Source organism: Muntiacus reevesi, chromosome 1, assembly GCF_963930625.1.
Source record: "Muntiacus reevesi chromosome 1, mMunRee1.1, whole genome shotgun sequence".
In the NCBI taxonomy this organism is placed as follows: Eukaryota; Metazoa; Chordata; class Mammalia; order Artiodactyla; family Cervidae; genus Muntiacus; species Muntiacus reevesi.
This window is the reverse complement of record NC_089249.1, coordinates 118,045,560-118,117,648: the sequence shown is the minus strand read 5'-3', so window position 1 is coordinate 118,117,648 and position 72,089 is coordinate 118,045,560. Positions and strand designations below refer to the sequence as shown.

At 37.4% G+C, this 72,089-nt stretch overlaps 2 protein-coding genes and 1 non-coding gene across 3 annotated transcripts; 2 read left to right on the top strand and 1 right to left on the bottom strand.

The window, feature by feature from the left end:
• Positions 1–15,344: 15,344 nt before the first annotated feature.
• Positions 15,345–15,454, bottom strand: LOC136156711 (U6 spliceosomal RNA). Its single transcript, XR_010661198.1, has one exon. It is a non-coding gene; the product is annotated as a U6 spliceosomal RNA (small nuclear RNA).
• Positions 15,455–32,852: 17,398 nt separating this feature from the next.
• On the top strand, positions 32,853–71,293 carry SH3GLB1 (SH3 domain containing GRB2 like, endophilin B1). Its single transcript, XM_065909764.1, has 9 exons — positions 32,853–33,108; positions 42,069–42,210; positions 45,198–45,326; positions 47,721–47,854; positions 49,312–49,404; positions 59,317–59,406; positions 59,774–59,874; positions 70,190–70,418; positions 70,837–71,293. Exons 1-9 carry the CDS (start codon positions 33,037–33,039, stop codon positions 70,942–70,944), a joined length of 1,098 nt encoding a protein of 365 aa, XP_065765836.1. The 5' UTR covers positions 32,853–33,036; the 3' UTR covers positions 70,945–71,293.
• Positions 60,739–70,183, top strand: LOC136150178 (large ribosomal subunit protein eL42-like). Its single transcript, XM_065910932.1, has 2 exons — positions 60,739–60,834; positions 61,982–70,183. Exons 1-2 carry the CDS (start codon positions 60,739–60,741, stop codon positions 62,351–62,353), a joined length of 468 nt encoding a protein of 155 aa, XP_065767004.1. The 3' UTR covers positions 62,354–70,183.
• Positions 71,294–72,089: the final 796 nt, after the last annotated feature.

The window sequence follows — 72,089 nt, the reverse complement described above, 5'->3', positions numbered from 1 at the left end:
TATTTGCCATGAAGTGATGGGACCAGATGCCATGATCTTAGTTTTTGGATGTTGAGTTTCAAGCCAGATTTTTTACTGTCCTCTTTTACCCTCATCAAGAGGCTCTTTAGTTCTCCTCTTCACTTTCTGATATTAGAGGGGTATCATTGGCATATCTGAGGTTGTTATTTCTCCTGGAAATCTTGTTCCAGCTTGTGTTTCATCCAGCCCAGTGTTTCTCATGATGTACTCTGCATGTAAGTTAAATAAGCAGGGTGACAACATACAGCCTTGTCATACTCATTTTCCAAATTGGAACCAGTCATTTGTTCTGTGTTCGGTTCTAACTGTTGCTTCTTGACCCACATATAGGTTTCATAGGACACAAGTAAGGTGGTCTGGTATTCCCATCTCTTTAAGAATTTTCCACAGCTCATTGTGACCCACACACTCAAAGGCTTTGGGGTAATCAATGAAGAAGAAGTAGATGTTTTCCTGGAATTTCCTTGCTTTCTCTATGATCCAACAAATGCTGGCAATTCAACTTCGGGTCCTCTACCTCTTAGAAACTCAACTTGCACATCTGGACTTTCTCAGTTCACATACTGCTGAGGCCAAGCTTGCAGGATTTTGAGCATAACCTTGTAAGCATCTGAAATGAGCCTAACTGTATGGTTGTTTGAACATTCCTTGGCATTGCCCTTCTTTGGGATTGGAATGAAAACTGATCTTCTCTGGTCCTGTAGACAGTGCTGGGTTTTTGAAATTTGCTGACGTGTGTGGGGATATTAATAATTGGCAGCCAGAGGGTGGACTGAGGTGCACAGTCTCCAGTATGGCCTTCCTGAGGTAGTCCCCTCCCACACTGAGGAGAGCTGTCTTGTGCAATCAATAGGATATTGTAGGAATGTTGGGATGTGACTTCTGAGACTAGGACATAAATAACATTGCAACTTCTACCTTGCTATCTCCTGCATTACTTGCTCTAGCATACATCAGCCTCCATGTTGTAACCATACTCAAGAAGCTCTATCACAAGACTGATGTGACAAGAAGCTGATGCTGCCAACTTGTAAGTATCAACTTGACAGCTATGTGAGTGAACCTACTTGGAGAGGAATCCCCCAGCCCCAAACCTTTAGATGACTGTGGCCCCTGTTGACATCTTGGTTGCAATCTTATGACAGACCTCAAGCCAGAATCATTCAAGTAAGCTGCTTTTGCATTCCTGATCCAGAGAGCTAAGAGATTTATTTATTTAAAACTATTTATTGTTGTTTTATCCACAAAGTTATGGAGTAATTCATTTTATGGCAATACATAACTAAATCAACTTCAATAAAAATTCTAGATTTAACAAGCACATCATCCGAATGAGATGAAATAAAAGTTCATGAAAAACTAATCTAATTTTGAAAAAGTAAAATGGAAAAATTTCTGTCCTAGATATTAAAACAATTCACAAAATTCATATCCCTTGGACAGCAAGGAGATTAAGGAAATTAACCCTGAATATTCATTGGAAGGACTGACACTAAAGCTGAAGCTCTAATACTTTGGCCACCTGATGCAAAGAGCCAACTCTTTTGAAAAGACACTGATGCTGGGAAAGATTGAAGGCAGGAGGAGAAGGGGATGAAAGAGGATGTGATGGTTGGATGACATCACCGATTCAATGGCCTTGAGTTTGAGCATACTCCCGGAGATGGTGAAGGCTAGGGAAGCCTGGCATGCTGCACTCCATGTAGTAACAAAGAGTCAGATGTGACATTAGAAACTTAACAACAAATTAGTAATAATAATTAAAAAGCTGAATAAATGAATACATCACAACCAAATACTAAAATACTCAATGCTAAGATTTCAGTTATTTGAATTTTAATTACAAAAAAATTAAGAGAGTGAAAACAACAATTTAAAGACACTGAAGGTTTATGACAAAGAGGCAGGCAGGTATTTTCAGATTCAATTAAAACGAAGGGGGATAAAAAGAAAGAAAAAATCAACACTTCAACAACTGCACCAGAATGGACAAAGGATATGAATTGTCAATATATGGAGAAGAAAAATTAAAAGGCCAGTCACCTTAGGAAAAGAACCTCCATCTCAAAGTCAACCAAAGAAATGCAGATTTTAAAAATAAAAAGACACTATTTCCACCCAATAACATCCATCAAGTTTTCATGAAAAGAAATGCAGACATTTATAGATAGATCTCTTAAAGAAGATCTATCTTATCTTAAAGAAGATAGATCTCTAAAAGATCTCTTATACTTATGTTCTAGAATATAAAAAGACATACACGACAGCATAATTTTTTAACAGCATAATTTTTAAGAGTGAAAAGTGGAAGCAATCTAACTGTTCCCCTGTAGCAGACTAGACAAACAAAATGTGATTTTTTGTGAGACAGGCCAATCTCATGACAGCGAAAAGAAAGTTCTTGGTTCACATACTGTTGAAACCTAGCTTGGAGGATTTTGAGCATTACCTTGCTGGCATTTGAAATGAGCACAATTGTATGGTAGTTTGAACATTCATTTATTTAGTTGTCATAGAAACAAAATCCTGAATTCCAAGTGGCAACAAATGTTAAATGAAAGTGAAGTCACTCGGTCGTGTCTGACTTTGCAACTCCATGGACTGTAGCCTACCAGGCTCCTCCATCCATGGAATTTTCCAGGCAAGAGTACTGGAGTGGGTTGCCATTTCCTTCTCCAGGGGATCTTCCGGACCCAGGGATTGAACCCGGGTCTCCCACATTGCAGGCAGACGCTTTACCATCTGAGCCACCAGGGAAGCTTAAGTCCCCCATTGTTAAAATGTCTTTGTTTTTTATAAATATTCATTTTTACAAATAATTATGATATGTTATTCTATGTCTTTTGGAGTTCTTAAGAATAGTTACTCAACTTCTTTAAACTCCATTTTTTGAATGGGGTTAGTAATACTATTTATTTTGTAAGATTTCATAATAAATTAAGATACCTTTAGTTACTGTATTAATTTATTAGTCGAGATTAGTGAGATAAAACATTTAAGCATTTAGCTAAGTGTCTGGCATGTGGAAAATTCTAAAACAAATGGGAATACCAGACCGCCTGACCTGCCTCTTGAGAAATCTGTATGCAGGTCAGGAAGCAACAGTTACAACTGAACATGGAACAATGGACCAGTTCCAAATAGGAAAAGGAGTACATCAAGGCTATATATTGTCACCCTGCTTGTTTAACTTACATGCAGAGTACATCATGAGAAATGCTGGGCTGGAGGAAGCATAAGCTGTATCAAGATTGCTGGGAGAAATGTCAATAACCTCAGATATGCAGATGACACCACTCTTCTGGCAGAAAGTGAAAAAGAACTAAAGAGCCTCTTGATGAAAGTAAAAGAGGAGAGTGAGAAAGCTGGATTAAAGTTCAACATTCAGAAAACTAAGATCATGGCATCTGGTCCCATCACTTCATGGCAAATAGATGGGGAAACAGTGGAAATAGTGGCTGACTTTATTTTGGGGGGCTCCCAAATGACTGCAGATGGTGATTGCAGCCATGAAATTAAAAGATACTTACTCCTTGGAAGGATAGTTATGACCAACCTAGACAGCATATTAAAAAGCAGAGACATTACACTGCCAACAAAGGTCCGTCTAGTCAAGGCCATGGTTTTTCCAGTAGTCATGAATGGATGTGAGAGTTGGACTATAATGAAAGCTAGCACCAAATAATTGATGCTTTTGGACTGTGGTATTGGAGAAGACTCTTGAGAGTCCCTTGGACTGCAAGGAGATCCAATCAGTCCATCCTAAAGGAGATCAGTCCTGGGTGTTCATTGGAAGGACTGATGTTGAAGTTAAAACTCCAATACTTTGGCCACCTGATGAGAAGAGCTGACTCATTTGAAAAGACCCTGATGCTGGGAAAGATTGAGGGCATGAGGAGAAGGGGATGACAGAGGATGAGATGGCTGGATGGCATAACCGACTCAATGGACATGAGTTTGGGTAAAATCCGGGAGTTGGTGATGGACAGGGAGGCCTGGCATGCTGCAGTTCAGGAGGTAACAAAGAGTTGGACATGATTGAGCGACTGAACTGAACTGGCATGTAGTTGGTGCTAAAAAATATCAGGAGTTGTTATTACCTTATTATTATATTTCATAAGTATTTTATTACTGGTAGAGTTCTTTGATAAAGAATCCAAAATTTCTCTAACCCTCTACAACACAAGACAATTATATCCTCAGTACTCAATGTACAAGCATGGAGCATCAACAGTCTCAAATTCAAAAGTATCCACAAAATATTATCCTTTATTAAATTTAAAATATGGGAATCTAACAACTCAGTTGAACACTGGAATCATGCTCAATACTTGATGCTCTTAGGAATTAATATTCTGGGTTAGGCTGACATCTAGTGGACATCTGTGCATTCATGCATGCTAAGTCACTTAAATCCTATCTGACTCTGCACCCTATGGACTGCAGCCTGCCAGGCTCCTCTATCCATGGGATTCTCCAGGCAAGAATATTGGAATGAGCTGTCATACACTCCTCCAAGGGATCTTCCCAACCGAAGAATTGAACTTGTGTCTCCTATCTCCTGCACCACAGGTGAATTCTCGACCACTGAGCCACCGGGAAAGCCCTGTGGACATCTGTAGCCATCTAAAAGATTTAAAACACATAGTTTTTTAAAAACCTAACAGCATTCCATTAAGTAAAATACCAATATCTAACATGAATGATGGTCACTCCGTTGCGTCAACTCTTTGCAACCCCATGGATTATAGCCTGCCAGGCTGTTCTGTTCATGGAATTCTCCAGGCAAGAATACTGGAGTGGTTTGCCATTTCCTTTCCAGGGGATCTTCCTGACAATGTAGATGTTTAAAATGAAAAAGGAAAATCAACTTAAGTACTGCCTGTCATGCACTGATCTAAATGCTTCCCCAAACATCTCACTCATTCATTTGTTCAAAATAAGTACTTATTATCTGCAATTAATATGTGCTAGACCCTTATTAAAAAGAATTTTTTACACCAAAAGCTTATTTTATTTTACTTTTTAAAAATGTTTTATTTTGTATTGGCAGATAGCCAATTAACAATGTTGTGACAACAGTACCACATGAGGTTAGAGGCGTGTGGGGGGGCCAGATAAAGCAGGGCCTTGTGAAACAATAGGACATGTTAAGAATTTAGGATTTACCATTTTATCATAGGTATAATAGAACCCATCTGAAGTACTTAAACAGGGAACGATATGTGATAAGACACATGGTTTTAAAAGAACATTCTCACTCCCTGGAGAAATGAAATGGAAGGAGATAAATGTATGGAAAGCAAATAGGACCAATTAGGACAATGTTTCAAAAGTCCAAACAATACATGGTTTTGGCTCAGACTATAGTGGTTGCTATCAAGATGTATTGTGAAAGCACATTCAAATCTTGGTGAAGAACTGGATATTGGAAGGAGCCAGGCAAGAGGGACAAGAAAGCATTGAAAATATTCCCAGATATCCATCTTGAATAACTGAACTGGTGGAAGTATTAAGGTGAGAAAGAGTGGAGGAAGAACAGATTTTTTTTTATTTTATTTTTTTTTATTTTTCAGTGGGTTTTGTCATACATTGATATGAATCAGCCATAGAGTTACCCGTATTCCCCATCCCGATCCCCCCTCCCACCTCCCTCTCCACCCGATTCCTCTGGGTCCTCCCAGTGCACCAGGCCCGCCCGACCACTTGCATCCCACCTGGGCTGGTGATCTGTTTCACCATAGATAATATACATGCTGTTCTTTCGAAACATCCCACCCTCACCTTCTCCCACAGAGTTCAAAAGTCTGTTCTGTACTTCTGTGTCTCTTTTTCTGTTTTGCATATAGGGCCATCGTTACCATCTTTCTAAATTCCATATACATGTGTTAGTATACTGTAATGTTCTTTATCTTTCTGGCTTACTTCACTCTGTATAATGGGCTCCAGTTTCACCCGTCTTATTAGAACTGATTCAAATGAATTCTTTTTAATGGCTGAGTAATATTCCATGGTGTATATGTACCACAGCTTCCTTATCCATTCATCTGCTGATGGGCATCTAGGTTGCTTCCATGTCCTGGCAATTATAAACAGTGCTGTTGTGATCTCACCCTTTTCATTTCTTATTTTGTTAATTTGGTTCTTCTCTCTTTGTTTCTTAATGAGTCTTGCTAATAGTTTGTCAATTTTGTTTATTTTTTCAAAAAACCAGCTTTTAGCTTTGTTGATTTTTGCTATGGTCTCTTTAATTTCTTTTGCATTTATTTCTGCCCTAATTTTTAAGATTTCTTTCCTTCTGCTGACCCTGGGGTTCTTCATTTCTTCCTTCTCTAATTGCTTTAGGTGTAGAGTTAGATTATTTATTTGGCTTTTTTCTTGTTTCCTGATGTAAGCCTGTAATGCTATGAACCTTCCCCTTAGCACTGCTTTTACAGTGTCCCATAGGTTTTGGGTTGTTGTGTTTTCATTTTCATTCATTTCTATACAAATTTTGATTTCTTTTTTTATTTCTTCTATGATTTGTTCGTTATTCAGAAGCGTGTTATTTAGCCTCCATATGTTTGAATTTTTAACAATATTTTTCCTGTAATTGAGATCTAATCTTACTGCACTGTGATCAGAAAAGATGACTGGAATGATTTTCAATTTTCCAAGACCAGATTTATGGCCCAGGATGTGATCTATTCTGGAGAAGGTTCCATGTGCACTTGAGAAAAAGGTGAAGTTGATTGCTTTGGGGTGAAATGTCCTATAGATATCAATTAGGTCTAGCTGGTCCATTGTGTCATTTAAGGTTTGTGTTTCCTTGTTAATTTTCTGTTTAGTTGATCTATCCATGGTTGTGCGTGGGGTATTAAAGTCTCCCACTATTAATGTGTTACTATTAATATCCTCTTTCATACTCGTTAGCGTTTGCCGTACATATTGCGGTGCTCCTATGTTGGGTGCACCCAACAATTATATATATTTATAATTGTTATATCTTCTTCTTGGATTGATCCTTTGATTATTATGTAGTGTCCTTTGTCTCTTTTCACAGCCTTTATTTGAAAGTCTATTTTATCTGATATGAGTATTGCGACTCCTGCTTTCTTTTGGTCTCCGTTTGCGTGAAATGTTTTTTTCCAGCCCTTCACATTCAGTCTGTATGTGTCTCTTGTTTTGAGGTGGGTCTCTTGTAGACAGCATATATAGAGGTCTTGTTTTTGTATCCATTCAGCCAATCTTTGTCTTTTGGTTGGGGCATTCAACCCATTTACATTTAAGGTAATTATTGATAGGTGTGGTCCCGTTGCCATTTACTTTGTTGTTTTGCGTTCACGTTTATACAACCTTTCTGTGTTTCCTGTCTAGAGAAGATCCTTTAGCATTTGTTGAAGAGCTGGTTTGGTGGTGCTGAATTCTCTCAACTTTTGCTTGTCTGTAAAGCTTTTGAATTCTCCTTCATATCTGAATGAGATCCTTGCTGGGTACAGTAATCTAGGTTTTAGGTTATTCTCTTTCATTACTTTCAGTATGTCCTGCCATTCCCTTCTGGTCTGGAGGGTTTCTATTGATAGATCAGCTGTTATCCTTATAGGAATCCCTTTGTGTGTTATTTGTTGTTTCTCCCTTGCTGCTTTTAGTATTTGTTCTTTGTGTTTGATCTTTGTTAATTTGATTAATATGTGTCTTGGGGTGTTTCGCCTTGGGTTTATCCTGTTTGGGACTCTCTGGGTTTCTTGAACTTGGGTGGGTATTTCCTTCCCCATTTTAGGGAAGTTTTCAGCTATTATCTCCTCGAGTATTTTCTCATGGCCTTTCTTTTTGTCTTCTTCTTCTGGGACTCCTATGATTCGAATGTTGGGGCGTTTCACATTGTCCCAGAGGTCCCTGGGGTTGTCCTCATTTCTTTTGATCCTTTTTTCTTTTTTCCTCTCTGCTTCATTTATTTCCACCATTTTATCTTCTACCTCACTTATCCTATCTTCTGTCTCCGTTATTCTACTCTTGGTTCCCTCCAGAGTGTTTTTGATCTCATTCATTGCATTATTCATTTTTAATTGACTCTTTTTTATTTCTTCTAGGTCTTTATTAAACATTTCTTGCATCTTTTCAATCTTTGTCTCCAGGCTATTTATCTGTAACTCCATTTTGTTTTCAAGATTTTGGATCATTTTTATTATCATTATTCTAAATTCTTTTTCAGGTAGATTCCCTGTCTCCTCCTCTTTTGTTTGACTTGATGGGCTTTTTTCATGTTCCTTTACCTGTTGGGTATTTCTCTGCCTTTTCGTCTTGTTTAGATTGCTGTGTCTGGAGTGGGCTTTCTGTATTCTGGAGGTCTGTGGTTCCTTTTTATTGTGGAGGTTTTACCCAGTGGGTGGGGTTAGACGATTGGCTTGTCAAGGTTTCCTGGTTAGCGAAGCTTGCGTCGGTGTTCTGGTGCGTGGATCTTGATTTCTTCTCTTTGGAGAGCAATGGAGTGCCCAGTAATGAGTTTTGAGATGGGTCTATGTGTTAGGTGTGACCTTGGGCAGCCTGTATGTTGGCGTTCCGGGCTATGTTCCTGCGTTGCTGGAGAATTTGCGAGGTATGTCGTGCTCTAAAACTTGTTGGCTCTTGGGTGGTGGTTGGTTTCAGTGTAGGTATGGAGGCTTTTGGACGGTCACTTATTACTTAAAGATCCATGTAGTCAGGAGTTTTCTGGTGTTCTCAGGTTTTGGGCTTAAGTCTCCTGCCTCTGGATTTCAGTTTTATTCTTCCTGTAGTCTCAGGACTTCTCCAACTATACAGCATTGATAATAAAACTTCTAGGTTAATGGTGAAAAGTTTCTGCCCCGTTAGGGACACCCAGAGAGGTTCAAAGAGTTACATGGAGAAGAGGAGAGGGAGGAGGGAGATAGAGATGAGCAGGAGGAGAAAAAGGGGGACTCAAGAGGAGAGAGACAGATCTACGAAGTTGTCTGATCCCAGAGTGTTCTCCGTAGCCCAGACACCCACAAAGATTCACAGAATTGGATTGGGAAGAGAAGGAGAAAGGAGGAAATAGAGGTGTTCTGAGGTAGAAAACAGAGAGTCAAGATTGGGAGAGAATAATCAACACACTCCTGAATAAAAATGGGAGCTGAATATTGGATTCTTAAATGTTCATAATTTATATCATATACTGAAAAACAAAAATTAAAAATCTATAGTAGAGGTTAGACTCTTAAAAATACTATATTAAAAACAAAAACCAAAACACACAAAAAAAATTTTAGAAATATATATGAAGTTCGGTTTAAAAATAGGGCTTCTCTCTTTTTTTTTTTTCTGTAAGGTTATAATGTATTGAAAATGAAAATTAAGGAGTAGTAACAGGAGTACTAGAGGACTTTAAAAGAAATGAGAAAAAGAAAAATAGAAAATAGAGGAGAAGAAGAAAAAAGAAAAGAAAAAAAAGAAGAAAAAGAAAAAAAAAAAGAAAGAAAAAAAATTGTTTTACCTAATTAAAAAAATCGTAAAAATCTATGAAAATGAAAGTTAAGGAGTAATGGGGGAGTAATAGGGAATTTTAAAGGAAAATAAAAGAGAAAAAATTTTTTTTTCTTACTTAAAAAAAAAGAAAAAAAGAAAAAATATATCTAGGAATTTCTCTGTAGCTGTTGCGGTCAGTGTGGGTTCGGCTCAGTTTCAGATAGCTCCTCGTTCCAGCTTACACTTCTTGGTATCTACAGGCCCTTCCAGTGTAGTCGGTGTTTTCTTCAGGGATTTTAATCTGTTGCACCGGTCCCTTCTGAAGCGGTTCCCTTAGTTTATTTGGCTTCTGTTGCCGGTCTCTTCCGCGCCTAATTTCCGCCCTGACACAGGCGGGCGGAGGTGGACTCTTATTCAGGTAGCTAGTTCCGTCGCACTGCAGGGAGGGGCTGGCGCTGCGGGGAGGGGCCGGCGCTATTTTCTCCGTCTGCGCTGCTCAGGCTCCCGGCTGCTCTGTATGGAGCGCGCCCCACGCTGTGCGCGGTTTCAGCCCGCAGGTGATTCACAAACGCCCGGAACACAAAGCTGCGCCTGCGTTTTGTCCCTACGCCGCCTGCCCGAGTGGCTCAGGCAGCCAGGCGCTCGTCGGGCGCTCTCTCCCTGGGTGTGGCGCGTCTTCTGTCCTGCGCGATCCCAGCCTCAGTTTCCGCCCACGCCAGTCGGGTGCATGCGCCTTCTGCCCTCCGCGTCCCCAGCCCCAATCCCGCCCGCACCGGTCGGGTGCGTGTGCCCTGTGTCTAGCCGAGACCCTCCCTGCAGATGCCGACCATCCAGAATCTCGGGAGGTCTTTTATTAGAAGGTGGAGGCCCGTTTGCAGTGTGGTAGGGGATGCGGTCCTTGGGGCAGAGCCTGCCCCCTTCCCCTCCCCCCTGCCTCCTGCCTCTGGCGGGGCTGGGCCAGTCCGCAGCCTGCGAGCTCTTCTCAGGTCTTTCTCGGTCCCTTTGTTCTGCGAACGGCCGGCAGTGTGTTCGGGCCAGTTAATTTTCTCTCTCTCTTTTACTGTCCTACAGTTCAAGTTGGCAACTCACAAAAGCTCCTTCCGATTGTCCTCAAGGCACTCAGGCCTGGACTCTGCCCCAAGCAATGCCGCCCGCTCCTCTCCGTTCCGCCCCCACTTGCTGGTGGCGGATGTGGGCGTTTGGGGTACTTTTCTGCTGGGAGTTGCTTTTAGGCTCGTAATCTGTGGGTTTTATTTATTGTTTTCCTCCCAGTCAGATTCAAACTCCGAGATTCAAACACTTCCCCCAGGCCCGCCAGTGCGAGGGTTTCCCAGTGTCTGGAAACGTTCTCTATTAAGACCCTTCCCGGGACGGATCTCCGTCCTTAGCTGTTTTGTGTCACTTTTTATCTTTTATATTTTGTCCTACCTCCTTTCGAAGATAATGGGCTGCTTTTCTGGGCGCCTGATGACCTCAGCTAGCGATCAGAAGTTGTTTTGTTAAGTTTGCTCTGCTGTTCAGTTATTCTTTTGATGAATTTCTAGGAGAGAAAGTGGTTTCCCCGTCCTACTCCTCGGCCATCTTGGCTCCTCCCTCCGAAGATCAGAAGAACAGATTTGAGAGCATGACTAAGCTTTTATTATCAAAGAACAACTCAGAGACACTTAGTTATTTACCTACAAACAAAATTTTTCATGTATAGGGAAACAGTCATTAGACTGCTCTCAAGGAACAAAGGCAAAAACTGCACTTATGAGAAAAAACTGTAGACAGCCTCAGAAGACTAAGTAATGTCTGCACATCTTTAGAGGTAAACTAATTAGCTGATAGTAAAGAGGTCTGTCTAGGCAGTCTGTCCTTGTAAAGGTTGTCCAGGGATAACAAAATAATTTAAACTGTATTGGATTTTCTCCAAACCCGGAGAGTTTGCTGTGTAATGTACATGGCAGACTTGCCCAGGATAATGTTTGTTGAGGTCTTTCCATTAGAGTCTTTACCTTAGCTGAGCAGATCTGCATCATTTCCCTCATCATTATTTCTGAACTTCCATGTTTTGGTCAAAACAAGCTCCAAAAGACTAAAATTTCACTATGAGTGTCCAATTTCTTTTTTCTTTTTGACTTATTATTATCAATTAGATGTCAACTCAAGATAATAGATGTGAAGCAACATTTTAGGCTTCTAGCTTCAATTCTATGGCTTTTCCAGTAGTCATGTATGAATGTGAATTGGACTATAAAGAAAAGCTGAGCACCAAACAATTGATGCTTTTGAACTGCGGTGTTGGAGAAGACTCTTGAGAGTCCCTTGGACTGCAAGGAGATCAAACCAGTCAATCATAAAGGAAAGAAGTCCTGAACATTCATTGGAAGGACTGATGATGAAGCTGAAGCTCCAATACTTTGGCCACCTGATGCGAAGAACTGACTCATTAGAAAAGACTCTGAAGCTGAAAGATTGAAGGCAGGAGGGGAAGGGAATGACAGAGGATGAGATAGTTGGATGGCAACACCGTCTGAATTTGAGCACGCTCCGGGAGTTGGTGATGGACAGGGAAGCCTGGCGTACTGCAGTTCATGGGGTCCCAAAGAGTTGGACACAACTGAGCCACTGAACTAAACTGAGCTTCAATTCTATTGATCTGACTGACTAGATAAACCAGGAAAAATCATGCAGTATCTGCAGGATGGGTTACAGATTTTGTTCTTTATTCTAAGAATACTGAGAAACCACTAAAGGCTTGCAATCAAGTGAGTAACTTTTAAAAAATTATTATTTTCTTTCTGGTTGTCCTGGGCCTTTGCTGCTGCACATTGTGGTTTTCTCCAGTTTCAGCAAGCAGGCGGCTACACTTTGTGGTGCACGGGCTTCTCACTGCAGTGGCTTCTCTTGTTGCACAGTGCAAACTCTAGGCACATGAGCCTCAGTCGCTGCAGTATGCAGGCTCAGTAGTTGCGGAATGTGGGCTCTAGGGCACGCAGTCTTCAGTAGTTGTGGCACAGGGGCCCAGTTGCTCTGCAGCATGTGGAATCTTCCCAAACTAGGGGTTGAACCTGTGTCCCCTGCACTGGCAGGTGAATTCTTAACCACTGTACCACTGAGGAGGTCCAAGTGAGTAACATGATTAGAACCTGAATTTTATGATATTTATGAGACAACTAGGAAGTTGCCAACTGAGCAGGCATTTGCCAATATTAAGAAATTATTATTAATTTTATTTTAGATATGATAATGGTATTGTGGTTACATTTAACCAAAAAAAAAAAAAAAAAAAGAGTTCTTATCTTTTTGAAGAACTACATGCTTAAATACTACTGGGAGACGAAAATAAAGTTGAAAGTCATCTGTGTATATATAGATGTATATCAGTGGAAGCAAGAACTATGGCATAAAGTGAGAAGAATAGAAGAATAAAGATGATGCCTTGAGGAACTTCATCTCTATTAAAGATAAAGAGATGAGGATAAGTAAGGAAACCAGAGTATCTACTTGAGAAGGAAAATCAGAGGAGTGTTGTGTCATGGAAACCAAAGGAAGAGAAGTTTCAAGAAGGCAACAATGCACATAAAGTACTTTGTGTTCAACTCTTTGTGACCCTATGCACCATAACCCACCAGGCTCCTCTGCTCATAGGATTCTCGAGGCAAGAATACTGGAGTGGGTTGCCATTTCTTTCTCCAGGGGATCAAACCCACATCTCTTAAGTCTCCTACATTGGCAAGCGGCTTCTTTACCACTAGCGCCACCTGGGGAACCCTAAAACAATGCCTGGCATATGTAAATGTTCAAGAAATACTACATTTATTATAATGATGAATAAAAAGGAAGTAGTGTGAAATAATAAATAATTGTAAAAGGTCAAGACAGAAATCACTGGTGACCTTGAGAAAATTTTTTGTGGAATGGGAAGAAAGGAGCTACATTAGAGTGGTTTCAGAGGTAAATAGGAGGTACAGACTTTGAGACACTACTTGGAGATAATTCTTTGAAGATATTTGACAGAAGATAATTCAGTTCAGTTCAGTCACTCAATCGTGTCCGACTCTTTGGGACCCCCTGGACTGCAGCATGCCAGGCTTCCCTGTCCATCACCAACTCCCGGAGTGTGCTCAAATTCAGTTAGTGATGCCATCCGAATCTCATCCACTGTTGTCCACTTCCCCTCCTGCCTGGAATCTTTCCAGCATCAGGGTCTTTTCTAATGAGTCAGTTCTTTGTATCAGGTGGCCAACATATTGGAGCTTTAGCTTCATCATCAGTCATTCGAATGAATATTTAGGACTGATTTTTTTTTACAATTGACTAGATTGATTTCCTTGCTATCCAAGGGACTCTCAAGAGTCTTCTTCAACACCACAGTTCCAAAGCATCAAGAGAAATAGGATTGTGAGAGTGAAAAGAGGCAGTATTTGGTTTTGAAGCAATTAGGTGGAATAGGAGTTTAAAACAGGAAAGATTTAAGCATGTTTTAATACTGGAAAGGAACTTGCAGAAAAGGAGAAAATGAAAATACAGGAGAGACAGGGGTAAATATATGAGCTCCAAAAAGGTGGGAGAGGTAAGATCCAGACTATATAGGGAAAAGACTGAACTTCGATGGGCAGAGAAACATCTCTCACTGTAACAGGAGGGAAGAAATGACAGGAATAGATGTAAGCAGGCTGGAAAGGATGTTTTCATTCTCCTTTCTCTTAAACAATTCTCTGAAGTATATTCAAGGGGCTTTAAGTATTCAGATCTGTGGAATTTCCTGTTCTCATTTTCTCATGTAATGTTTTATATTGTAGATCATTCGTTTCTTAAAACTCCATCCTACCTTTTAAAACTTATTTCAAGTAAGCCAAAAAATGTCTAAAAAATATAATGAATGCCCATATACACTAGCTTAACAAATACAAATGAAACTCCAATTCCATTCTCTTCTCACAGAAAAACACTAGTTTGAATTAGGTGTTTTCATTCCCATGCTTGTTTTTATAATTATACCCCTTACATGTACTGCATATGATACGTGTATAATATATGTGAATACGTTTTTAAACAATGTACAGAGTTAATGTGGATATTTTAGTCTCTCAGTGACAAATCATGAAAAGCCAATTTTCTCAATCTTTGTCTGAAAAGTTACATTATTTGGAACTATTGATAGTTTAGTTACATATTAAATTCTAAGTTTATTGGTTTTTCCTCAGCTCCTTGAAGATACTATTTAATTAACTTCTGGCTTCCACACTGTTCCTGAGAAATCTGTTGTTGTTCTACTGCTGATCCAATAGTTATTTGCAAGTAGTCTATCTTTTATATCCGATTCCTTTCTAGATTTTATCTTTGTTTTTGCAGTATTCCAACTTATCACAGTGTACCTAGAGTATACTTCTTTTTATTTTGCTTAAGATTCGTGATTATTAGCTTTGAGACATTATTTCATCAATTCTTTGGAAGTTTTGAAATTATCAACCATTATCTCATCAAATTTGTCTCTCACTTTCTTATCTCGCTTGTTGGGAATCTTATTGAATAACATATTGAACTCTCATCCTAACCTCATTTTCCTTTTATTATTTTATTTATTTAGTTATTTTTGACTGCACTGGGTCTTCATTGCTGCATCAGGCTTTCTCTAGTTGCGACGAGTGGGGGCTGCTCTCTAGCTGTGATGTGCTGGCTTTTCATTGCAGCGGCTTCTCCTGTGAAAGAGGACGGACTCTAGGGCACACTGGTTTCAGTAGCTGCAATGCGCAGACTCAGTTATGCTAAACAAGCTTAGTTGCTCCCCAGCACATGGGATCCTCCCAGACCAGGGACTGGATCGCGTCTCCGGCATTGCAAGGCCGACTCTCAACCACTGGACCACAAAGGAAGTCCCTCTCACTTTTCTTTTTTCTAATATGGAACGCTTCACAAATTTGCGTGTCATCCTTGCACAGGGGCCATGCTAATCTTCTCTGTATTGTTCCAATTTTTTTAGTATATGTGCTGCCGAAGCGAGCACCCTCTCATTTTTCTTAATTCATACTTTCCATTCCCCATTTTTTCATACTTCCCTTCTGTATAATTTTCTCAGAGATATCTTCACTTACTAGATCTTCCCAGGTGGCTCAGGGGTAAAAAAAAAAAAAAACCTGCCTGCAATGCAGGAGGCACATCTGATCCGTGGGTTGGGAAGATGCTCTGGAGAAGAAAATGGCAACCCACCTCCAGTATTCTTACCTGAAAATCCCATGGAACCTGATGAACCTGATGGGCTACAGTCCATGGTGTCACAAAAGAGTCAGACATCACTTAGTGCCTAAAAAACAACTGTCATTTACTAATATCTCTTCATAAGCTATTAATCAGTCCATAAGATTTTTATTTTAATGACTGCATTTTAAATTTCCAAATATTCGATTATTTTAAAAAATCTGTCTGTTCTTATTTTCATAGTGTCTTACTCTTTTCAAGTTTTAACCATCCTTTCCTGCTCACTATATATCCCTTAGTGGAAATCTCTATCACATCTATGCAAATACTCCAACAAATGTACCTTTAACCTAGTGTGCTTACCCAAGCTTCAGTTACATATTTCCAGCTGCCCTAAACATTATTAGATCTCTCCTGTCTCAAGCTGTGAAGTTTACCTGACTACTCCACATGTAGTAGAGTAATAATGTGTCCTTTCTGTGACTTTCTATAACACTTACCTGTTCCATTCAATTAATAGTTGGCATCACACAGCCTCAGTGTAGATTTCCTTTGCATGTGAACAAAACTAGACTATATGTCCTCGGAGAACAAGGATCACATTCCCTGCCTCTGAGCAAGACTTCTGGATATCCTTAACTCTAGCATAATCACTTAAATGCATTCAAAACTAGACTTTCTTAGATTTGACTTTCCATAGGGAGGCCTGGCGTGCTGCAGTCCATGGAGTCCCAAAGAGTCAGACGTGACTTAGTGACTGAACAACAATATCTTATGTGTGCCTGTCCTTTGATAGAAGGTGAAAGTGAAAGTGAAGTCACTCAGTTGTGTCTGACTCCATGGACTGTAGTCTGCCAGGCTCCTTCCTTCCACTGGATTTTCCAGGCAAGAATACTGGAGTGGGTTGCTGTTTCCTTCTCCAGGGGATCTTCCTGACCCAGGGATCAAACCTGGGTCTCCTGAGCTTTAGGCAGACTCTACAGTCTGAGCCACCAGGGAAGCCCTGTCCTTTGATAGAAGGCACAGTCTTGTATTGGCTGGTGTCTTCTACTGAATTTACCAAGGCACTGCTTGTAATAGGTGTTCGTTAATTGATCTGATTGGTAAGCAACAGGTTAGTTGCAGTTTAGTCACTAAGTCATGTCTGACTCCTGCGACCCCATCGACTATAGCCTGCCAGGTTCCTCTGTCCATGGAATTCTCCAGGCGAGAATACTGGAGTGGGTCGCCATTTCTTTCTCCAGGGGATCTTCCCAATCCAGGAATTGAACCCGGGTCTCCTGCATTGCAGACAGATTCTTTGTTGGCTGAGCTATGAGGGAAATGTAGGAAAGGAAGCAACAGATAAGTAGATCAGTTTGAAATTTTCCTTGAGTATTTAAGAGTTAAAACTCACACCTTTGTACTTGATGATATTGTCTCCTTATTCCCATCTCTCAAAGCATCAGTGAATAATTGATACATATCTTTCAGTATACGAAGCTTACTGCAAGAATGAGTCATATTAACCTAAATTACAACAACGTGGGCCAACCTGTTATTTTACTCTTTCTTTTACTCTTTATCCCAAGTCATGAAGTATTATCATTAACTAAAGCATAAAATAAAACTATAATCAAGTTTTTATTTTATAGTGGAATGCATAGTTTTTCCAGTGAAAACATAGGCATAAAGACCAATATATTTCTAGAAACTCTTTGAAAGAGAGTAACATTGCTATTAGCCTAGGACTTTGACTCAGGAAGAACAATTGTGGTGAATTAAATTATTCCAAGATCCTAAGCATGACAAGAAAGAAATGTTATTTTGAACTGAACGAGTTTTGACTTTTTGGCTAACATCTATGGCAAGTTACGTGGATTGTGTCAGAAGCTGGTCTGTTTGTTTTTTCACTTGAAATATAATGCAGATTTACTCATCATATTAATCCTTAAATATGAAATACTAGACAAAATTAATTAGGTAGCTTACTCTCACATATTAAATATTTGAGAAGAAATGAGTCATTTTTTTCTTCCTCTCTCTTTTATACAATGTATACATTTATGTTGTAAAACACTAAAGCATTTTAAGTAAATACAGTAATAGTTTAATGTTAAACTTCCTCTTTATCATCCCAGTCCCTTCCTCTGTCTCTGTCTCTGTGTACCAGTCTGTACCAATACAGGTGTATAAATTTTTATGTATATGCATATTATCTTATAATAAATAAATGGAATCATACGGTAAGTATAATATATGACTTGCTTTTTTCTCTTAATATAATTGAGACTTTTTTCCATTTTAGTACATATTTATCATCATTCTTTTAATAAGTACATAATATTCCAAATTATGAATGTATTATAAGTCATAAAACTATTTTTCCTTCAGTTCAGTTCAGTTCAGTCAGTCTCACTCAGTCGTGTCCGACTCTGCGATCCCATGAACCGCAGCATGCCAGGCCTCCCTGTCCATCACCAGCTCCCAGAGTTCACCCAAACTCATGTCCATTGAGTTGGTGATGCCATCCAACCATCTGATCTTCTGTCGTCCCCTTCTCCTCCTGCCTTCAATCTTTCCCACCATCAGGGTCTTATCAAATGAGTCGTCACCTCTTCGCAGAGGTGGTCAAAGTATTGGAGTTTCAGCTTCAACATCAGTCCTTCCAATGAACACCCAGGACTGGTCTCCTTTAGGATGGACTGGTTGGACTCCTTGCAATCCAAGGGACTCTCAAGAGTCTTCTCCAACATCACAGTTCAAAAGCATCAATTCTTCAGCACTTAGCTTTCTTTACAGTCCAACTGTCACATCCATACATGACTACTGGAAAAACAATAGCCTTGACTAGACGGACCTTTGTTGACAAAGTAATGTCTCTGCTTTTTAATATGCTGTCTTGGTTGGTCATAACTTTCCTTCCAAGGAGTAAGCGTCTTTTAATTTCATGGCTGCAGTCACCATCTGCAGTGATCTGCACCATCTGACCCAAAAAATAAAGTCAGCCACTGTTTCCACTGTTTCCCCATCTATTTGCCATGAAGTGATGGGACCGGATGTCATGATCTTAGTTTTCTGAATGCTGAGCTTTAAGCCAAACTTCTCACTCTCCTCTTTCACTTTCATCAAGAGGCTCTTTAGTTCTTCTTCACTTTCTGCCATAAGGGTGGTGTCATCTGCGTATTTTTCCTTACTGATTAATATTTAAATTGTTTCCAACTTTTTAGTATTAAAAACAGTATTACAAAAAAAATCTTTGTATACCTATCTCTGCACAAACATGTCTTTGGATAGATCCCTACAGGTAGAATTGCTGAGTCAAAGAGTTTACATATTTTAAATTTTGATAAATATGCAAATTATCATTCCAATGTCTTCATCAATGTATACTTCCTTCAACAGTATGTAAGAGGGCTTGTTTTTCTACATACTACAGTGACACTGAACTGTCCATTAGTGCTGACTTGCCATTTAACCCTCTACTGAAAAGTAGAAATAATAAAAGCAGTATAAATTTGAGGAAGACAAAGGAAAAGTAAAAAAAAAATGAGTTCTCATTGTCTCATCATTTACATAATTAAGGTTTTAGACAATGTCTAAGATTGAAACAGGTAGTCAAAGGAGGGGAAAAAAAACTCATACAAAATGACCCCAGTGACTCCAAGAGGGATCTTTTAGGATTTAATACCTGTTGTGGAAAAGAAATAATGAAGTTTAGCTATTTATTTTTCATTACAGTTTTTTGTTTCCATTAAATTCAAGTAAATTTAATTTATTACCTTTTATTACTCTTTCTCTTTTTTTATCTTTCCTTCAGGGTCTCTCTCAACTCATTCTTCATCTATATTTATATAGAAAGAGATTTTCTCCAAATGTTGACATTGGCTATTTCTGGGTGGTTATTTTGGGTTGGTGGTTACTTTCTTCTGTCCATCTGAATATTTTAACGAGTATGCATCACATTTATTAAATCAATAAAATTGCTACTCTAAAATCAAAAAATTAAAATATAAACAAAAGGTTATACATGTGTCTGCATAGACACATACACACATGCTGAAAATCCAAGCAGTAAAGAAAGACACAAAATGAAAAGTGAAAACCCTCAACCCTTCCCGCTCCTTACTATACTGTACCTGTTCCCCAAAGATAACCACTGGGAAAAGTTTCTTAAAATTCTTACTATTTAAAAACTGTGCATATACAATGTACTTATATATACAAAACAAACACATTCTTTATATATATATATATATGTATATATATATATATATATATATATATATATATATATATATACAAAGACTCACACACTGCTCCACACCTTGTTTTTTTTATTATTATATCTTAGAAATCTTTCCGTATCAGCACTTTCAGATATATGCGTTCACTGCTGGTCCGTGCAGCCACATTCACATAGTGTTGACAACACCATGAATAAAGAATTCTGGCAGACCAATGGAAGCTTCCAACCACTGACACTGAAAATGATGAGAGAAGGAAAGGGCAACCTACAGTTCCTCTCCCTTTCAGTCCTTCCTTATTCATCATTAAGCCATTGGTAGAATGTGCATAAATCAAGAAATGAATTTTTAAAATTGAGTTAGATTTGTGCAAGTAAGAATTTGTGCAAGTAAGTAGATTTCAGTAAGAATTACATAGAAATGGACACACTTAGAATTACAAATTGTGTAATTTCAATGATTATATACACATTAAACATCCTTATATTTGCATTTTAAAACTGCCATTGTACAATATGAAGATACAAGGTAAAATTCATGCTAACAATCTAAAATCTTATTTATTTGTTGCTTAGAATGACATTAAGTAGCAAATTAAAAACACTATGAAAGTTGAGAAATCACAGAAGGAAAAACTTAACTTTACTTTAGTACCTTGGGCACTTTTCTCCTATTTCTTCAACAAGGGTTATGTTGCTGGCTCTGTTTAATAACAGTCTAAAAACAGAGAAAGTTGCAGTGTAGCAGAAAGAAAATGGGAGACTTTTAGTTTTTGCCCCACAGAAGCATGGCAGATATTGACAGCTGCTTGTCCTATAAATATTCTCCTCTTTTTTCTTGGTAACAGTACCCCCATCTTGTTCAGCATTACTATGTGCCTTGTATTTTTAAAAATGGTATTTTTCAACAGCGCAGACTGCATTTACCAAATTCTATTGCTTTTACAAGGAATCAAATGATCCATATCTAGTCAAAGAAATATAAATAAAGTTTACCCGGATGGGGCTTATGAAAAAGAAATTTTCTTGATTTAAAAAGAGAGAGAGAAAGAGAGAAAGTAGACTCCATTAGCAAAAGTAGACTTTTGACTTCACCTTTCTTCTTTTTTCAGTCATTAGTATGATGCCTAGATATACAGGAACTATCCTGAGACATGGGGCTGAAAGCCACATGCTAAGAATAGCAAAATAGAATCATAGAAATTTGCCAACCTCTGAATTTCTTATTAGGAGAAAAAAATAAATCCCTATTTTTTGTATCCAGGTTTCTGTAACTTGAGCTGAACAGTCAACCCTTAACTAATACAGGCAGACTAGATAACATGAAAGTTCTTCCATTACAAACACCTAGCAATGCTAGGTAAAGTGAAAAAAATATTTTAATATGTATTTGAGTTTACAAAAAAGACAGAAATACTTAAGTGTCAGAAATAAAGAAAGAACTGAGCACTGTAGCTGTGAGCACACAATATGACCCTGTCTTGAGTGGGAAGGGGGTTGAGAAAGGTCCTTGAATCTTTAATTTCATATGGTATCTGGAGAAAAGAATTTGGGTCCTTGGTACAAGCAGAAACTAGAAACTATGAGCCCCTCCTCATGCTCTCTCCCCATAAAAAGATCTGGGAAGTTCTGTACCCTCAGTGAAAAAGTCAATCCTCAGCACAGCAAGATGACAAGGAAGATTTTCTATCATGGAATGAGCTCTGAAAAGGGGGTTGGGGGAAGGTCTCCCAAGAGAATTTATAATCATGATTTGTGTTCCCACTGATAGGGTTTCAAACAGGATATCTGAATGATCTTGGAACTTCTAAGTCCAGAAAGAAATTCATATAAAAATTGGTCACTGCAACATTTTTTGTAAGTTCAAAATTGTTTCAATTTCTTTTTAATATTTTCAAAAAGAGGATGGGTTCAAGATGGCAATACAAGAACATCCTAAACCCACTTCCTCCCAAGACACATAGAGAACTACAGCTGCATACAGAATAATTCCCTTAAAAAAAAAAAAAAAAAGGAGGCTAGCTGAATGATGACTACATATCAGGCAAATGAGAAGAAAAACACACTGAAATGGATAGGAGAGGCTGGGACACAGTCTCACCATAAAGCCCACCCCTAGCACACAACCCAGAATCAGGAGGGAATTCAAACCCAGAGCTTCTTACTGAGGAGCAAAGGATTTAACCCCCCCATCCGGCACCCCAGTTTTTAAGATCTGTACCTGACAGATGAGCTCCCAAACATCTAACTTTGAAAACAAACTGGGCTTGCATCCACTGAAACCAAAAGACTCAGAAATAGCTTGAGTGCCAGGACTCATCCTGCTCAGGGCCCAGATCAGAGATAGTTGATAACAAAGTGAAAGAGCCTCACTCTACTTATGTTACAACAGTCTGATGGATAGGCATCTAATTTAACTCTCACATATAGAAGACTGCTGAAATGTTCCCTGGGGACACAGACTGGTGGACATGATCTTTGTATTCTCCCTCTGCCTTGCTCCAGCCAATGAACACAATCTTTTTCTTTTTCCAGTGGGTACCATATTTATACTCCCCAACTCTGCCTCACTACAATCAGTGGGCACCACATTCATGTTTCTATAAAGAAAGCTGAGCGCCAAAGAATTGATGCTTTTGAACTGTGGTGTTAGAGAAGACTCTTCAGAGTCCTTTGGACTGCAAGGAGATCCAAGCATTCAATTCTAAAGGAAAACAGTCCTGAATATTATTGGAAGGACTGATGCTGAAGCTGAAACTCTTAATATTCTGGCCACCTGATGCAAAGAACTGACTCACTAGAAAAGACCCTGATGCTGGAAAGACTGAAGGCAGGAGAAGGGGACTAGGATGAGCTGGTTGGATGGTATCACCGACTTGATAGACATAAAACAAGTAAGCTCTGATAATTGGTGATGGACAGGGAAGCCTGGCATGCTGCAGTCCATGGGGTTGCAAAGAGTTGGACATAACTGAGTGACTGAACTGAACTGACATTCACATTGTCCCTCTAGAGTGCTCCAGATTATCAGTATCTCCAGTGAAAGTGAAAGAAAGTGAAGTCACTTAGTCATGTCCAGCTCTTTGCAACCCCATGGACTATAGTCTACCAGGCTTCTCCATCCATGGAATTTTCCAGGCAAGAGTACCGGAGTGGGTTGCCATTTCCTTCTCCAGGGGATCTTCCTGACCCAGGGGTCGAACCCAGGTCTCCCGCATTGCAGGCAGACGCTTTACCCTCTTGCCACCAAGGAATCCCAGAGGGGAGTGTTTATACAGTCTGTGACCCTAATACTGCCCAGGGGATGCCCCTTGATTGCTGGCTCTGGAGCCCAGGGGAGTTTGTGTTCCTGGGCCTGACAGTACTATAACAATTAGAGAGACAGTTGTAGGAAGGCTACCACCCCAGTGCACTGTTCATACAGCAGACTGACAGATGTTCCCAGTCTGTGAAAGAAGACTATTTGCTAGTCCAGAATCTTTATCCTGAGGGGCAGGCTTCTGGCTTAACACATATCTAGTGACCTAAGAAAGTGCTCTCAGGGATTACAAACTGGTGGATAGAATCTTTGCATAATCCCTCTTGCCTTACTCCAAATAACCAGTATCTCCCAGAATGGAATGTCTACCTTTGTCAGGCACCCCAGTTTTTGCAGCTTCTACACAGGATGCCTCTACATGGCCTGGCTCTGGTGGCCAGTGAGGCATATGCTTGCAAGTCCCACAAGTACTGTAATCAACAGAAAAAGAGTTCTGAAACAGATACCACCGCCCAGAGCACAGGAAGAGACAACAGACACAGAAGCTTAGTCTCTCTGTGAAAGGGGCCTACTAGTGAATCTTCACAAATGAAGCCTTAGAAGCAGGCTTCCTCTAGTTAAACAACATGACTGCAATCCCTTCCACAGACCTCAGAGGGCAAGTGCTATCTTTGCACTCTCCCTCTGCCATATGCCAGACTGCTAGTATCTCCTGAAGGGGAACTCTCACACATAACTGCTCCCCTGGTTTTTATGTCTAGTATCCTAGTTTTTAACGTTGCTGTCCAGGTGACATCCCTTGACTGCTTGCCTCTTACGGTCAGCAGGCTTATATTCCTAGGTTACATAGGACTGTGACAATCAGAGACACAGTCCCTGATAGGCTACCACCCTCAAGGTACTACACAGACAAGAGGCTGAAAGACAACCCCAGTCTTTGTGAAAGAGTTCTATTTTCTTATCATGGAGCTGTGGCCAGATGGGCAAGCTTCAGGTCTGGCACACACCTAAGGGCCTATGGAGCTACTCTCAGAGAACACAGGCCAGAGGATGCCATCTTTATGTTCTACCTCTCACTCACTATGTCTCACCAGTATCTCTTAAAAAAGAGCTTATACACTTGTCTAGAGCTCTGATTTTTATGACTGCCATCTAGGGGAAACCTCCAGATTGCCTAGTTCTAGTGACCAGTGGGGCTTATGCTTGTGGTCCCACAGGACTGGATATATCTGCATACATTAAAAGCTGCTGTCTATGAGAATCTGGCTTCCAATCAGCCTGAATCTACATGCTGACCACAATCCCCCTCTTTGGGACATTGATAAGTGTTGGCATACCCTCTTCTACTGAGAACTATTAAAAATAGGCTCCTTGGATAATTACAAAGGTTTGAGAGAAAACTGAGATCTACAGCAGAGTTGAATGACCAAGTTCATCTCCTACACGAAGCCACTATTTCTAGAATGGGAGAGGTGGTTGTTTCAGCTAATGCACAGAAGCCAACAAAGAGATTTAATAAAGAAACAGAGAAACGTGTTTCATACCACACAACAAAATAAAACCTCAGAAGAAAATTTTAATGAAACAGAGATAAGTAACTTACCTGAAACAGCATTCAAACGATAGTCATAAAGATGCTCACCAAATTTTAGAGGAGAATGGATGAACACAGTGAGAACTTCAAAAAATTTTAGAAAATTGAGAGCAGAATTGACAGTATTGAAGAATATAATAACTCAACTGAAAAATAAACTGGAACAGTTAAGCAGCAGACTAGATGAAGCAGAAGGAAAGATAAACTTGTGTCAACGTGAACACAAGTCACTCAATCAGAAGAATTCACTCCATCAGAGCATGAAAAAGAAAAAAGAATGAACAAAGGTGAAGAAAACTTAAGAGACTTATGGGGCAACATCAAGCAGATTAATACTCACACTATGAGGGTCCCAAAAGAAGGAGAGAGAGAAAAGGGCAGAAAAATTATTTGAAGAAATAATGACTAAAAACTTCCCTAACCTAGAGAAGGAACCAGATATCCAGACCTAGGAAACTCAGAGAGTTCCAAATATGATGAACCCAAAGAGACCCACACCAAGGGACATTATTATTGAAATGTCAAAAGTTAAGACAAGGAGAGAATCTTAAAAGCAGAAAGAAAAAAAATGTTGTTATACACAAGGTAACCCCCATAAGACTTTGAGCTGATTTTTCAGTACTAAATTTGCAGACCAAAGGGAGTGGCACAATATATTGAAAGCACAGAAAGAAAAAAACTAACAACCAAGAATACTCTACTCAGAAAATTCATTATTCAGAATTAAAGGAGAGATAAAGAATTTTTCAGACAAGTAAAAGCTAAAGAAGTTCTTCATCAATAAAACAAATTCACATGAAATGTTAAAGGGACATTTTTAAGCTGGGAAAAAAAGGGTAATAACTAGTAACATGAAAACATGAAAGAATAAATCTCAGTAGAAAAGTAAATACATAGTAAAGGTAGTGTATTAACAACGTATAAAGCCAGTATAAAGGTTAAAAGACAAAAGTAGTAAAAATAACTATAACTAAAATAATTAGTTATGGGAGACACAAGAAAAAAGATGCCAATTTGACATTAGAAACATAAAATGGGGAGAGAGACGGGTAAAAATGCAAAACTTTAGAATGCAATCAAGTTTAAATTACTGACTTAAAGAAAGATGGCTATTGATATATAAGTTGTTATATGTAAGCTTCCTGATAACTACAAAACAAAATCATATAATAGATACACAAAAGAGAGAAATAAATATCACTAAAGATTATCATCAAACCACAAAAGAAGAGAGCAAGAGAAGAAAGAATAAAGGCACAGAGAGGAAATACAAAATAGCTAGAAAACAACAAAATGCAATAAGGACATACCTATCAATAATTTCTTTAAATGTAAATTACTTAATTCTCCAATCAAAAGACATAGAGTGGATAAATGGGTTAAAAAAATAATAAAGATCCATATTATGCTGCTTGCAAGAGACTCACTTCAGATGTTAGGACACACAGACTGAAAGTAAAAACATGAAAAAAGATATTCCATGAAAATGAAAACCAAATGAAACCTTCAGTAGTATACTCATAACAAACAAAACAGACTTTAAAACAAAGACTATATATAATAAGACCCAAGGTAGGGAATTACATAATAATAAAGAAGTCAATCCAAAAAGAAGATATAATATTTGTAAATATTTATGTAAACAACATAGGAGCCCCTAAATGTGAATTAATAGCCCTAAAGGGCTTCCCTGATAGCTCAGTTGGTAAAGAATCTGCCTGCAATGCAGGAGACCTGGTTCAATTACTGGGTTGGGAAGATCCACTAGAGAAGGGATAGGCTACCCACTCCAGTATTCTTGGGCTTCCCTTTTGCCTCAGGTGGTAAAGAATCTGCCTGCAATGCAGGAGACTTGGGTTTAATCCCTGGGTTGGGAAGATCCTCTGGAGAAGGGAAAGGTTACCCACTTCAGTATTCTGGCCTGGAGAATTCCATGGACTATATAGTCCATGGGGTCACAAAGAGCTGGACACGACTGAGTGACTTTCACTTGAAAGGGAGAAAAAGTCAGTAATACAATGGTAGAGAATTTTAATATAATACTCCATTTATATCAGTGGATAGATCATCCAGACAGAAAAAAAAAAAAAAAAATCAACCCTTGGGTAGACGCACAAGAAAAAAAAAAAACATATACTTGCTGCCTATAAGAGACCACCTCAGATATAACGACATTTACAGACTGAAAGTAAGGCGATGGGAGAAGGTATTCCATGCAAATGGAAATCAAAAGAAAGCTGGAGTAGCAATACTCATACCAGACAAAATAGACATTAAAACAAAGACTATTACAAGAGACAAAGAAGGACACTCACTCCAGTTCAGTTTAGTCGCTCAGTCGAGTCTGACTCTTTGCAACCCCATGGACTGTAACCCTCTAGGTTCCTCTGCCCATGGAACTTTCCAGGCAAGAATACTAGAGAGGGGTGCATTTCCTACTCCAGAGGATCTTCCCAACCCAGAGATCGAACACTAGTCCCGTGAGTCTCCTTCACTGGCAGGTGAATTCTTTACTACTAGCACCACCTGGGAAGTCCAAAATAATGTTAAATGTTAATTATACCTCAATTTTAAAAGAGAGGATAAAGACAAGAAATAGTTCAGAGGGAAAATACTGCCAGCACTCAATCAATCAGATGTGGGAAATAAGAGGAAATAAAAGGGATCAGAATTCTAGCTTAGGTGACTCGGTGCATATAATTCAACTTAAAGTTATAGGAAACTGAAGAAGAAAAGTAACTTTAAAAAAAAGTAAACTAAAACAGACTCAGTACCGGAAATACTAAATCGGTAGTTGGAAATTTAGATTGGGGGAGAAGAGTCACAAAAGAACTGAATCATCTTGATTTCTTTGTTCATTTCAGAAAGTATCTGAGAATTTCACTGTTTCCAGGAATGTAAGCCATAAAAATATAAAACTGATCAAAAAATCATTGCTGCTAAGAAGAGAAATGAAATCTATCTATAGGCAGAAGGTACAAACTGGTGGACCAAGTTCTCAAAGAATGATATGTACATTCTCAATTTTGGCCACATATTTAGAATCACCTGGGGAACTTCTGATCATCCCAATGCCCAGTCCACACTCTTGGGTTGTGATCTGGGCATCAGTGGCTGCTTAAACTCTCCAGGTGATACCAATATGCAGCCAAGAGTAAGAGAGCAGTAGCTCTACTCAGAAGGAACACCTAGGATACTTCCTTTGAAATATCTGGCAGTATTTGTGGAAGGAGTGTGAAGAAGGATAAGAGAAAGAAATAAGGGAATTTTATTGAAGGAGCTCCTTCCATATAGCTTCATGAAATATAGTTTCTTTGTCAAAGAGAAAAAGTATCAAAGGCTAAAAATAATAGTATATGAGGATAAGGCAGGCATTTTAGGAGACTGGCAAAGTTTTGCAGGAGGCTCTGCAGAGTATGTGAAAAAGTTACTTAGAAAGTAGAAGCTTCTAGGCAGTTATAAAAGTTCGATGGAAGTAAGAAGTCATGCATTGATATTAGCATCCATCTACAAGGTTGTATAATTCTTCCTAACGGTGCTTGGCAGTGTGTGAGCATGTACAGAAAAAACATTCATCCAGGACTGTAGATTGATAGGTTAGAAGAATAAAGGGAACTGAGAAAGCTGGTGAAAGTTAAAAATAGGACAATTAAGAATAAAGCATGTGATTGTAGGGCTTGATGATGATGATTACATACTTAAATGAGTAAAGAAGTCAGAGATCAAAGCAGGAAAGGAGGGGGAGTTTTGGTCAAAACAAGATTTCCAAATGCAGGATTTCAAAATAACAGAGTACAGAGGAGTATGGCAATAGATACCTAATCAGTCTGCTACTGGTCTTAGCCTCCTCTTCAACCCATTCTCTACACTGCCTGAAACCTGGTATTTCTAATTTGAAAGTCTGATCATCTCTCCCCACCTTCATGCCTCAATCCACCAGATGAACTCAATCAAAATCCAGTTCAAGAAGTCTTATCACCTCTCCTATCCTGATAATACGGACTTCCTCTATACTTCATCCCTTTGCTCAATCTTAAACATGTTTTTATAGTTTTCCTTCACACACTGTTTTATTTTATAAGTCCGGTTCCCCCACTAGATTTTGAGTTCCATGAAAGCTCCAATCAAGTATTATCATCTTTTAAGCCATATTTCAACAATCTTACTGATAAATTCAACAAACAGAAGTATAGATTCTGGCATTTCTTATTCGCTTATGCTTGTATCAACACTTTTAATGATGATATATTTGAGGAAACTCTTTAGGCTACTTGTCCATTACTGTGAAGTTTTATTTAAATAGATAATCTACAAAGACATGGAACCAGTCACATGTATTATGTGACCATATTAGAAAACAAAGTACTAATTTCAACTCTTTCAAGTTGTAAAATCCCCACTCTTCCCATAAGATATTTCATTTACAGTTTGTGACGTGTCTATCGATAAATGCAAGGTGGGAACACCAGTGTCAACCCATATTTTTTAAAAGTAATGAAACAAAATATTCTGTTTATTAGAAAAAAATATATGCAAACCAAACTTCCAATGTATATTTTTGCACACCAGTGGATCATCTTGCACACCCCATGAAGTTTGGATATCATTGGTCTAAACATAAGGTAATGAACTATCTGCCAGCCACTACAAAAAAAAAAATTAAAATACATATCATACTACCTAAAATGTCATTTTTACAAAGAATTTTTTCATTTTTAAGCTGAAAACTTTGGGGAGAATTTCAGATATTCAGCACTTTATATTAACTTTAAAAGATTGCTTTCCTAATACCTTGAACTATTGGAGTAAGAAGTTACTATGGGGGACAGAAAAAGAAAGCATTAAAAGGTGATCTGAAATCCTTACAGAAAAGCCAAGCCTCCAAATTAAAATTCAGGTTACTAGGTACAGCTGGAAGTGAACATTTAAAAGCACTCTGGACTCCCCTTGGTATTTCATCATACTTAGAACTGCTTATTCAATTTCTGTCTCATCAGTTCAGTTCAGTCGCTCAGTCACATCCGACTCTTTGTGACCCCATGAACCACAGCAAGCCAGGCCTCCCTGTCCATCACCAACTGCCGGAGTTCACCCAAACCCATGTCCATTGAGTCGGTGATGTCATCCAACCATCTCATCCTCTGTCATCCCCTTCTCCTCATGCCCTCAATCTTTCCCAGCATCAGGGTCTTTTCAAATGAGTCAGCTCTTCGCATCAGGTGGCCAAAGTACTGGAGTTTCAGCTTCGACATCAGTCCTTCCAATGAACACCCAGGACTGATCTCCTTTAGGATGGACTGGTTGGATCTCCTTGCAGTCCAAGGGACTCTCAACAGTCTTCTCCAACACCACAGTTCAAAAGCATCAATTGTTTGGTGCTCAGTTCTCTTTATAGTCCAACTCTCACATCCAAACATGACCACTGGAAAAACCACAGCCTTGACTAGACGGACCTTTGTTGACAAAGTGATGTCTCCGCTTTTCAATATGCTGTCTAGGTTGGTCACAACTTTCATTCCAAAAAGTAAGCGTCTTTTAATTTCATGGCTGCAATCACCATCTGCAATGATTTTGGAGCCTAGAAAAATAAAGTCAGCCACTGTCTCCCCATCTATTTGCCATGAAGTGATGGGACCAGATGCCATGATCTTAGTTTTCTGAATGTTGAGTTTTAAGCCAACTTTTTCACTCTCCTCTTTCACTTTCATCAAGAGGCTCTTTAGTTCTTCACTTTCTGCCAGAAGAGTGGTGTCATCTGCATTTCTGAGGTTATTGATATTTCTCCCAACAATCTTGATTCCAGCTTGTGCTTCCTCCAGCCCAGCGTTTCTCATGATGTACTCTGCATATAAGTTAAATAAGCAGGGTGACAATATACAGCCTTGATGTACTCCCTTTTCTATTTGGAACCAGTCTGTTGTTCCTCGTCCAGTTCTGTCTCATGGGATTAGTTATAAGCTCCCATGAGAGCAAGGGCTGTCTGCCTTGTTGCCTGCTATATTCCCAGTCATATGAACAATGTCATGTGCACACAGGAGATGTTCAAAAAATAGTTACTAAATGAATGAATGAAATGGTACAACTGAAGTTTCAATTAAGAAACTAATCCACGAGAACAACAAAAAATATGTGCTAAACACTGAGCTTTCAGGTATTCTTACAGCACATCCATCAGAAGTGTCAGCAAAACAGAATAAGAAAGTCCAGGAGATAGCAGAGAAACCATGAAACAATAAGGCCCTGGAAAGGGGTGTGTTTGTTATTGGAAAGAGGCTGGGTACAATCACTGTGGAAGTTTGAGAAAAGGCTGTTTGATTTATCAGGAAGATAACTGGCAACTTCAGGAATTGTTTAGGTATAGTTACAGAAGTGGAAACCAACTACATGGAATTAGGTAGGAAATTCTAAGATGGTAAGGAAATAAAAACAACACACTAGTCTTAATGAATTTACCAGTGAAATGAGAGAAACAGTATTATAGTGGGCTCAACAGGAACAAATGAAGGTTTTTTTCAAGTCAGCATATCTACAAGTTTGAGGAAGAGGATTCAGAGTTTTTTCCTCTCATGGTGAAGGCAGGCGGTGTTGAGATCACTCTGTAGAAATGGACAGAGAATATGACAAAACATACTTACTGGGAAGACAGACATCTGCAAAGAGATACAGTGTTTTCCATGTAAAAGTCTAAATTGGACAATAAATAAAAAGTTCCTGATTATATATTTCCTTTCCCATATTTTTGGCAAGATAAGTTGAGAAGAAAGAGAGATGGGGTAGATTCATTCTTTTGTAGTTACCTTAGAAAGAAGTGGCTGTTTCTGTTATCACCACAAAGAATACAACTATTTGTATGTTATCTACTCTTCCTTGTAATACTTCGGAACGAATCTTTGTGCCTTTAACACAGCCACTACTGCCGTGACTGCTCTTTCAGTAAAACACTAAACATGAATGTGAACTCATTTCATTGCCTGCTGGGCCTGCATTTTTCCAGCTCTAATGTAACACAAGGACACTACGACACACACACAAAAATGGACTTTTCTTTTCAATAATAACGTCTCTGCCTCCGTTCTTGCACCTGTTTCAATCAGTTCAAGCATAGGCTGTATCCTTAAAGCTTTTTTAGAAGATACTTGGAATTGCAGGGTTTTGAACAGATTTCACATCATATTCCCATTAGTTATTAAAATTCACATCATATTCTCATTAGTTATTAACATTCGCCTCGCTAAATCGTTCAGCATTATTCTCTCACTCACCCTCTTTATACTTCTTTGCGTCCTCCATCCCGCACTTGGTGTCTCGGGGGCCGTATTCTGCACCAAGTAGGCACCCAGTGTTGATTGTGTAGCCCAGCGTGTCCACGGTCACTCAGGCACAAAGCCCTTGCGGAAGCACATAGAAACAGAACCGGCCCCGGGGATGGGAGCTGTCCCTGAAAGTCGTCGAATAACCGAACTGAGAGCTTCCTGAGGGCAGGGACAATCCTGTTCAGCACGGTGTCTGCAGCACAGGATTCAGTTCTGGTACAAGATGGATAGTCGATAATGCCGAATAAATGAAAAACAAGTTCGGTGGGAACATTTAACTTCAACTCTATTCTGCAAACGTTCGCCGCGTGCCATCCAGGCGTCAGGGAACCAGGAGGGCGCGGGTGCTTCAAGATGACAGGGAACTGTTGGTTCTAATTTCACATACTGTAATTCTATGCCACAATTTCCATATTTACACTTAAAACGGGGAGCTTGGGTTCTCTCTGCTCGCGGTTCCCAGGGGCTTAAGTACAAACACCGAGCGCCACAGCCGCCCGGAGGCGCGCCCCTAGCAACGAGCGCAACCCTCCCCCCAGCGGAACTGGCGGAGCTCCGGGCGCGTTCAGCCGCTCAGCCGCGGCGCTCCTGAAGGGGTCGCTGTTCCCGCGATAACCTCTATAAAGGCCCCGCCCCGAGCCCCGCTCTCGCTTCCTCCGTTGGGGACCCGGCCCGGCAAGGCCCGGGCCCTGCTCTGTGTCTTGCGAGCCCACCGCGAAGCCCGCCGACGTTAGCGGCATCACTCCAGGCGGCACAGGCCCTGGGTCTCGGCCGCTGCCGCCTGGACGCGCGGCCGGCTTCGAGGCGGTTGTTTTCTCCCCCTCGCCCCACCCTCTCTCTCCCCCTTCACGGAAACGACAGCTGCGGCGGCGGGGCTGGCGCCGCCTCCCTCCACCTACCACGTCTGCCCCCGCCACTCTCGCCCGGCGCCCCAGCCCGGCCGCGGCGCCTCCGTCTCCCCGCTAGGTCAGCCGGTTGCTCTGCCCGGCTGACGCCCAGGATGAACATCATGGACTTCAACGTGAAGAAGCTGGCGGCCGACGCGGGCACCTTCCTCAGTCGTGCAGTGCAGGTACCGCGGCGGGAAGAAGGGGTGGCGACGCCCGGAAGGGACAGGGAGGGGTCGCCCGAGACAGCCGCGCCCTCTGCACCCGGCTTCGCCGACCGCCCGGCTGGCCTGCCGCGGCCGGAGGCCCGGGTGATGGGCGCGGCCTTGTGTCCCTCTGGGCCTGGCGGCGGTTTTCCCTCCTCTTCTTGCCCAACCGCCGCTCCCGGGGAAGCGAGGCGGAGTGGGGACAGGGCCCGGAGCTTCCTCCCTTCTCTGGAGGACACCTTGAGTTCGGCTTCGGGCCGAGGCACGGCACCGCCGGCCTTTCTGGCCCCCGGCGTCGCCGCTCGTGTGCCCTCCCTCCCCGGGCTGACGGAGGCTTTGCGAGTCCGCGGGGTAGTCGAGACCATTCCTGCACCACCCCCACCTTTTCATTTCGTCTCCTCTCCTCGCCGAGTTCAAGAAGGAAGTTTCCTTTTCCTGCCCCTCAACCCAGGGAGCTGCCAACGCAGTTCCCTGCCGTCCTCTCACCCTCTGAGGAAGGTTCCCGGTCTTGGCTGTCCGTGGCAGAAATGGAGATCGCCAGTTGGCGTCCAGACTTTGCCAAAGCCCCAGAGCTTGGGGGGTTTCCTCTCACTTTAGAAATGGGAAGCGCTGACCGTAGGACAGTGAGCGAGAAGAAGATTCATGTTGTGCTTATAGTCACAGGGACATTTTTCAAGTAACACTTTAAGGGGAAAAGTTGACTGTCTCGTGGTATTCAGAAATAAAGGAAGTTGTCGGTACTAGGGAACTTGGACAGTTTTCTAGTCATCACCCACATTATGCCAACTAAGTTAAATCTACGAGCAGATGTAAATTTCACCACAACACGGGTTGTAAACAGTCTGGTGTTTTAAGTTAATGACAGCCACAGTAGCAACAAAATTCTCTTTTGTAAAGAAAAAACAAAGATAGTTTTCTTATGTAATATGCCAAGTTGAAATGTAAATCGTGTGTATTGCGTTATTACTTTCCTTGTCCCCTTTACTCCAGTTTTATTGGTATAGTTGATCTTACATTGCACCATTTTTGGCAAAGAATGGTAGAGCTAGAGCAGGGTAATGGCTGCCAATATTGTGAGCTTTTGGTGTTGTTTTAATGCTGATTCCCTGTGATTCTAGGTGCTGAATGCAGATTTGGCACTAGGTAATGCCACTCTTTTCAGTACAGCTGGAGGGACTTCCCTGGCAGTCCAGTGGCTAAGACTACATGCTTCCATTGCAGGGGGCACAGGTTAGATCCCTGGTCAGGGAGCTAAGATCCCACAGGCCCCAGCAGCCATAAATACGTACATACATACGTATTTCTAGATATGTTTTCAGGTACATAATCCGAACTTCTTAAATAGGACATATATATTACAAATTGATTTAAATAATTGATAGACTTGATTTTAAAAATCTGGCAAAACTCTCAATATGTACTTTCCAAATAAGTTTCAGTTAACTCATTTTAAATTTTCTAGGAAGAAGTTTTAAAATTCTAATCTGTTAGTTATCAAATAATTTTCAGTCTTAAATACTTAAGTGCTTACTGCAGGCCTGTGTGTCACTACTATTTTGGACACTAGTGTTTCATAATCAACATAATGTCTGCGCTCCTAACAGGAAAAAACAAACTAGCAAATACATCAGGCGGTGATGTAGAAAAAGGCCAAAAGGTATGGGTTAAGGGCAAGAGTAGTGGTTGTTGCCATGATGGTAAGGGCAAGCCTTTCTAATAGGTTCAAATGCAAAAAGTGACAGATACCAACTTTTTTGGAGTAAAACCATTTCAGGCAGAGGTAGCAAGTGTAGAATCTGAGGTTGCAGGGATATTAGGGAGACTAGTTAAGGAGCTGTGGCCATAAGACAGGCAAAAGGTGATAGGACTTACATAAGAATGATAGCAGGGGAAGTTCAAAACCTAAGCAGTGTTGCACAGTATATTGACTCTGGAGTATGAGAGAAAGATGAGTCAAGGATGACTCTGAGGTTTTGGCTTGAGCCATTTACTAAGGGAAAAATTTCAGGAGGAGCAGGCTCCTTTGATACGTCTTTTTAAGTCTGTCTGTTAGAGGTACGTTTTAAAATATTTGTAAACTATCATGTCTGAGAATTACTTTAAAATGTTTCAGAAGAAGGAAGGGTGGGTAGTTGAAACAACATTGGCAAACGGTTCATACTGGGTTATGGGTTCATGAGATGTTATTATACTATTATACTTCCATGTTTGACGTTTTGTGCAATTTTTTAAAATATGTAAGGAAATAAAGATGGTTCCAAAATGTAATGTGCAATTTGGAGTGCTGTGTGTAGTTTTCAACAAAACACTGCTTTCTCATTTTGGTATTTAGCCAGTAACTGAGTTCCTACTCTAAATTGAGTTGACATCAGTGTGTGTGTCAAAAGTGCCAGGTTTAATGCTAAGAATAGTGTAAGAGCTAGGCCAGTTACTCAGTATAAGCAAAAAGAACAGTCAGGATGGAATTTAGCTTTGATATTTCTAAATAATTCTATTTAAATCAAACTACACCTTAAGGAATAGGCCATTCTCTGGTTAAACAACTGCCATATTCTTTCATTTTACTTACAAATTCTAACTTAAAAATTAAACATGTCCCCTATTTTAAAACATAAAATCAGACTATTTAAGTATATAAATGAGTCTCATCATTCAACTCTCACTCTTTTAAAATATGTTTTTATACATCAGTACTTTAAAAAGTAAGGTAAATGTATAAATGAATAGGAGTATATCATTCCCTAACAGTCCATTTGGGTGTTTTTGTTGTTCGTAATGCCTTCAGTAGAATACAAAAGGATCAGGTAATTTATCCTTGATAAATTGGTAAAGTGTCTTGAAAGCCATTAAAATTCTATCTTTTCAGTCCAGATTCCTTAATTGAGAATTAAATACTTCCTTTCAGCCTTGTCTTTTCTCTCCTCATGTAAAACACTGTATTTCCATCAAATTATTTTTTAATTTCAAAAATATCTTGTACTTTTCTAACTCGAGATTTTTGTTCACACAGTTAAATTCATCTTGAATGCCCTCCACTCCCTTTCTGTAACCTCTCCTTCCCTCAGAATACAACTTCAGGTCCATGTGAGACCGGAAGAACTTGACATGAATTCTGTGGCAATTCCTGTGTCATTCTTAAATTTTGTGTGATCATGTGGCATTTTTCTTCTAATGAATTATTATGTAGGGTCTCTGAGAGGTCTAAAATTTTGTTACTCTATGGCTTTCATGTCATTAATAAGATCATATGACCTAAGGAATCAACTCTCCATCTTATTCCCCTCTCACAGTATCCAGCATGATTTTTGTTTGTTTTTGTTTTAATTTTTATGTCATTTTAGCCAAGCAAATGGTAGCTATATGCAGAGTTTACTCTTTGAATCATTTAACATGTTAAATAATTGTTTTCATTAGTATTTTTCTAACATTATATATGCTGACCTTGAGGTTGATTTAATGCTAATCTAAAATATTAAACTCATTAATTGAACCTATATTTATTGAGTACCTCCTTAGTACTTGATATTGAAGAATACAAAGATGAATGACACCCCAGTTAGTGCCCTCAAGGACTTCATAATGTGCTCTCAGTTTGTCATAATTATTCTTTGTAGTAAATTTCCATTTTGTAAATTATTATTCTTCATTTGATAAATCTTTCAAGTGGGTACATTTTTAATTCAGAATTGATACTGAAGTGAAAAACTTTGCTCACCACCCTTAAATGATATATATTGTCTATATCTGTATAATATTTTCATACTAAATTATTAAAGGAAGGGAGTTCATTTTCTATGCTAAAGTTGCACTATAAAATTCATGAACACCAGCTGTTTTCTGATGAGGAAAAAGTCTCTAAACTAGTTGTAACTCTAACCTTTATCTTCCATCTAATTTAGCAAGCACAATAGTGTATCTAAGCTGGAGAAGATAAATTCTGATGCTGGCCTCCACCAGCCCCTGTCAAATCCTATTTGAAAGAAATTCCACTCTCTCTCATTCCATTTCTTTTTTTTAATGAATTAATTCTGAAATTCTAGTTCTCTTTTTTTTAATTAATTTATTTTAATTGGAGGCTAATTACCTTACAATATTGTAGTGGTTTTTGCCATACATTGACATGAATCAGCCATGGGTGTACATGAGTTCCCCATCCTGAACTCCCCTCACACCTCCCTCCCCATCCCATCCCTCTGGGTCATCCCAGTGCTCCAGCCCTGAGCACCCTGTCTCATGCATTGAACCTGGACTGGTGATCTGTTTCACATATGGTAATATACATGTTTCAATGCTATTCTCTCAAATCATCCCACCCTCGCCTTCTCCCGCAGAGTCCAAAGTCTGTTCTTTACATCTGTGTCTCTTTTGCTGCCTCATATATAGGGTCATCGTTACCATCTTTCTGAATTCCATATATATGAGTTACATTTCTTTTATAGAATTTAATTGCAGTAACTTTACCATGTCTCTGAAATTCTAATAAACACAGTGCATTCAAAGGCCATACATTTTCTCATTCTGTAAAAACTCTGCGTGTTTAGCGTTACCCAAAACTGTGTTCACATGCTTTGATGTTATTTTCACTAATTTAGTAAACAACTAGATAGAAGATGGTTTATTAACCTGATACAAAATAGTTATGTCTGAGCTTAAAACAGTAGTTCTCGATCTCAGCTACACTTAAAATTACCTGAGGAATCTTGACAGGCTGCTCCTCAGTCCAGTTAAATTAGAATCCTTGGGACTTGATTTGGCATCAGTGTTCTTGAGAGCTCCCTTGATTCCAAGGAGCAGCCAAAATTAAGAACCAATTGAGAAGAATCTAGTTTAGAGTTCACTAATACATTCAGAGTTTGTGTTATACATTTGCCTCCAAGAAGTTTAGATGTCTTTTAAACTATTACTTTACCCAGAGAATTGATGGTTAGAGTTTGTTAGTAGATGCCTTTGATCACACAGCATTTTTACTTGTCCTTTTTTCTGTCTAGTAAATCGGAGCATAGACTCCAGGCTCCTTATTTCATGCTGTAGGCCATGTGTCTGCTAGTAAGGGAGGATTACAGTTCTTGGCATAATGTGGCTGACTCACAGACAATCCTTTTCTTAAAGCAGCATTTAGAGAAAATGTATAAAAAGAGGGGGTTGAACTTTCTCCAGTCGTTTTACTGTTACTACTGAAATATGAAAGAATACTACATTATATTACATTTTAGAGAACATAATGTTTGAATTCCTATGATTTTTTTGCTTTCTGACTTTCACTGTAGCTTGTTTTTCACAGAAGATTTTGATTATTAAATGGTACTGCTATACACTCATTAAAATATTAATACGTACTTGAAATCAAATGTGGTTTACAATGAACAACTGTCATCACTAATTGACTACAAAGTCAGTAATGATTTTGGACATAGGGATTTTGAAAACTGAAAATATTAGGGTAAAATTTTAATTTTTTGACAATTAGGAAAGGAATCTTTCTTAAAAAAAAAAAGTATTGTCCTTCTGATAAAGATACCATCATAATTTTAATGCTGGAGCTCCAATAATTTGGCCACCTGATGAGAAGAGCCGACTCATTGGAAAAGACCCTGATGTTGGGAAAGATTGAAGGCAAAAGAGGGCAACAGAGGGTGAGATGGTTAAATAGCATCACTGATTCAATGGACATGAATCTGACCAAACTCTGGGAGATAGTGAAGGATAGGGAAGCCCAGTGTGCTATAGTCCATAGGGTTGCAAAGATTCTAGCATGACTTGGCAACTGTACAACAGCAACAACAAAATCAAAATCCTTCAGGGCAAGAGCCACGTTATATGTATATCTAAATATATATATGCTAAATAATGTCTCACATACAGTAGAAAAAAAATATGTATCCTCCATAAATATCTTGGATTAATAATTCTCCTTAATTTAGTTGATGTAACTCATCATTTTCTGTAGTTTAATGTATTCTTTAAAATGTTTTAGAGGAAATTTTATGTACTAAATATTGTACTGTTTTGTTATTGTAATGTCATACCTTGTGATTAACAATGCAAAAAAAAAACCCTTAAGTCCCCACAATGATAAAAATTAAGGGAAATATGTCTTACAGTTGTACGTTTAAATAATAAAATTTAAATTTTTGTAATTGCAACTTAAATATGTGATAGCATTAGCAATGCTCTTATGTCCCTTTTCCTCCCCCTTATTTTATTTTAGCTAGAGTTAAACTAATCCTTAATTTGATGGTGATTGAATATTATGTAGGAAGGAGAGGTAAGCTTTAGGATACAGCTCATCAAAGTGCTATGAGCAAATAAGGAATCACAGGATATGTTTAGGTAATGGTGATAGAAAATATCAATTGCTTGAAATCAAGTATTTTACTGAGAGGGTGGCTCATAGTATAATAAGACTATGATTCAAACAGATATGAGATTAAATTCCAACTCTGACATTTTAGGGCAAAATTTTAAACCATTCTCAATTTCTTCACTTAATTTATGATTCTTACCTTTGTAACAAGATTTTTTTTTTTTTTTGGAGTACTTGATTCAAAATGCAGAGCAACTGACTGTTTTTTGCTCTCAGAAAAAAGCAAGTAAACGTCAGAATTTATTATTGGTACTTAAATACATGATCCTTCCCATAGAACTACTGTTTTCTAAACAGGCTTCCTATAATCAAACTGTCTCACTCATACTTAAGGGTTCCATAAATTCACTGTCACTGGATCAAGAAACAATAGGAACACCTGTGTTGGTCCTCTGTCCACCATCTTTTTATCTTTGTATCCTTATTGTAAAATTATGTATGTACTTGTTAGTTGTCTGTCTTCTCTGTCAATATTTAAGTTTCCTTAGAGACAAAGCTTGTCTGTTTTCTAGCTGTTGAAACCCATGTGCTTAGAATAATACCTAGCATATACCTGGGTGTTTAATAAATATTTGTTAAGAGAATGAAAGGAATGAACAAATACAATATTAGATATACCTGCTTACTAAGGAGCTAAGTGGAGAATTTTTTTCTACTGATAGATCATCCTTTATAAATGATGTTCACTTGGCTGTATTCCTTTCTGTCCTATTGGTTGCTTCATCTGTGAAATAATCTAATTAACCATGGGAGGTAGATTTCTAATATGTAAAATGTTAATGTATACCTTTGGCAAGTCTGTTTCTTGGAATGTTCAGGGATCTATAAAGAACACCAGCATCTCTCTTAAGAATTAGATTGCGTCATTACCTAGCTGCCCTTGGGGTCAGGGTTTTGATTTTTTCCCAGTGCCTCTCCCATCCTCAGTTACAGTGCACTGCAACTGTAAGAGCCTACGCAATTGCTGTGGAATTACTGTCTGCCCTGCTATTCTCAGTTCCACCCAGGGGTTGGCTACAGGCAAGTCTTTAAAAGACCTAAAGTTTTACAAAAACTATTGCAGCTATTTCTAGGCCTTGAATAAGACCTTTAGTGGGAGTGTAACAGATGTCTAAGAATAACATTCTACAGGACCTTTGAGCTAAAAGTGCTGACTGATAATCAGTTGAAATCAGTATTAGACCAAGAAGGATGCTGAAAGAAACAGGTAATAAAATTCAGAAAAATGGAACTACAGAAGATATTTTAAGAAATGATAGGGAAAAAAAGTGAACATTAAATTTTGTTATACAGAAATGTGTGCTGTGTGCTTCGTCGCTCAGTCATGTCCAACTCTGCAACCCCATGGGCTGCAGCCCGCCAGGCTTCTCTGTCCATGGGGATTCTCCAGGCAAGAATACTGGAGTGGGTTGCCTCGCCCTTCTCCAGGGGATCTTCCCAACCCAGGGATCCAACCCAGACCTCCCGCATTGCAGGCACATTCTTTACTGTCTGAGCCACCAGAGACGAGTCATGACTAATGAGTATAGAGTTAGCGATAGTGATTTGCTTATGTTTTAATGGGAAACCACATATTCTAGAGAAAAATGATTCATGATAAACAACCTGGGTCATTGCTTCTAGTATTTAATTAAAGTGTCCGGAAGTCTCCATAAAATCTACACAGAAATACTTTTTACCTCTTTGTTATTCTATGGGCAGTGCTGCCTTTCCTCAGAAACAAATATACTGAAGATAATAAAAATTGATACATTGAGTCTCTTTAGCTACATTTTATGATCTTTAAAAAGATGCCTCTGTAGTATGAATTGGGTTTCCATGATAGCTCAGTTGGTAAAAAATCCACCTGCAATGCAGGATGTTCGAAACGTTAGTCCATAAATCAATTGCTGGAACATATCTTGAAGAAACAACTTGAGTGATAATTTCCCAGAACATCCCATAGAAACCTGTCTAACTGGATGTGGTTAAAATGCCGATGATACAAAGCCACATTAAACATAATAGCTCTTTTTAAATTCAGAATAATAATTACCAGGCACTGAACAAAGTGATGTACATACATACCCTTACTTAAATTCTTAAAGTACTTTAAGATATGTATTGTGTCTCTTTTATGATGAAAGATACCCAAGGAAAAAAATATTCAAAAGCTTGCTTAGGTCACATAGTTAGCAGTACAGCCAGGATTTGAATTCGGATCCAGCTGGCTCAAAAATGTTTACTCGTTACGATTGGTATCCTACCTTTATATGTAAGAAATATTTATATACTTTATATATAAAATAGTATGCCAAATTTTCTATCATTCACACCATACATTTTAGCAGAACTGAGGATCCGTATTAACTGTGGGATACAATTATCCTAAGTGCCTTAGCATTATCATATCCTAAGAGGTATGGGTATATTACCAGAGGGGCAAAAAGTAGCCTTCATATGCAACAGTTTAAGAACAATTATTTGTATGTCCAGGATTGTTTGGATTTGAGTTTTCTTTTTAATTACTGATATAGATTCCTAAAATGTATTTGGGGTATATTTAATTTTTTTTTTATTATACAATCAATAACAGTTCACAGAAGAAAAACTTGGCCAGGCAGAGAAGACAGAATTGGATGCTCACTTAGAGAACCTCCTTAGCAAAGCTGAATGTACCAAAATATGGACAGAAAAAATAATGAAACAAACTGAAGTGTTATTACAGCCAAATCCAAGTAAGAAACTTTTTACCTTTTGTCTATATTATTGACTAATCTTATTAAAATATAGTGTTAAAGGTTTTTTTAAATTTTTTTTTAAGTTTTAATGGCTGTTGGAAAACATTTTCCAGTTATGGCTTTGAGGTCTATGTTATTTTGTATGTGTGTTTTTGGTAAAGAGGGTGATAAACACTTCATTGGGTATCCTCTAACAAATTGACAGATAACGTTTTTAAGGCCTTTGTAGAATCCTCTTGAAATTTCAGGCAGCAGCTTTGAATTTTAAGAGTTATGAAAGCTTGTGGAGATAATCTTCCTTCCTCATCCAGGGGAGAACTGCCCCTATATGATTAAGAAAAAAATGCCCCTATATAATTAAAGGAAAATTACATAGAAACTTAAGCAGTTACCAACTATTTATGTTTAAGTTTTACGTTTTTACACAAATTACCCCATTAGACTTTCAGACAACTCCATAAGGCTTTTCAGATCACCTAACTCAATAACCTGGCATTTAAGATGCACAATGATTGTTTTAATTGAAACTCACAAGTTAGCATTTTGTTCAGTGTAGCATAACTAATTAAAAGTAGAACTTGAACTAGAACCAGGTGTATTGACAGGGAGCTTTACAGATAAAAACTAAAGGACAGAATCAACAATAACAGTTCCTGCTTTCCTTCCCCCTTTCCCCAGTGTTATTGTGACCGTTTTGTGAAATGCCATAGCCTTTCTTTCGGATACTACCTCCAAGCTTTAAACTTTGTTGCTGTTATATAAACCTCAAGCACCATATTGCCCAGACCCTTTGCACCCCCATGGACTGCCCACCAGGCTCCTCTGTCCATGGAATTTCCCTGCAAGTATACTGGAGTGGGTTGCCATCTCCCTCTCCGGGACATCTTCCAGACCCAGGGAAGGAACCCACATCTCCTGCATTGCAGGTGGATTCTATAATGCTGAGCCACTGGGGAAGCTCAAGCACTATACAAAATATTAATAATGCTGTACCATTTTAGTTAAATTATGGTGACTTTAAAATAGTCCTTTTACTGTTTGAGTGTCTTTAGACACTGTGCATTATTTCTTCCTCATTTAAGGCTACTTAAAAATATACCATGGCACCTAAAAAAAAAAAAGCAGTGGACATTTTTCCTCTTGTTTTTGGTCTAGCCATAGTTCCTCCAGCATATAGTCTATCCTACAGCATGTTTTTGTGGTTGGCAAATAATGTCACCAACATTGTTGGACATTTCCAACCATGTAGAAAGAACTACCGTAACTCACATAATTTTATTTCAGTGTTTAGTAACAGTTGTTTTTGTGTTTTATTTTGTGCTCTCATTATAAAGTTACACAGATTTTAAGTGGTTAGACCGAATCTTTTTCTGTAAGCCCTGTTATTTTTAGTGTATGATTTTCCAGAACCTAGAATTTTTCAGAAGTGTACATTGCATTATAGTGGAATTGCCTGCATTTCTTGTTAAGATTTTATTATGACTTTTTGATACCCTAAATGAAATATTTATTTAAAATACACCCGTTTTTTTTTTTAATTGAATGAAATCAACATGGGATTCAGCTTTAAACTTTTGACCAAGTGGGTAGACAGGTGGCAAAGATATGAATCACTCTCACAGTCAGAAAATGAAATTCTGAGATTTAGCTAACATTTTCCAAGGGGTTTTGTTTTCAACTGACTCTTTTTGGTTTTAACTAATTTAAAGGTTTGTAAATTCTTACTTAAAAACTCTTCTGATGCTGCACCAGAGTCTACCAAAAATCCAAGTATTGTTCCAACAGCATATTTTGTGTATTAAAATGAACACTTTTGCCAACTTCTGAAGTGTTTCTGTTATTGGTTCAACTTACTTTTGAAATTTTCAGTGCACTGTGTGAAGCTTGTGGAGGAAATACGTGAGGTGCTTAGAAGGAAACTATTTAACTTCTTTTTGGATCATAATTTTAATTTATATTTAAGCATTTTTTTTCTGGAAACTTTTACTTTTTTCTTATTTATCTCTGAAATATCTCACTGTTGGAAGCAATGTAAATGTGAATTTCTTAAATATGTTAACCAAGTGTTTACTCAGATTTTAATGATTTTTTTTCCTTTTCATTTATGCTAACTCCTATTACTGCTGTTAACCTTTCGTGTTTTAAACTTCTTTTTAATGATAAAATCTTTTGAATGAATACATGCTCAGATATTTGTATACTTTAAACATAATTAAATAAAATTAAGCTAAGAAATCGTATTGCTGATCTCTATAGACTGTTCCAAGTCTGGACTATTCCACTCCTTAAACTCCCAATATTTAACCTCTAAGAGGGAGATTGAGCATATAAGCAAACTAAAGCACAGTAACAGTGACAGAAGTATACAACTCTTCAATTTCTCTAGGTACCTTATATCCATATTTTTATAGCTAGAAATCCCTGATTTTAAAATTGTAAACACATATTCAAAAATTAAAAGTTAGACACTATGATTGGGTCTAAGGCCGCTTCACTAGATATTAAGTGAATACCAACGCTTTCTGAAACTTAAAATCCCATAAAATATTTATAGTAGTCTTGAAAAATGAAAGTGTTAGTCACTTAGTCGTGTTTCACTGTCTGCAACCCCGTGGATTATGGCCCGCCAGGCTCCTCTGTCCATGGGATTGTCCAGGCGTAGGTTGCCATTTTCTTCTCCAGGGAGTCTTCCTGACCTAGGAATTGAACCCAGGTAAGCAGATTCTTTACTGTCTGAGCTACCAGGGAAAAGCACTTCATTTTTAAATGTTTTTGTGCCAAATATTTTATCATATTTTTAAAATGTAAGCTTCTTAGAGTTATATAATACTCTAACATGCAAATGAAAAATTATATATTAAGATACATACTTGGAAGCATACTAATTTCTTATTTATTTTACAAAGTGATAAATGGCTAGTAGGGGAACAACAGTCTTTCAAATAGCTTTTTGAAATTGTTGGTAATTTAAACTTTTTTTCTAGATGCCAGGATAGAAGAATTTGTTTATGAAAAACTGGATAGAAAAGCTCCAAGTCGTATAAACAACCCAGAACTTTTGGGACAATATATGATTGATGCAGGGACTGAGTTTGGCCCTGGAACAGCATATGGTAAGTGAAAGGCAAATGTCTGCTAAGAGATATCTTTACTTTTAGATCTTTACTTACTTAGAGACATCATTAACATTTATCTAGTATTAGTAGAATCAGTTTTAACTTCAAATATTTTGTGTTAAAATTTTAGATGAAGTGATAAACATAACCACCAAATATATACAGTATGACTTAATATTTAATATATTTAAGCATATATTCTGAGAATTCACATTATCTTTTTAGGTCTAAATAGGTATTCCCATTGAATCTTGCAACTCCTTTGTTGTACTTCTTGTGATATATTGCAGTTTCTGTTTGTGTCTCCTTGAGCTGATTTTTCTTTTTAAAGCTTTCCTGAGGACTTATTTCCATAATGTGCATGGCACAAACTAAGTGTTTAAACTAGTGCTTTTATTACACAAGTCATGTCAATACCACAAAAATGTTAACAGTGGTTATCTCTGAGTGCTTAAGACTTCTCCGAGAAATTGGTCTTTATTTGGATTGTGAAATGATAGGTAAATTAAGAGATTTTCTACATATATAGTATATATAGTCCTGATTTTTGTGTGCATGTGTGCTAAGTTGCTTCGGTCATATCTGACTCTGTGCAACCCTATGGACTGTAGCCCACCAGACTCCTCTGTCCATAGAATTCTCCAGACAAGAATACCAGAGTGGGCCGCCAAGCTCTCCTCCAGGGGATCTTCCTGACTCATGAATCAAACCTGCGTCTCCTTCATTGGCAGGCAGGTTCTTTACCGCTAGCACCTCCTGGGAAAGCCACCTGATTTATAATAGCACATAAATTCTGAGACTAAATGAACGTAGTTTTAGTAGTCCTTATGTCAGAAGGACCTGAGTACTGAGTACTGAATGATGGTAATCCATTAACTAGCTTATAGATGTACAACTTTGAAACTTTTTTACACTATGTTCTTCAAAATATAATTCTTTCAGAAGTCTGAAAAGGCTTTAAATTTCTGTAGTTTTACTTGTAAATTTTAACTGTAAATTTCAGGAAGACTTTATGTATATATTGATAGCTTGTTAATTGCCTTCTTATGCCAAACTCAGTTAGATGCAGGGGTCATAACGGTACATGAAGGACCCAGCTGTTTCCTTCACCAAGCTGAAGGTATAGTAGAGCAAAAACATTCAAAAGCCTTCTAAATTTTTTTCCTTTTTAACCTGCTTTACCTGTTTATACCTCTAATAATTCCATTGAATGTACCCTGATTATTGGAATTGGGCTTTGTGAATCTATTTATTGGTAATTAATAATAGATAACAATTGAATACTCCAAGAACTGGGCTAAGCACTGTATAAATATTATTTTAGTAAATCCTCACTTAAATCCTACTTGTAAATTCTGTTATCTCTGTGTAAGGACAAGGAAACTGAGTCTTAGAAAGGTTACATAATTCATCTATGATCACACAGAGCTAGTAATTAAAATGTAGATCTGTATCCAGAATTTGAGCTCTTATCTACATGTTATATTATTACCTTCCTTACAAATTAGATCTAATGTCATCTGAACATAAAGGAATTAAGATCCACAGGGGGGGAAAAAAATAAGATCCACAGGACTAAAGCTTATTAGAGGTATATTGGTCCTACTTCCAGTTAGAATTCAACCTTGGGGTTCTCTTTTTCTTTATTTTCCACTGAATTTGTCCTATTTAAATACTAGGTGGTGTGTGCTGCTGAACAGATTTTTTTTTTTAACTTAAGATACAAATGTATACTATTATTTATAGACACTTGAAATAAGTACATAAATATAGAAACAAAAGAATTTTTACCTGGTCTACTTATTAATATATTTTAAGAATTATACTTGTATAAGCATATCTGTACTATTTGAGCTGTGACCATAAATATTTTTAAGTGTATCTGTCCTCTTTTGTCCCATTGGTAGAGTTAGTACAGTTAACTATGATATGATAAAGAATTTATCTTTGTCATTTTCACTTACATATTTATAATCTTAAATTTGCTTTCAAAATAAAACTACCTTTTATGTGTGTGTGTGTTCAGTCACTCAATCATGTCTCACTCTTTGTGACCCCCATGAACTGTAGCCCACCAGACTCCTTCTGTCCGTGGAATTTTCCAGGCAAGAGTCGTGGAGCAGGCTGCCATTTCCTACTCCAGTGGATCTTCCTGACCCAGATTCTTAACACACGTCTCTTACACCTCCTGTACTGGCAGGTGGATGCACTACCACTGCACCACTTGGGAAGCCCAAAACTGTCTTAGCTGCAGTTAATTTTATTTGGTTTTTACTTAAGTAAACAAGTAACAACTAACTTTAAGGCAGATCAGGTAGCTGATTTATCTTAACATGATTTTCTGACATTACCATACAGTGTTTAAAAAAAAAAACTTTTTCTCCATTGCAGGTAACGCCCTTATTAAATGTGGAGAAACACAAAAACGAATTGGGACAGCAGACAGAGAGCTGATTCAAACATCAGCCTTAAATTTTCTCACTCCGTTAAGAAACTTTATAGAAGGCGATTACAAAACAATTGCTGTGAGTTGGAAAATGTTCATTTTTTTTAGTAAAACAATTTAGGTGTATACTTATAGGTAAAAACTTGCAGTTTTTAATGAGCATTTGCCCTCTTAATGACTTTGTAGATATAGCAGATTAGAAGAATTAAATAATCAGAAGAACTAAATAATCTAGCAAGATGTATATTCCAACAGAATACAAAACTAACCAAAATAGAGGATTATTAATGATACAAACTCCACTTCTATGTCACTGTAGTGTTATTGAGATGTCTTTACATCCATTTTTGTTCATTACCAGCACTGAAATCTATATAGAAGTTCCTGGAATGATTATTAAAATGTGGCACAAATTATGTTCATGGTAGAGCCATACATTTAAACTGGGAGCCAGAATCATAATGACTGGAAGCTGTCTTTTTGTATCCCTAGAAGTCTATTATCGTCTTTTAGCACAGGTGTGTTTTATTGCTGAAATATAAGGGGAAAAAAATCACTTCCCAAACCTAATCTATTAGTCTATTATTTTTTTAGTTTAAGTTGTGTTTTAAATGATGGAGAGTGGTGTCTTAGGTGGATGTTTTTTTCCTAAGGTTTTTATTGTAAATACTACTTCAAACTTAATTTTCGTATTTATTATAGAAACTCAGTATGTTTACAGTGAATCTGTGTATAAAAAGTGTTTGGCCTGAGACAAAGGAAAAATCACAAAGATGAAATATGATTGAAAGATATTAGATTGTCAACAGGATGAAATTTGATATATGGAATCTAAGAACTAACAACGCAAACCATAAATTCTTATAAACTAGCGTATTATGAAGCTTGACATTCCCCTGAGGAATTCTAAGATACCATACTAACATTTGTTCATGATTCGTTCTAAATAAATGAAATTCTGTTTTCAGAGTAGCAGATTTGCTTTTGGTGCTACAGAACAGGGTTGCAAGGAGCTTTGTCCTAGGGCCTCTACCTTCTTCACTTTAGGCACTTCCTAGATTATCTGTAACAGGCTGAAACAGTGTCTCAAGCTGAGCACTACTAACATTTTAGGTCGAGTAATTCTTTGTTGTAAGAACTGTACTACATTGTAAGATACGTAGCCGTCACGTCTCTGGCTTCTACCCAGTGGATGCCAGTAACATTGGTCCCCAGATTATGACAACCAAGAAGATATTGCCAAATATTCCTCAAATAAGAGCAAAATCACAGAATATTAAAACTAATATTCCTTTGTTTCTACCACCACCTGCCATCTTTCCCAGATATCTAGAATGTCTCTATCGTTTTTAGATTGCAGATAGTGAGAAAATGGAGTCAGACACCTGAAAGGTCACTTCATGGCCAATTTTGTAATCATAGATCGTTGTTCATCAGATGATTCGTTTGTTTAATGGGAGAATAGTACTTTAAATGTGTGTGCTCTGAGTGGATTTTTAATGTCATTAGGCTTTATTTTCTTTCCTATATTTATAGAAAGAAAGGAAACTATTACAAAATAAGAGACTGGATTTGGATGCTGCAAAAACAAGACTGAAAAAAGCAAAAGCCGCGGAAACTAGAGCATCAGTAAGTACTGGTTTTTGTTTTGTTTTTAAATAAAAAAACATTTTAGGTTAATAACTTTTAAGTCTTGTCAAAGATTTTACTTACATATTATGCAAGCTACAGTCTATCATTAAGACTAGAATAGGACTTTAGGATATTATTTTTGTATTTTTTAAACTTTTCAGGACTTTTCAGGACTTAAAACATTCAAATCAGTGACAATAATCATATATCAAGAGATGTCAGTATTCTTACTTTAGTGATCCACTTGTTGCTAAAAAAATAAAAATTACAAGAGCTCCTAAAAAGCTGTGTCATATTTTGCAAATAACCTCAATGGTAATGGAAAATAAGTCTTTTGGAGATAGATTTATTATATTTGAAAGACAAAAATAGATAGTAATTAAGATGAGAATAAGTCAAGTTTGTGAATGCTTATGTGTACCTTAAAATTTAGATATGACCTTTCCACATGTGATTCAAAGTGACTGAAGGAATTGTCACCAAGAATAGTTCCAAAAACATTCAGACAGTGGCAGCGTGAACTCCCAGGTGGCTGATTTGAAGGAGAGGAAACCCGTTTAGATAAATAAGCTCTGGTATATTTTTCATAAAAGCAACTTCAGAGTGGTCTTTTAGGACTGAATGGATATGTGTTAAATAAAGTAGTTCATTGATTTTTTATATATATATATATATGTATGTATGTGTGTGTGTGAAAACATGTAAATAGATATATATGTAAAACTTTCTTAAAAGATTTTATTTATAAAGCCTCTAATTTAATATAGTTTATGTCTCTTCCAAAGTTCGAAGAAATTAATCAGACTTGAATTAGGGCACCTTTAGGGTAGAACAATATAAACAAGTTTGAATTTATTAGATGAAGCTAACAAGTTCATTCTTAAGAGCAAAAGGATATGTTTTGTTAAGAGACGTGACATTCCCCCTGCCTTCTGTTCCCAACTCACTACCACTGCTGTCATCAAGAGTCACTGGCTAGGAGCATGTTACCACAGTGCTGGTAGAAGTCTGTTGTGGCTCTATTGTTTTAGAAAAGGCTTGGTTTAGAGTGAAATTTAAAACTAGTGACTTGGTGTTGGAGAGTGATGTTTTACAAAATTTACCCCAACAGTTTGTATGAGCAGAATAAATTATTTTCTTCTAGACAGTTGCCCTTTAAAGATTCTTAATTAGCTACTGCTGGAGAACTATCTTTGACAAGACATTAATTTCAAAATCACTGTCTAGTTCACCTCAGAATTTACATGACCTCATCATAAAGAATAGCCTAACTTCCCTGAACAGGCTTTTTGCAGAATCAGAACTTTAAAACTAAATGCCAGAGATGGCAAGAGACTCTAAAATAGGATATTCCTCTCTAAAGTTGCTAATAATAAACTTATATAGTAAAATATGAAGTGTTTTTTAAGATACTAATTTCATAATCAGAAAAAAATGTTAAATAAGGTTTATTTGGGATGAAATGTTTGAACAGAATATCTTTATTTGAAATGCCTTTATGTGCCTAGTGATGATGGAGTAACTATTGTCAAATGTCAGCACAAAACTTTCTTTAACAAGCACCATTACAAGATAACAATAGTCTACTTTTTACTTGGAAAAGTTCCAGAAAGTTCATTGTTTTAATAGTACACAAGGTCCTATGATTATTCTAAATTATTTTACCACTGTTATTAAAATGTATGTTTCCTTTTGATATATCCAGAAAAGATGCTGACAATATCTCTGTGCATTGTATTGTTGAGAACAAAATTTTTTCGGAGAATTTGCATTTAAAAATAAGATTATACAAATGACTTTTTCAACAATTTAGTTTGTACACAGCTTTTCTAGAATTTATATAATGCATGAAACAAAATTTAACTGTAGCTCAATATTAAAATTATTAGTTTAGATGAAAATTCCCATTTCCTGATTTTAGTTGTATTCTTTCTCTCTAGATAACTAACTTGCTTTTCTTCAAACTTTATTAGCAGTAAGTCTGAAATACTTCAGAAAGGAAAAGTCCTCTTAGTTTGTTATCACATAAAGCCTTGAGGCACACCTGTATTTTGTGATCTTTTTTTTTCCTTTCCCTGTGTTTCTCTTCCCTTTCTTGAAGAATAGAGAAAAATTGAAACCACTAGGAGTTTGTTTTGCTTTTTTTCTTTCTTTTCCTTCTTTGACACATTTCGTGCTTCCTAGTTGGTGGCTAAGGAGGTTACTCTAACCTCAGACTTTCTTTGATTTTACTTCCTTGTATAAATTTCCTCAGATTGTTTTGTGATCAGTTTCTCTGTAAGTAAGGTTTGAGACCTGTGCATATCAGTACTTTTTAAAAAATTTGTTTCCTAGTTTCTTGTGACCTGTTTTTAAATTCTAAATTTACTGAATGCTAATTTTGTACAAGTTGCTTTGCTGAGAAGGAGTTAGTATATAAATAGTGCAAAATCTCTGCTGCCCTCAGTTTACAATCTAGCATAGTAGATTGAATTTTTTGGTGATTTAGCCTTACCAGTAAAATATTTAATGCCTGTATTCAATATTGTGACTATACTAACCTGTTTTATTAGTTAATATGTTGAAGAATGGTAAAGCAATATCAAAGACGTTTCTCAAAAATATACCAATGAGCAGAAAAGAGAAAACCTCCCTGAATGTTTTACAGTGAACAAAAGTATAGCTTTGAAAATAGTATAAACTTTATAACAGAGGAGCAAAAACAAATAATTTCTGCATCTAAGTTATAAGGCACTGACATTATTAACCTAATTTTAGTCTGCATAAGCTTTTTAAAAAATCATTTTAGAGTGTTGTTAATGGAAAGAAAAAAATCACCTGGTTTCAAAGCTCTCTGATACTGAGAGGTTTAGACGTCTGCTGCTTTCAGGTATCCAAACATGATGGAAAATACATTATCACTAACAATATAGTGAATATGTCCCTCTGTCCATCTAATCATTTCCACAGCAGTCCAGTTCACTTCAGTCGCTCAGTTGTGTTCAACTCTTTGCGATCCCATGGACTGCAGCACACCAGGCTTCCCTGTCCATCACCAACTCCCGGAGCTTGCTCGAACTCATGACCATCAAGTCTGATGCCATCCAACCGTCTCATCCTCTGTCATCCCCTTCTCCTCCCTCCTTCAGTCTTACCAGCATCAGGGTCTTTTCCAATGAATCAGTTCTTCACATCAGGTGACCAAAGTAGTGAAGCTTCAACTTCAGCATCAGTCCTTCCCATGAACATTCAGGGCTGATTTCCTTTAGGATTGACTGGTTTGATCTGCTTGAAGTCTAAGGGACTCTCAAGAGTCTTCTCCAACACCACAGTTGAAAAGCATCAATTCCACAATTTACAGCAGTATGTGCCTTTAATGTAAAAACCAAGTGAATTTATAGAACCATCATATAATCCTAACTTTAATGTATACATATTAGAATTTAAAGTTTATTAAAAATACAAGGATTGACTTGCCTTTCATATTTCTTCAGGGTATGCCAAGACCTGGCTGAGGCTGATTGAAAGAGAACGTGGTTGAAGGCATCATACACTAATAAAATAGAAATGATCTTTGAATAGGGAAATTGTGGGTAGGCAGAAGGACTTGCATAGGTGAAAATTCGATAAAAATTTAGGTGATTGTGGCAGTTTTTAAAGTAATGCATCTTCCCCAAATAATTCCAATTTAAAATCAAGCATCAACCATGTTTTTTTATCTTTGAAAACTTGAATCTTTTGAAAAAAATTGAATAACTATCATAATATGAAAGTATGTGTTCTAATTGCCAAATCCAGCTATACCAAATTCAGATTTTAGAGTCTGAATTTATACATAAATATATAGTACCTTTTATTACACAATAAAAGATGTTAATTTTATGTTAATTGACATAGATACTAAAAGATATTAATTGACAAACAAAGTTTACTTAGTTGAATTTTTTTTTAAGTAGAAGGCCATTTTATCAGCTCTTAATACTTGTTTGTGTGTTGTGCAGAAGTAACTTTGTTTCACTTTGTTCATTGGTATAATGTGTTCTTTGTCTCTTACCTATGCACTTAAGCAACTAAACTCAGCACGCCTTGAAGGAGATAACGTTATGGTAAATTTCTCTTACATGCTCAACCTCCTGCATGTAAAATGGCTGAAGGTTTGTTGGCCTACTGTGTTTTCTACATCTTGAATAAAGTGCCTTCTCTTGCTATTATCTACATGTAAAAGGCCAAAGTAGTTGAAGCTATGCATTCATTAGTCTAACAAAAATTACAAAGAATGCTAGCTGAAGTAATACTGGAACTTGAAGAACAAAAATTATGTGTTCTAGTTGACAAATTCCACTCCACCAAATTCAAATCTTAAGAGTCTGAATTTATACATAAATATATATTGCCTTTTATACACAATAAAAGATGTTAATTTTTTATGTTGACTGACATAGTTATTCAAAGATATTAATTGACAAAGAAAATTAACAAAATTTACTTAACTTAGAGAAAAGTATAAGGTATACAAATTTACTTTGCTTCACAGTACCTTCAGTGTTTACTTTAATTTTCACCCAAACTCAACATAGAATTAATTTCTTCTTTGTAATTCCAGGCCAAGACAAATCCTAGTAGTTTAGGTACTTCTGTAGTGTTGAGGACTGTGCAAGCAAGCTCAGTCACTTCAGTCGTGTCTAACTCTCTGTGACTCCATGGACTGTAGCCTGCTATCCATGGGATTCTCCAGGCAAGAATACCGGAGTGGTGGGTTGCCATTTCCTCCTCCAGGGGATCTTTCTGACCCCAGGATCAAACGCATGTCTCCTGCAGCTCCTGCATTGCAGGAAGATTCTTTACCACTGAGCCATGTGTTAATTCACTTAGGAGAGTTGCTGAATAGTGATAGCTTTGAATTAGTAATGAGAATTATTCTGTGCTCGCTTCGGCAGCACATATACTAAAATTGGAACGATACAGAGAATTATTCTGTAGTATCCTATATATTTTATTGAGCTTGATTTGAGGAAATTTTTGAGGTGTTAAGCATATTTAATTTTTTAGCAAGATAGAAATTAGTAAAATCTAAACATTGTCCCAAAACTCATAAATGTTAGCCAGAAAAGATTTATAGGTACAGTGTTTGTCATAATACTCCTGGGTGTATTACTACCATAGAAGTAGATGGAATCCACTGTTAAGTAGTTAATAATAGGCAGTTTTTATTTGTTAAATCAATTGACTATTTTTATTTCATTAGCACTGTACTAAAAGGAGGGGGAAAACATGTAATAGAAAAGATTATTATACAGAATATGTAAAATGCATTTGTTTTTTAAACTACTGCAATTATTGAAGCCCTGGCTAAATTAGGGCTTTCGTTAGATAGCAAGAGAATGCATTCATTTATTTCCATTGTCCTATTTATATGTAGGTAAATGAGAAGTATGAGACTGTTTCACTCATTGGTAGTTTAGTATATATGTCATTTTAAATCATGCTAAACAGTTATCAAGACTTTGTTTCATTTATTAGGCATTTGTTTTACTACTTTTGTCATCTGCTTATGAGATGTATTTAACTCTGGTAACTTTAAGTTCATCATTTCTCAAGTTTATTTTGCCTCCTCTCATGGCTCTATCAACATTTTGTGTTCATTTATCCTTGCTTTATTTTAACTTCCTAAAATTGCAGAATTTTGAACCTAAATGAGAAATTAGAAATCATATACTCTAAATGTCTCATTTTACTGATGAGAATACTAGAACTGAGAGGTGTTAAGTATTCCCAGTTTTGGAAACCTGTTATTAATTTAGAATTAGTATAAGACTCAAACATCAGTAATATTAATACATATGAAGGCATACTTTCACAGTATATTAAGCTTTATTGATTTAACTATTACTGTTTAATCTGTTAATGTGACTCTGGAAGAAGTATGCCATTTGAATTAAAATATTTACATTTTTCTATACTAAGCTGTAGAAAATGTTAAATTCCAACTTTCTTTCATGCTCTATATTTTTCTCTAATTTTTAATGCTGGCTAGATTTGGGCAGAGGAAGTGACAAAAGTAAGTAAATTATTAAACTACAGAATTATGAAACAAGAATTTAAATGTCATTCATTCAGTAAATCTGTATTGGGCAACAACTATGGGGCCAATCACAGTCTTTGTTAGTATGTCTTATAAAATCTGAAAATTATTATGAAAAGCTCAGATCTGTTTGGCTAGTAGTAGTTCCACAGAGTAGTAGAACAGTGATTCAGAGATGTTGTTTGTACACACTCTGATAAATATCAGTTATCTGTTATATTAAGCGTAATCCTTACAGTGCCTTACCAGAAGACAGTTCTTAAATACTTGGTTTATTCATACGATAATTATATGAATTATAGTTAACACTATGTATCTTCAGAGAAGTGAATATATCATGTCACACAAACGAATTTTCAAGGTAACTGAAGCTTGTTTTCTCTAGCTCCTATGCTAATTTTTCTGTCATTCGAGTTGAAAATATTTATAAAAAGTTAAATACAGGATAACATATTTAACTTTGCTTACAGTTAGGCTTATTATGAACATGCTTTATGTACTGTGCAACAGTTGGATTCTTTGTTTTTAAAGTATGTTGTCTCCTCCCTCATTGTCAGACGGTCACTTTTAGACACTGTCCATATCACCATTACTGCCCGTCTCTCTACTTCTGCTACCATTTCTAATCTTCTCTTGGTTAGGAAAGCAAATAAGCAAGTTTAAGAAATAAAATTATGACTAGTGCAGATTTATTTCAAGTGCGATTTGAGGTCTTCAGAAGCATTTTTCATTTACTTCTCATGTTTAGAATCTGACCTTGAGATGAGGACAGTCCTGGGGATAGAGCCCAGGTGTTAATTGGGCCCCTGACTATTAAATAATTTTATAAACTTAAACTTATTTTCTGACTTTATGGGATTGCTGACTATGCAGTCTTGTTTCAGGGATAGGTTATGGAGCATGACTTGGAAATCCAATGTGAAATTCTTGACTAACGCCCATACCCTCACTCCCTTTCATGGAATCCATTCATCAGCTTAGTTATGGTTACACCCTGGCCTCTGATCTCTTCCTAAACCTCTAGCATGAAAAGAGGACAGAATAACATGGAAGAGAAAGTAGTTTGGTCAAGAAAGGGTCTCTTCCACTTTGGTTAACATACAGGTACATCAAAAAATTTTTGCAGATTTGATCTTGCAGTCTCTACAAATTTGGGAAATCGTTGATATGATATCAGGAAACTCATGAAACACGTATTTACATTATTATGCTTGTATATGTTTAAAAAGTTTAAAATTACATCAAAATGGATTTTGAAAAATATTTTCACTTCTGTCATTTTTATAATTTAAAAATGTGTAATTTTAAAACTTCATATTCCTGGAATATGTTAAGGTTTAAGCCCCTAGGAAAAGTAAATAACACTGATCAAGATTTCATAGCAAATCATAGCAAATCTTCATAGCCTTAGAAGCTTGACCAGAATTTCTGGCTTAAAATAAGTAACCCAGTCCTGATGTAACAAACCAACACATTCTTGCCCTATTTCCAATTTACATCCTAAAAGAACTCTTCTTCTCTAACCCAAGCTATGCTTTAGATCAGTTAGTCCAGTAACAGTAATTCTAAGCAGTAGAAGATCTTTTCCCTAGAACTCTATCCTAATTATAAAATTAAGTTGGAGAATGAGATCCTCTGGAGGACAGAATAAAAACTCTTAGCTCACTGTCTTTCTGTAAACCCTTTTTCTCTCTCTTTCTCATATGGATTACTTTCTTCCTAAGTAAATTATTTGTGCTGAACCTAATTTCAGTTACGTCACCCTCTCTAATTATTATAATCAATTACATGTGTCAGAAGTAGAAATGGTTTGAGACATTAGACTGTTTGCAGCTACCCCAAACACACACTGCAACTTGTTCAAGAAACACGATTTGTTTCCTTCCTGTCGTTTACCTTTTCTAAAATATAAAGCCTAGATTGCACAGAAGAATGACTTCCTAGGCTTTATAATATGGTGCTTTATTCACAAATAATTAAATTTTGTTAAAACATAGGAGACTGATTCTTTATCCTTCCTAAGATCATTTTATATTTTTTATTCAGTGTTTGTAGCTTTAAAGCATTTCCATTTCAGATTCAAGCTTCCTAGTCACTTTTAACCTGCTACCTAGCTTACTTATTTACACCTTGTACAGAAGCATTACCATTTAGCAGACTTTCCTGCCATTTCTACTAAAGGCTGTCAGATTGTATTTTCACAGTCAAATCTATGTGGAATAAGCCTCATTTATTTCTGAAGTGCCTTGGTTCTATCTGTCAAAACCTCTCGACCAAGTAGAAAAGTAAATGGTGCAAATGTAACACTGAAGTAATTGGTTTTCCTTAACACTTCTTTTAGGAAGAACATTGACTATTTTATTCTCCTGTGACATTTTTCTGCTACATACTGGAAACTTATTACTTCAGCCCTATTATCAGAGTACCATGTATTCTGGTTTTGGTCAAGTAAATTTAATTTTAACTCAACTTACTGAGTAATTCAAGCTTATTTCCGTAAGTCTCCTGTAGTGGTCAAGTCTTAGTCCTCTCTGCCATGTCTTTTGGCAAGGGGATAAGAATGATTACAGCAACTGCCGTCTCTTTTGCAGCTGCTTCATTGTTGACTGCTTCACTGGGTTAAGTATTGCCACCATAGAGGGTAAAGGAGAGGGTGTGAAAGGGACAGAGTTGCACCATGTTTTTAATACTTACTACAGTCTTGGAAATACTGTAATTCTTTGGTTGGGGGAGTAAGCAATTTATCCTGGAGAGGTAGTAGAAAATATTATAATGATATTATCACCAATGCTAATTCCCCATGGGGAATAAGCTATTTTGAGTGATCTATGAGATTTTATTTTTACCTCTTCATTCTCATTACCGACCAACTCTGACTAAAGATTTGTGAGGATTTTTTTTTTACCAGTACTTACTATTTTTAGATTTCATTTTTTTAAGTGACTTGTTTTGTCCCAGTCCTAAACCTGTATCAGATAGTTAAAGCTGGTAATGGTATGCTGTTGTATACATCTCTCTCTAGCTCTGAGGTCATTTACTTCATCTTGGTAGCTTGACATTAGCAGTGGTGGAAGTATATATACCATTGAAACTCGGCACATTAGAGAATCTTCCCTCCCTTCCCGCCCCCCCCCCGCTTCACCCACCCGCCCCAACCAGTAAAGAGCCAGTTACTAGCACACTGTTGATTAAAGGTCACTCATAACTTGCAAAAAAAATCCTAGTGTATCTTATAGATAATATTTCTGCTTAAAACATATTTTATGCAAAGTTTGGAAAGAAAACCGTAGAAGACATTTATGTAGGACAAAGAATCCTTTGAAGGAACCTTAGAACTATGTCCCTAGAATCAAGTATATGCTTGATAACTAAACAAAAGAAGTTAAAATCCTCACTTCATCCTGAAGTTTTTTCATTTGAGGATGAAACCTATATTTAACTTCAAAGTCAAGTAACTATAGTAGTAACAGAATTTTTTGAAATATTTTATACATGTTAACTGGTAATCTTAAGGTTTCATAAAACATTAAAATTTACCAAAGTTTATACTAGAAAATGCTTGAAAATATATTGACTGTCCCATAGTTTTCCTAGGCTTTTATGTTTATGTCATTAACCTTTGACATTGATTCTTTTGAGTTAAGTACCAGTAAGGAATCAGTTCTATCTAGATTAAGTAATATAGAAGAAATAAGGTCTAGAAACCAGGGACCAGTTTAGCTACAAAGTAGAATCAGGGAATTGCCAGACTTTGGGGTTTGTTTGGGGGATTTTTAACTGTCTAAATGAGTGTGCATAGCATGGACTAAGCCTTCTAATGAGATTCTAAAACTGTGTTACAATTTAAGTCTGAACAGGAATTAAGAATAACTCAAAGTGAATTTGATCGTCAGGCAGAGATTACCAGACTTCTGCTGGAGGGAATCAGCAGTACACACGTGAGTGTTCATTCCTTAGAAATTGATTTGGAACAAAAGGCTTTGATAGTCTTAGGGAAATTCTTGGAATAGAAACTGAACTTCCTTTTCAGTCATTTATCAAGATATTTAAATTGTAGCATTTTTCAAGATATATGAAGAAATATTTAAAAATTTTTTTACAACTTATCACCTAGTTTTCTCACCATCATCAAATCCATTTGTTTTTTATTTTTTTTTGGCTAAACAGTTTGTTATTACATATTGTAGTAAAATATTAGATAGTGATGATTCACCCTGAGTACAGTGTTGTATTCTGTCTCCCCTTAGCATTTGCCACGTTAAGTAGATTTTAGAGCTAAGAAGTGACTGTAACTTTTCTTTACAGGCCCATCACCTTCGCTGTCTGAATGACTTTGTAGAAGCCCAGATGACTTACTACGCACAGTGTTACCAATACATGTTAGACCTTCAAAAACAACTGGGAAGGTGGTAATTTCCTTTTCATACATGAAACTCCTGATAAGAGAGGAAATTTGGATTTTTTTTTCTTTTGAACTAATAATAGAGGTGAAAATAGAATTAAACGCTTTTATTAGCTTACTTAAAATCAGATTTTTTTTAAGGGAAATGTTTATCATACTTCTGAAATAAAAACGTTTTGAACTCTTTTGGCACAGAAGAATATTAACAGGAATGAGAAGATAATTTAAGAGGAATACATTTTTATTGCTATGTAAAGAGAGCTTAAAAGCATTTGAAGTTCACTTTTCTCTTGTATATCTTTGGAGGTAGTTGAGGAAAATAAAATTATTGATTTTTAGTTGCCCTTAGAGATAAACTAATTTATATTTCATTACTTGTTCACCATTTAAAAAGAAAAAATTTTAGAGTGTTCTATAAGACTTCACACCCATTGATATCATTCAGTGTGGTATTATTCTTTATAGCACATATGTAAAGCACATAGCCCAATCATTTATTAAACATTTATGGAACACCTGTCATATCCAAGCACTGTTCTGTACTCTAGGATTATATCAGCAAACAAAACAGGTGAAATTGCTTATGTTTATGGAACTCACATTATAAGGTGACACTGAAAATAAAATGGTATTCAGGACAGACGTCGTCTCTGGTCTCAAAACAAACGAAGTCTAGGTAGAAGTATATAGGCCATAGGTGGATAGGCCATGTGATAAGTGGAAAGATAGAGAAGTTCAGATTACTGTAAAGGGACATCTAACTGTAACTCAAATGAGTCTAGCAAAGATTCACAGATAAAAGTATTTTAGTAGGAATAATCTAGATGAAGAAAAGGGCAGGGAAGAATATCCTAGGCCAAGGGGGAATATGTATGTGAAAGAGCCAGAGGAAGGAGAGTGTGGCAGGCTCGGGGAACTGACAGTAGTTCATTCTGGTTGGATCACAGTGTTCAGGTTAACAATGGTATAGGCGCTCTTCCAGGGGCAGTATCCAGAGGCACTGAGAATGGGCTAGCATTTGACATAACCATTGTAGGCTGTCCTACAGTACACCTCTAACAAAACCAGGCTGTCCCAAATCCCTGGTAATAGAATCATTTATACTAAGAAGGTTGGGAAAGCAGCAGAATCTACATGTGGAATATGCCCAGGCCAACTTCAAGGAATTCGCTGTGACCTAAAGTTCTTATCAGGTTGTCTAAAATGAAGCAATTTATCAGCTGGGCTTATGGTGGTTCCGTGTATGTTATATGTGTCCATGACAGAATCAAGCACACTGTTCTTATTGAGCAGAAAATCGTTGTGAAAGTGTTGAAAGCACAGTCAGAAAGTTAAATTTAAAAATGAAGCTTTTTTTTAGTAATAAAAAAAATCAAGAAGCCTTAAAAAAAAAAAATGGGTTAGTAGATGAGGCTGACAAAACATGGTCCACTGGAGAAGGAAATGGCAAGCCACTTCAGTGTTCTTGCCTTGAGAACCCCATGAACAGTGTGAAGAAGCAAAAAGATAGGACATGAAAGATGAACTCCCCAGCTCAGTAGGTGCCCACTATGCTACTGGAGAACAGAGAATAACTCCAGAAAGAATGAGGAGAAGGAGCCAAACCAAAAACACCACCCAGTTGTGGATATGACTGGTGATGGAAGTAAAGACTGATGCTGTAAAGAACAGTATCACACAGGAACCTGGAATGTTAGGTCCATGAATTAAGGTAAATTAGACATGGTCAGACAGAAACTGGCAAGAGTGAACACCAACATTTTAAGAATCTGTGAACTAAAATGGACTGGAATGGGTGATTGAACTGAGATGACCATTATATCCACTACTGTAAGTAAAGAAAATCCTTCGAAGAAATGGCGTAGCCCTCATAGTCAACAAAAGAGTCCGAAATGCAGTACTTGGATGCAATCTGAAAAACGACAGAATGATCTCTGTTCGTTTCCAAGGCAAACCATTCAGTATCACAGTAATCCAAGTCTATGCCACAACCAATAATGCTGAAGAAGCTAAAGTTGGATGGTTCTATGAAGACCACAAAACCTTCTAGAACTAACACCCAAAAAAGGTGTCCTTTTCATTATAGGGGACTGAAATAAATGCAAAAGTAGGAAGTTAAGAGATTCCAGGAGGCTTTTTGTGCTGTTATCGCTCTTGCAAACGTGGTGAACGTGCCAAAAACCCGCTGGACTTTCTGTAAGAAGTGTGGGAAGCACCAGCCCCACAAAGTGACACAGTACAAGAAGGGCACGGATCCTTTATATGCCCAGGGAAAGCGGCATTATGACAGGAAGCAGAGTGGCTGTGGTGGGCAGACTAAGCTGATTTTCCGGAAAAAGGCTAAAACTACAAAGAAGATTGTACTGAGGCTTGAATGTGTTGAGCCCAACTGTAGATCGAATAGAATGCTGGCTATTAAGAGATGCAAACATTTTGAGTTGGGAGGCAATAAGAAGAGAAAGGGCCAAGTGATCCAATTTTGAGCTTCATATTTTGTTTTATTATGAAGACAATAATAGTTTAAGATCGTTTACTTAAAAAAAAAAAAGATTCCAGGAGTAACAAATTTGGCCTTGGTGTACAAAATGAAGCAGGGCAAAGGCTAACAAGACTTTTGCCAAGAGAATGCACTGGTCATAGCAAGTACCCTCTTCCAACAACGCAAAGATGACTCCACACGGACAACACCAGATGGTCAATATTGAAATCAGATTGATTATATTCTTTGCCGCCGAAGATAGAGAAGGTCTGTACAGTCAGCAAAAACAAGACTGGGAGCTGACTATGGCTCAGATCATGAACTCCTTATTGCCAAATTCAGACTTCAGTTGAAAAAAGTGGGAAAACCACTAGATCATTCAGGTATGACCGAAATCAAATCCCTTATGACTATACAGTGGAAGTGAGAAATAGACTCAAGGGATTAGATCTGATAGACAGCCTGATGAACTATGGATGGAGGTTTGTGACATTGTACAGGAGACAGGGATCAAGACCATCCCCAAGAAAAAAATGTAAAAAGGCCAAATGGCTGCCTGAAGAGGCCTTACAAATAGCTGTGAAAAGAAGCAAAAAGCAAAGAAGAAAAGGAAAGATATACCCATTTGAATGCAGAGTTCCAGAGAAAAGCAAGGAGAGACAAGAAAGCCTTCTTCCGTGATCAGTGCAAAGAAATAGAGGAAAACAATAGAATTGGAAAGACTAGAGATCTCTTCAAGAAAATTAGAGATGCCAAGGGAACATTTCACGCAAAGGTGGTCTCGACGGAAATGGTATGGACCTAACAGAAATAGAAGATATTAAGAAGAGGTGGCAAGAATACACAGAAGAGCTACAGAAAAAAGATCTTAATGACCCACATAACCATGATGGTGTGATCACTCACCTAGAGCCAGGCATCCTGGAATGTCAAGTGGGCCTTAGGAAGCACCACTACGAGGAAAGCTAGTGGAGGTGATGGAATTCCAGTTGAGCTATTTCAAATCCTAAAAGATGATACTGGTGACTGCAGCCATGAAATTAAAAGACACTTCCTCCTTGGAAGAAAAGCTATAACCAACCTAGACAGCATATTAAAAAGCAGAGACATTACTTTGCCAACAAAAGTCTGTCTAGTCAAAGCAATGGTTTTTCCAGTAGTCATATATGGATGTGAGAGTTGGACTATAAAGAAAGCTGAACAGCTAAGAATTGATGCTTTTGAACTGTGGTATTAGAGAAGTCTCTTGAGAGTCCCTTGGACTACAAGGAGATCCAATCAGTCCATCCTAAAGGAAATCAGCCCTGAATATTCATTAGAAGGACTGATGCTGAAGCTGAAACTCCCATACTTTGGCCACCTGATGCGAAGAGCTGACTCATTTGAAAAGACCCTGATGCTGAGAAAGATTGAAGGCAGTAGGGGAAGGGGACGACAGTGAATGAGATGGTTGGATGGCATCACCAACTTGATGGACATGAGCTTGAGTAAACTCCTGGAGTTGGTAATGGACAGGGAAGCCTGGCACACTGCAGTCCATGGGGTCACAGAGTTGGACATGACTGAGCAACTGAACTGAGATGAGGCTAGAATAATGAAGCAGTGTCATTTCATGAATGCCCTTTAAGTAATGAGGAGTTTGAGATTTATATAATGAGGAACCATGAAAGCAGGGGAGTCATATGTAACATTTGAAAGAGGAATACCAAGAGAATTTATTTCAAGGAATAAAGATAAAAAATTAAACACCCTCATCACTTTGGTTTTCCTTTCTGCATAGTAATCCTTCAAAACTAGGCATAGAACAAAATTAGTCACTTCCACAAAACCAATTTAAGCCCAAGGAGCCTAGTACTCCTGTTCATATTGTCCTGATGTTCTGGCAGTGCAGCACAGGGGTTGCTGTTAAAATCGTTCATCCTTGCATTCTCCTTAAAGCCATTCAAATGCTTGGAACTCAGCCATTCAGACAAAATCTAGTCATTGATGCTCTGAGATAGGTACTATTATTATCCACATACAGATGAGGAATCAGAAGAACTGGTTATAAGATTAGTAAATATATTTTATTTTTAATAGTGGGAAAGTTTACGTATTGTGCTACAGTGGCAGGAGGTCTAGAGTTTTGTTTTAATTTAGCAGTAAAAGTTCTTAGCAGGTAAAGATGGTCTTTCGGGGTTTTTCTGTTTGGTGTTTTGTTGTTTTTCTTTTTACATTAATTCCCCAAAATTAACATCAGTAGAACTCAGTGGCGAAACAAAAGTTAATTATACTGGTAAGTTTAAAAGTAAAATTCCATGGTTAAACATTTAAAAAATCCTGTCTGGATATACAAATACATCTGTGTTGAGAGAGCTTATCTTCTTTTTTTCCCCCTCCAGAAATGTATATACAGGCTGCATTCACTGAGGAAGGGATGCTCGGAAATGTATTCTTAACTTCAGAGTGAAACTTGAATTAGAAATTAGTTCTTTTTATCATTAGAACTCTTTTACCCATCAGAGAAACATTTGCTTTTAATTTTTAAAAGCACTGTTCTAGACATCAAGGATAGCGTATAAACAAAATAGATCATATTCCTGCCTTCATGGAACCTACATTCTATTTAGGGGTAGAGGGGAGTAGAAAATCAATATGTTTTATCAATTACATAGTATATTAGAAGGTGATAAATGCACTGGAGAAAAATAGAGCAGGGGAGTAGAGATTTACATAGTCAGGGAAGACAGATGTGAAAGATGTGAGAAAATAAAGCACACGGGCTTTATTATTATTAGAGATGCTCCAGGAGAGGAGGTACAAAAAATCAGAAGCAGGAACATGGCTGTATGTTCAGGTAACAAAAGAGAGAGCTTAGCTGAAGATTAATCAAGGAAACAGGGAGCTAGGATATATAGGCTTTGGAAAACAATGTGGACTTTGACCTTTACTTGGAGATAAAGTCTGGAGGATTTTGAGTTAAAAGCTGATCTGATTTTAGCTTTTAACAAGATCATTCTTGCTGCCCTGTTGAGGATGTTAGAGGGTAAGAGTGTGAGCTGACAGACCTATTGGGAGCCTATTGCAGTAACTTGGTCAATAATCCAATCAGGAGATGATGAAAGCTTGGATGGGAGGATTGAGATAGATATGGTAGAAGTGCTCAAACCCTGGGTGTGTTTTTAAAGGTAAAAACAGCAAGGGTTTGCTGATAAATGTTCTATATATGAGACCTAGAGGTGTCAAGAATTACTGCCGGTGTTGGCCTGAACACCTGAAAGAATTAGAGTTTTGGTTCATTAAAATGGGGAACACCCCAGGAGGAGCAGGTTGGGTGTGGGGAAGGCACATCAGGTGTATCAGGAGCCCAATTTTAGACGTGTTAAGTTTGAGAAATGAAACACTCAAGTGGAGATAATCAGTTTCAGGATATGCAAGTCTGGATATTGGTAGGGAGTGAATTAGATAAATTAGACATTTGTCAGTATATCAAGGATATTTAAATCTGTGAGACTAGATGAAATTACCAAGGGAGTACATAGAGAGAGGGGCTTCCTTGGTAGCGTGCTGGTAAAGAATACACCTGCAATGCAGGTGACCCCAGTTGGATTCCTGGGTCAGAAAGATCCCCTCGAGAAGGGATAGGTTACCTACTTCATTACTCATGGGCTTCCCTGGTGGCTCAGGTGGTAAAGAATCTGCCTGCAATGTGGGAGATCTGGGTTAAATCCCTGGGTTGGGAAGATCCTCTGGAGGAAGGCATGGCAATCCACTCCAGTGTTCTTGCCTGGAGAATCTCCATGGACAGAGGTGCATGTGCAGAAACCACATGTGTGGCCTTGGATTAAGCTGTAAAAGACGAGAGGAGTGTTTCACTATGATCTGTAGATAGTTCAAGTGAAAAGAGGGCTGTTAGTAGACCTTTGTATTTAAAACATTGAAGTCATTGCTGACCTTGACGAGTAGCTTTAGTGGAACAGTGTGGGCAAAATCTTGTTTGCCAACGGAAGGAGAGAAACTGTTGACAGTAAGTTTAGATAAGTCTTTCAAGTAGTTTTACTGTAAAGAGGAATAGAGAAGTGAAGCACTAGCCAGAGGAGGAAGTAGAGTCTAGCCCATTTTTGTCTTGTTTTTTTAAGATAGGAGAAATAAAAGCATGATTATAATCTGATAAGAATGATACACTAAATGGAGAAAATACTATATTGAAAAGAAAGGGAAGAATTGGTAGTGTGATATCCTTGACAGGCCTTGTTATACCCAGGTAGAAAAATTTACCTTAAAATAATCCTAGGGGCATAGATATAGCTCATCTGTAGTAGGAGAAAAGATGACCAAAAGCATGAAAGTTTCCTGATTGTTTTTTTCTCTTCTTAAGATAAAAAGGAAGCAATACATCAGCTGATTATAAAGGTTAAGGGAGAATTGCTGAAATTTTACAGATGGATAAAGGGGCATGAAAAGTCATCAGGAGAATGTTAAGTGGATAGATTTTAGAGAAATGTAGTGTAGTTGCCAGGCAGCATTGTGGACCCACTTGTTCCTACTGAACTTGCTGAGTGTGAGACTAGACTATGATTTTGTATTTTTTCATGTCATAGATACATGGATACTGAATAGATAATTAGGGAGATCTTTACCAAATGAGTAGTATGAAGTAAAGGACATAGGATTTGAAGGTATATGCAAGGGGGTGATTCTGATAATTTACCTTGGACACAAATGGCATGCTGGTAGGATAATAGATGGTAGGTCTATGGTAGGATTATAGACCGGAGATCAGTTCAGTTCAGTCACTCAGTCGTGTCCGACTCTTTGCAGCCCCATGGACTGCAGCACACCAGGCCTCCCTGTCCATCATCAACTCCTGGAGTTTACCAAACTAATGTCCCTCAAGTCAGTGATGCCATCCAACCATTTCATCCTCTGTCGTTCCCTTCTCCTCCCGCCTTCAATCTTTCCCAGCATCAGTGTCTTTTCAAATGAGTCAGCTCATCGCATCAGGTGACAAAAGTATTGGAGTTTCAGTTTCAACATCAGTCCTTCCAGTGAGCACCCAGGACTGATCTCCTTTAGGATGGACTGGTTGGATCTCCTTGTAGTCCAAGGGACTCTCAAGAGTCTTCTCCAACACCACAGTTCAAAAGCATCAATTTTTTGGCACTCAGCTTTCTTTATAGTCCAACTCTCACATCCATACATGACTACTAGAAAAACCGTAGCCTTGACTAGACGGACCTTTGTTGACAAAGTAATATCTCTGCTTTTTAATATGCTGTCTAGGTTGGTCATAACTTTCCTTCCAAGGAGTAAGCATCTTTTAATTTCATGGCTGCAGTCACCATCTGCAGTGATTTTGGAACCCCCCAAAATAAAGTCAGCCACTGTTTCCACTGTTTCCCCATCTATTTGCCATGAAGTGATGGGACCAGATGCCATGATCTTAGTTTTCTGAATGTTGAGATTTAAGCCAACTTTTTCACTCTCCTCTTTTACTTTCATCAAGAGGCTCTTTAGTTCTTTACTTTCTGCTATAAGGGTGGTGTCATTTAAATATCTGAGGTTATTGATATTTCTCCCAGCAATCTTGATTCCAGCTTGGAATCTTGAGATAGGCTTGTTGAAATGAGAGTACTAGGGAAAAAGATGATGGTCAGAGAATGGAATGTTGGAAAATATGATTATTATAAGGGTTATAGTTTCTGGAATTGATAAAGTCTAGATGAGGCATTGGTAATGGATGTCTGAATTAGGGTCAGGCACAGTATCACTAGGAGAGAAGAGCCCATGGATCTGATAGGCCAAAGTGTTCAAATAATTAGATTAACAATTATTTGAACAATCTAAGAATTGTTCAAATAATTCTTAGAATCACCAAGAATTAAGATATACTGGCAGTGAGCCAGAAACTAAAATTTAGAGATAAAGATGAAAAAAAATAAGACAACTGTAGATGATTGCAACAAGAGATAGTTGATAGTTGAATAACATGAAATTTAAAAATTTGGTAGGAGTAATCTTGGTGACAGAGAAGAATATAGGAATGGAAATGAGCATACAACTCCTATAGCTTCCACCTCTAGGCTCAATGATACATGGAGTGTGGGAGATAAACCCAGCATCAGGAGGTAAAAGGAAGGTTTAGAGAAGAGGTTAAGGAGAAAGGGTTTTGCTGACTGATTTCTAGATGGCACAGGAGTCATAAGGAAACTCTATTTTATAAAGAGATTAATTTCACCTACCTTTACCAATGAAGCATTTTATATTTTAACTAGTGATACCACTTTAATGGCAGAAAGTAAAGAGAAACTAAAGAGCCTCTTGATTAAAGTAAAAGGGGAGAGTGAAAAAGCTGGCTTACAACTCAACTTTCAAAAAGTGAAGATCATGGCAGCTGGTCTTATCACTTCATGGCAAATAGATGAGGAAAAAGTAGAAACTGTGTCAGATTTCATATTCTTGGGCTCCAGAATCAATGTGGATGGTGATTGCAGCCACGAAATTAAAAGATGCGTGCTCCGTGGAAGAAAAGCTATAACAAACCTAGACAGTGTATTAAAAAGCAGAGACATCACTTTGCTGACAGTGATCCTTATAGTCAAAGCTATGCTGTTTCTAATAGTCATGTATGGATGTGAGAGCTGGACCATAAAGAAGACTGAGCACTGAAGAGTTGATGCTTTTGAACTGTGGTGCTGGAAAAGACGCTTTAAAGTCCCTTGGACGGCAAGGAGATGAAACCAGACTAATCCTAAAGAGAAGGAAATGGCAACCCACTCTAGTATTCTTGCCTGGAAAATCTCATGGAACAAGGAGTCTGGTAGGCTACAGTCCATGGGGTTGCAAAGAGTTGGACACAACTGAGCAACTTCACTCTCACTTTCAGGGAGATAGTGAAGGACAGGGAAGTGCATGCTGCATGCAGTTCATGGGGGTCCCAAAGAGTCGGACACAACTTAGCAACTGAACAAAAACAATGAATTTTAATAGGATTGTTTTCAACCTTAGACGTGGTTGGATTAGAATGATTATTGGCTAGTCATGTTACCTTTTTTTCTGTTTAGTATTATGGAGAAACAGTAAGCGTAAAATAAACTGAAAATTATAATTATCTTTAAAGTATTTGTAAGCACAGTGATAAAAAGATTTCATTAATTTCTAATAAAACTTTTATTTTTCCCCTTAAACAAGAATTTGTGATATCCGCCCTATTCTTCCGTTGAGTATTCATTATGTTATCAGTCATAACATATTATTTGAATGTCTATCCCTTCACCTGTCTACAGTCCATAAAAGAATGGTATTGTTTCATCTTTATATCTCAGCTTGTTCTAGTGATGTTGGACAAGGAGATACTCAGTAAATATTTGAATAAACAGGAAAATGTGGAAATCTATTTTATGAAAAAAGAGTTATTGGTCAAATATTTCTCAAAGAATTAGCTTGAAAACTTTAATCTGTGGTAGTATCTGACATTTAGGTAAGTTTTTCATTGGTTTTTGAATTTAAAAATTCATAAAGGAAGGAAAAGGTTAATAAAACATACAGTAGAAAATTGAAGTATTATGAATCATTTTTCTGGAGAAAAATAGATTTTTTTTAAAAACCTTCTAAAGTTTATATTTGTAAAGATGATTTTGAAACAGATTTTCAAGGATTTTATATTTAAAAATAACCTGCATTTTCTCTAATGTAATTGACCCAAGAGGGGTAATCTAGATAGCACCCTTCATCATTAAAATATTAACATCTTTTAAATCTTTAGCCTGTGGAGGTTGGTAGAAGGTAAATACCGCCACCAAGTGGTGATATGCAGAAACTTTGGCCCTGTATACATAATTGGAGATTTTCTTTTCAACAGTTTTCCATCCAGTTATCATTCTAACAACAACCAGACTTCTGTGGCACCTATACCATCTGCTTCATCAAATGTGATTGGTTCCTCTGCCTTGACTTCAACAAGTAGCCTAGTAATCACCTCTCCTTCCAACCGCACTGACCTGAAGGAGTGCAGTGGCAGCCGGAAGGCCAGGGTTCTCTATGATTATGATGCTGCAAACAGTACTGAATTATCACTTCTGGCAGATGAGGTGAGTAATGTGGATATAAAAAGAAAACTGTGTCATAGTTTGACTTAACCTTCCAGTATAACAAAATGCAAATTCATCATTACTTATCTAGAAATAGTTTATTATGAATGTTTTTATAGATTGCAGATGATTGTATTAACATTTTATAAATTTTTAACTACTATTTTTTAACAAAATAGAACATCACAGAAATATTTAAAGCTTTTAACTGCTAAATAATTAGATTTCTAAAACTGCCTCTAATAAAACCCTTTATCTTGCACATTGATGATAATGTTTATAATGTGATGTGTTTGTTTATGATAATATTTAAATGTTTATAGTGAATAATTTACAATTTAAACAAATTAAATCTGATTAGTTTTCTGTGTATTTATTTATTAATATAGTTAATAACTGAAAATGTTTTATTTTGTAGGTAATCACTGTTTTCAGTGTCGTTGGAATGGATTCAGACTGGCTAATGGGTGAAAGGGGAAACCAGAAGGGCAGGGTGCCAATTACCTACTTAGAACTGCTCAATTAGATAGGTGGACTATTGAAGGATACCGTATTTATATACAGTTAACTCCTAATAAAGCAGGTTTAAGTATCTTTCATGTTAATGTCTTAAAAACTGAAAAGAAAATACCAGCCATCAGAAACTGGCCTTTCTGCCAATAAAATCGCATGGTGAATATTTCATTACAAAAGTTATGTTAGAGCTTTCATGCCAAGAATGTTTTGTTACAAAATTCTCTTTCTACTGAGGTTTCACTAATACGTAGCTTCTACTTTTGAGCCCCAAGTTAAAGCAGAAGAACTGTTTTCTACTGGATTTTTCATTAATGGCAAGCTTTTTCTTTTATGTAAAATAAATTTATTGTGAATTGGTATCAGTGACTCATTTATTAGGTATAATTAATAACCAAAGAATAAAGTTAAAAATTTGTTTTTAACTTGGTTTAAAAAGAGCTCTAGGATATAAACCTCTTTTGTGAAAAATGTTTCTGAATGTTTTCATAAACAAAATTTAGTTACACCATGTTTACCTTATTTTCCAGCAGTCATTGAATGATGACAGTATTCTATTTCAGTGAGTTATTTTGAGGGCTTTTTATTAAACACTACTGAATGATTTCTTCTAAGAATAACTAGTCCTCAAGAACTATTACCATATTTCTCTAATACATTTGCAGTTAAGGTTCTAAATCATCTGGGACAAACTCAGTTCACTGAACCAATGTTTCTAAGATTGTTCAGTTGGCACCATTTAATCCATAATCAGAATTGGATGTGTTAAGACATTATAGTACAGTAAAGAGAATTTGTTCTTATTCAACAAGAAATCCTTATAAAAATATGGATTTGCACAGCTGTGTTTGTTATAGAGTAAATTGTATGCAAACAATATACTTTTGGTTACTTTAAGCCTACAAGTAAAATTTTAAAAACTTACTAATGAACTTAGGTTATCCTGATCAGGCTCTCTAGTTCACACACTGATGAAATAATTAGTAATATACTTGGAATCAGAAAATTGCTGTGTGGGCTATTGCTAGGAATCAGCAGATTGTTACCATGTCAGGACTTCTGCTCTCATTTTCATTCATTCATCAAACATTTCTTGGGTGCTAGGCACTATGCTAATCAGCTTGGAATACGATCCTGACCAAGATGCACTAAGTTCTT

Coding starts and splice junctions, on each gene's coding strand:
- SH3GLB1 (XM_065909764.1), top strand. CDS start 33,037: ATGAACATCATGGACTTCAACGTGAAGAAGCTGGCGGCCGACGCGGGC. Junction 45,327..47,720: donor TGGCCCTGGAACAGCATATG/GTAAGTGAAAGG, acceptor TCTCCATTGCAG/GTAACGCCCTTATTAAATGT. Junction 59,875..70,189: donor CTTCAAAAACAACTGGGAAG/GTGGTAATTTCC, acceptor TCTTTTCAACAG/TTTTCCATCCAGTTATCATT.
- LOC136150178 (XM_065910932.1), top strand. CDS start 60,739: ATGTATGTGAAAGAGCCAGAGGAAGGAGAGTGTGGCAGGCTCGGGGAA. Junction 60,835..61,981: donor CAGTGTTCAGGTTAACAATG/GTATAGGCGCTC, acceptor ATGCAAAAGTAG/GAAGTTAAGAGATTCCAGGA.